General features: G+C 42.5%; 1 protein-coding gene and 1 long non-coding RNA gene across 2 annotated transcripts; both read right to left on the bottom strand.

The window, feature by feature from the left end:
• Positions 1-28,129: 28,129 nt before the first annotated feature.
• On the bottom strand, positions 28,130-45,618 carry LOC122463804. Its single transcript, XR_006287416.1, has 2 exons — positions 45,434-45,618; positions 28,130-32,061 (listed from the first exon to the last, which is right to left on the bottom strand). It is a non-coding gene; the product is annotated as an uncharacterized LOC122463804 (long non-coding RNA).
• Positions 45,619-49,366: 3,748 nt separating this feature from the next.
• Positions 49,367-52,123, bottom strand: SOX1 (SRY-box transcription factor 1). Its single transcript, XM_037897023.2, has one exon. It carries the CDS (start codon positions 51,433-51,435, stop codon positions 50,338-50,340), a length of 1,098 nt encoding a protein of 365 aa, XP_037752951.1. The 5' UTR covers positions 51,436-52,123; the 3' UTR covers positions 49,367-50,337.
• Positions 52,124-72,089: the final 19,966 nt, after the last annotated feature.

The following is a 72,089-nucleotide window of genomic DNA, read 5'->3' as shown; positions in this document are numbered from 1 at the left end:
GGATTAGGGACACCACAATTTTTAGGACCATCCAAGTAAAGGCCCTTTACCTCTGTGCTGGCTCTGGGGGCTTTTGGCTCCCTCTCCAGCTTCCTGATCACACAATTCCATTGGAGCAGCATTGCCTGGGCTTCTTCATTAGTTGCCTGCTCTGAGAACCCCCTTAAAGGAAGTTTCCCCAGCGTGGAGGGGACTGCACACGTAAGTCAACACAGTCTGAACTGGACTCATGTGGGATGGGAATGATGCCTCTGCTAGGCCCGAACTCACTGCTGACATTCCTACCTTAGGTCTGCCACGTCCCCCTGCACAGATCCTGGACCCAGAAGATTGCCTTTTGGGTGTCCCCAGAGAGGTTGGAAGGTGCAGCAGAAGTGGCTGACCTTGCTCTTGAGCAGAACAGAGGAGGTGCAGGCACGGGGAGAATCTCCACTTGTGAGTCTAGGGGCTATGACTGAGGCCAGTGTAAATGACTTCCCATGCCGTGTGCTTTTCATGCACAGGGAGGCTGCAAGCCTTTTAATTTTCAGAGTTGGACCTGTAAGGGTTGTGTCTTAAATCTGAACATAATACAGAATCAGCTGCTGTGTAGGTGAGTCGCATTTCTAATAGATGTGTTTTTCCATAAAGTGATATTAATCATTTATTCAGCCTTTGTGAAATGTACATGTATTGTCTTTAGATCAGACTATAAAATACTCACAACTCTTCCTGTGGCTTGGTTTTACAAATGCTTAATGTAAGCAAAAACCAGAAGAAGATTTTCTTAAGTTTAAAAATTATTTTGTTTGCTTGTTACACAAGGGCAAAATAAGTATTACAGAGGGACACTGAAGGAGCAGACACAAGCAAAGCTTGCTAGCTAACTCTTTCTCCTTTGCATAGTTAACAATGATTGAAAAGTAAATTGCTTTTGAATAAGTTTTGTATTCTCCAGGGGTATGGTTAAAGGGTTAATTTAACGCTTGACCCATTAAAACCGTTGAGTGCAGTGAGAACCTTGTAAGGCTGATCAGATGATTATTTCTAGAAGATAAGTGGTTGAAAACCGAGCTTCACTAGTTCAGGTAATCAAGGGAAATCGGCATAAAAGAGAAGATGCGGCTGAGTAAAGACAGAACGACTACCTGAGATTCTATTACTTGTCGTCTTTCAAGCATAATAATGAGATTATAGTAACCCTAAACTGCCTGAAAACAGAAATCTGGCTGTCTGTCAAGTTCATTGTGTTGAGTTTTACAACATTTCAGATCTGGTTCCTCTGAACCTGCAATAATTATACTAGGAAGACAGACTCAAAGAAACCCTTTTCTACCTTGGAGCTTCGTCAGGTTTTGGCTTATGACCAGTGCACTATTGTTTGTGGCACGGAAAAACTATTTATTTTAACATGTAATTTTTAAATATATATGTGTGTGTGTGTGTGTTTGTGTGTGTGTATTGCCACAAGTGTTTCCTTGCTACAGCTGTCACACTTTTATTGTAATTTCTTGAATGAGCTTGCTATTGATCCATGAACTCCTTGGTTTCCTTGTGGTTGTTTTAATCAGAGCCTTTGTTTCAAATCATTTTCTCACACCCTTCATTGAAACACTCAATCATATCACAGACATTAAAGGGCCAGGGGAACGCTCATACTTTTCAGAAATAAAAAAATGACACAATAGAAAGGCAAAAACGGGGAGTCATCATCATGTTCTCAAAGGCCCAAACATTTCCAATATCATTTACCCTTGAATTAGCACTGTTTGGATAATTTCCCTAGAAAGCTGTTTAAGACAGAAAGGTACTATGTGTAATGCCAGTTTTAAGGCCCCAGTCCAGCAAAATACTTATGCAAATGCTAAAGTCCAATTAACTTGAACCTCACTCCCATTGTCCAATGGGAAGCTCCGATTGTCCTTCCTTCTTACGTGGCTTACACGTCTGTAAGTGTTTTTCTGAGTGAGGACAGATATAGGCACATGTGTAAACTTAAGCATGTGATTAGATTCTGTGTTGGACTAGGATCAAAAGCCTGTGATAACAGACATATTTCCAAATGCAAAAGATCTTTGTCGTTTGAGACACACATGAATTAGGTTCTAAGGACAGTTTTCTAAATGAAGTGTTCTCAAACTTCGTCATAGCAGGGACCACCTTCCCTTTTATTTGCAGTTGCCTCAGATCCCTGGGGACTGTTCCCATAGAAAAGCAATATTAGGAAAGAATTTATTTTTAGCTTCTTTTAATGTATTACAAGCAAATTCTTTGTGGAACGCAAAAGATCGGAGAACGACTATTGAAATGTCATGTTACTATTTGCAGAAGAGCTATAATAACTCTAGTAGGATCCAAAGTCCATAGGCACCTAAATGAAGCGGTCAATTTTCAAAAATTCTGAGCATCCAGCTTCTGCCACGGATCTCAATAGGAGCGGCTGGCAGCTCAGTATTTTTGAAAATCAGGCCACTTATTTAGGGGCTTCAATATGGATTTAAGAGCCTAACTTTAGGCTCTTATGTTTGAAAGCCTTGGTCATAGGTTTCATACATAGATTTAAATCTCATAACTGCTTTTGGGGACTAAGGGGCCAAATCCTACAAGCCCCAACTCATGTGAGCTGTCCCACTGACTTCACTGGGATTTCAGGATAAGGCTTTACATGTGTCATGTTTTCTATGTTACTCATATATTGATAAGGTATCTAGTGAGGAATATTTATTGCATACATATTTTTACACTTTTCATAAAACCCGTTTTTGTTCCTCATAGCTAATAAACAAGGTGCATAAAACCACCAAGTATATGTCAAAATAGTACAAAAGTATTAAGGGGGAAAATGCAATTTTAAGAAGAGGCTGGTTTTTATGAGTCAAAAGCATATTCAATAATTCCTTTGCAATTCGTAAATCATAGAAGGTGAGGAATGGAAATCCACAATAGAGAGTGATTTTGTGAATCACATGGGCCCTTTCAGTGCCAGCTTCTGAGAACTGCAGTTCTTTAACTGTGATCTCTGGACCTCTTGGGGGAGAGTCTGTGCTGTCCCTGTAAGAGGCTCAGCACAGAACTCTTCTGATGATGACACAAAAATTGGGTGAGTGGTAAGTAGTGAAGAGAACAGGTCACTGATTCACAGTGATCTGGATCGCTTGGTAAACTGGTCGCAAGCAAACAATATGCATTTTAATATGGCTAAATGTATACATCTGGGAACAAAAGCCATATTTACAGATTCTGTCCTGGAAAGCTATGACTGAAAAAGATTTAGAAGTTGTGGTGGATAATCAGCTGAACATGAGCTCCCAGAGTGATGCTGTGGCCAAAAGAGCTGATGCAATCCTGAGATGCACAAACAGGAGAATCCTGAGTAGGAGTTAGGGAAGTTATTTTACTTCTCTTTTTAGGCACCGGTGCAATTGCTGCTGGAATACGGTGTCATGTTCTGGAAACCACAATTCAAGAAAGATGTCGATAAATTGGAGAGGTTTCGGAGAAGAGCTACGAGAGTGATTAAAGGATTAGAAAACATGCCTTATAATGACAGATTCAAAGAGCTCAGTCTATTTAACTTAACAAAGAGAAGGTTAAGGAGTGGCTTGATTACAGTCCATAGGTATCTACATAGGGAACAAATATTTAAAAATGGGCTATTCAGGGCAGCAGAGAAAAGTATAACATGATCCAATGGCTGGAAGTTGAAGCTAAAGAAATTCAGACTGGAAATAGGGTGTCATGTTTTCATACTGAGGGTAATTAACCATTTGGACAATTTACCAAAGGTTGTGGTGGATTCTCCATCACTGACAATTTTTAAATCAAGATTGGATGTTTTTCTAAAAGATCTGCTCTAGGAATTATTTTGGGGAAGCTCTATGGCCTTCTAGTGTCATTCAGGAGGTCAGACTAAATGATCACAGGTTCCGTCTGACCTTGGAATCTGTGAATCTATGAACTCACAGCCTAGGGCTCAGGCCTGCTAAATAGAGCTGGTAGGAATTTTTCAATAAAGGTTTTTTTCCTCTGAAAATGCCAATTCATCTAAATCAAATTTTTCACAGAAATGAATCAGTTTCAACAAAACTTTCACTAGGAAAGTTTCCCAGGGCCAGGATAGAATTTCTGGTCAACGAGAGAGAGAGAGAGAGAGAGAGAGAAGTTCCACTAGCCCGATGGTTAGGGTGCTCACCTGGGATGTGAGAAACCCAGATCCAAGTCCCTACAGATGAGTGCCCTGAAAACTATTGGCTATTCTGGGTGGCAGTCTCTCTCTCTCTCTCTTGCTCTCTCTCTGGCTTTTCATCAAAAAATTCAGAAAGTCTTGGCTTTGTCGCAATGCAGAGCAGGGAAAAAAATTTAAATTTCCAAACTGTTCACAGCATGGGGAAACCATTTCCTGCCCATCGCTAGTGCTAATGCGGATGCCAAAGCAGCCCACAGCCAAATTTAGATAGCTCTGGAGGGAAGCAGCTAAGTTAGGATGACCTCTCAGTGCTGCCCAGCATCTCCACAGAGCTAAGTGCTACAGTGCTGCCGGCTCCCTTCTCCTCAGCCACATCTCCAGCACAACCCATGCAAGGGCTCATGAGGAAGTCCTCAGAGGATATTGTGTGGTTGTCATGATCATTTCCTCTGCTAGGGGAATTCTCCTATGGTCGGGTCCAGGGACTTTAGAATCTCTTTACACCACTCTGAGCCCATGACCGGGCATAAAGGGGATGGAGTGTTACTGAGAATCTCACCTTTAGTTGTCTGTGGTGCAATTGCTGGTGATCCATACAGCATTGCTGAGTATTTAGCACTTTTGAAAACAGACCACTTATTTCAAAGCCTGAATATGGATTTAGAATCCTCTCTTTAAGCACCTATTTTTAAAAATCTTGGCCTATGTGAATAACAAATCATACACATGTACATTTAAAAAGGAACTTCAAACCTACTGAATTTACATTAATCTAACACGAAAACAGAAGTCAAATATGCCATCATTAAATTGGCGTGCCATTAGCTACTTAGAAATATTTGTAATACTGGAAAGAATAGTTAAGTCTTCAAAAGTGTTTTTCAGGTTAGCTTTAATTTTAAAATGATCCTTTAGAGCAGGGATTCCCAAACTGTGGTGAGGTACGCAAGACATCTCTGGGGGGATACACGGAATAAATTGTGTAAAAGTGGCTTTTATTTATTTAACGCGTTTTCATAACAGGCTGCTCATAAAGCTTTGAAACTCTGTGGGAATTTGTCATATAAAATACCATAGTTAATTTACATCAAGATGTACCCTTGAGATCATAGTTACACAGGGATGCTGATGTACAGAGCCCTCAACTCCAATCACCGTACAGTGCAGGTTCAGTTGCCCAGCAACTGTCCAGTCTAACTGAGCTCAGGAATTCAGGGTGGTTCTTTTCAGTTGTATACGTCACACTGTAACTATATCTGTACGTAACAGTAAAATATGAACAGATGGCTAAAGACAGGTAGTGTTAAGAAGAACTCTCAAAGTATCAGTGATGAGAAGGGTTGGGGTACCCCTGCAGGGTTGGGGTAGATCTGGGAGGGGGTACACAATAAGAAAAGATTGGGAACCTCTGCCTTAGAGTAACGTTAGTGCTCAGTGTTATGCTAAGAGTTATAAGGCAATTGCAGAGTTAATAAAATTGAATTGAAGTTAGAATTGCTTTTTTTAAGTAACTTATTCTGAAGTTGGAAAATGAAAGAACTTTTATTCTTGTTGAACTGCTGGCTCCCTCCACCCAAAACATATTTATATACATATTTAACTGATTTCACTAGTGAACAAGCTAATGTATTCTGAAGCCATTTGTTTTAAAATGTGAACTGTAAAATTATGCTACAAAGTTTATTAAACTTTCAGGTGTTACATTTTGACATACTCAGATCTTTCCTTTAACAATGACAGAATGCTACACAAAAATACTGCGTTTCATCTGGGGTAGGTCTTTATCTTATCTTGACAGATTATTGCTGGTTAAATTGTAGAGCTGACTTAAAGGCAGGACTCTTCAAGGGAGTCAGAAATTAAGGCTTCACCAAATGGTAATAAAGCTATTAAAAATGCAAACAGCAAACAGCTACACTGTACAGGTTAGACAGCTAATCCAAACTAGCAGTTTAAAAAAGCAGAGCAATTACACTTTTATTTAAATGCAAGGAATATGAGCAAGAATAGAATGAGGAGCCTTGTTTAAATGCATTCTTTTGAATATTTATTAGAAATAATACATGTAGTTAAGCCACTTATCTGATTTCAGTGAATAAGTAAAATGCAAAAGATCAATTTTCATAATTATACCAAAGAAGTCTGTCTTTCATAAAAATCTCATTAATAACACCATTATTACTGAAAAAATATCTCAGTATTATTATTGTTATTCTAATTATCAGCAAAATGCTACTGATAATGTTGTCATAAAATTCCTTTTTAGTGTCCTATTAGGGAAGATAGACTAAGTAGTGGTTTAAGTTAAATCTAGATTCTAAGTGGCATTATAAAAAATCTTCTTTGTGTATTTGGTTAAAATACATTATGTGTATAATTACATAAATTACTTCAGGTTTGGCAAACAGGGGATAGAAACATATATATGCACGCATACACACAGGCATATATAAAGAGAGTATAGGATATGTATGTGTATATATGTGTGTATGTATATATATGTGTGTGTGTATATATGTGTGTGTGTGTGTATATATATATATATATATAAAGAGAGCATGAGAGTAGGTTTTAAAGCTCTATATAAATAAAACTTACTCTCACTCTCTCTTTATACATGCATACACACACACCACAGAGAGCAAGGGAGTGGGTTATATATTAAATAACACATAGGCATACACACGTAGTAGTAAAATATTGCTCAAGGGTAAAAGTTGCTGAGATTTTGGTCACACTGCTGTAAGCTAACGTATGAGGACAGTTTGCCCAATTCAAGGAAAATGTTAAATGAGGGCAATTTTATTATTATGTTTTATTGGTATTGTCCCTGGAAACAGTCACTAATTGTTTTATTATCTATTTGCATTTTATTAAAATGTTAAAGACCTTACGGGCATAGGGAGTTTAGTGACTCAAGGGCTCAGTTTTGGAAGGTGCTCAATGCCTCACAAATCAATGGGATTTGAAGGTGTTCATGTCAGGTGCTCAGTATTTCTCAGAACTGGGCCTACGTTGGCTTTGGAGTGGAAAAGGAGGTGTTAGGGGAATTGGCTAGCTATTTCTTGTGTTGAGAGAGGCTGAGGGAAGCTGATGGTTCCTCATCCTTGGGACATCCTTGCTCCCAGCCAGCCAGCTCCACTCCCAGGTGGCAGATGGAGGGAGAGAGTTTGATCTTTCTTTCTTTCTTTCTTTCTTTCTTTCTTTCTTTCTTTCTTTCTTCCCCATAGTGTCTAGAAGCCTCAGTCATGGGCCAGGACCCCATTGTGCTAGACACTGTACAGACACAGAACAAAATGGTACTCCCTGCCCCAAAGAACTTATGATCTAAGTAATAATGGTAGTAATCATTAACATCAATAGGATTTCTTACCACTTACTTCGACAGGAGCAGCACTACACCCACAGTTATCTCCTTTTCCAGAGTGAGAGACTCTTGGAGGAGCTGCACAACTTTTCATGAAGAATATTTGGGGGACAGGCTGTCATTTTGACTGCCCTGCTTGAGTGCCCCTATCATACATTGGTAATTACATCAGGAATAATGTTACCAGTTTTTGAGCAACCTGATTGGTTGATTAAAGGAATCTAAATGGTTCCAGGCAATTTCTGACCCTGCCTCCACAACCACAGTGACTTAACCGATAGTAGACCTAGTCTGATTGGGCTGTGCAAGGAGAGGCAGAGTTCTGGGAGGCGGTGCAGGCATCCTGGTCTGATGTGGAGTGAGGCTAAAAAATCTTCTGCTAAAGATATGAGCGCGCACACACACACACACACACACACAGAGTTATTATGGCCCTGATTCAGCAAAGAACTTAGGCACACTAAGGAAGCAAGCTGGCATTTAAGCAAGTGTCTATGTGCTTTGTTGAAGAGCGGTGGACTTAAGCAAGTGCTTAAGTGCTTTGTTGCATCAAGACCTATATCTGTAGCAGGTGTCTTTCTGTTAACATGTTTTTATTTGTTATCAATTTGTAACATGTTTTGAAGTTGCATGGAAGTAGAGTCTATTTATGTCTATATCTGCATTATCTGTATCTAGTCTGCTTTCACAGAACTTAAAAACCTAGAGTAAATGGATTTAGCCAAGCAGACGGAGTCATATAACTTTCAGAAATAAGTATAACTTTCAGTATATATATTCTTTCAATGCAACAAAAAAAGTTATACTTATCCTCAATATTTCACAGGTGGCATTCACCGCTATGTATGAATGTTAAAGCAAACAGAAACAGCTTTTATCACAGCAGATGTCATGATCTGCACTTAGGGTTCAATCTTGCCATCCGCTACGTGGGTATGAATTGACGTGCATCAGAGAACATGACTGACCTAGCCACTTATTTTAGAAAGTGTTCTAAAAATACATCCAATATGAGGGGTTGTAAAAATTCCTTTTTTACTTGCTAGGGAGAACTATGCATAAATGCTGGCTTTACATTGCTCTGCTACTTGTGAATTATGGGACCCATGCTAATAGCTGAAAATAACTTGTGCTATGTGGGGTGTCTGTGTGTGTCTATACAGTGATTGATCCATCTCTCTCTTTCTCACACGCACGCACACACAAAGAAACTTGCAGTAGGCAATCCCCAATTTAAAGAACCCCTGAGGTTTCCAGTGCTGTTTTCTTCAATCTTTATTTAAGATCAACTATCTCTGCAAGGGAATTGATTTTTGTTGATCTCTTGGATGTTCACTTGAGAGATTTGAATTTGTCTATCTTTGTTTCTGTCTTGCTATCTAAATCTACTCCAGATATTTTATAAATGGTGACTCATTTTGAGAAGAAAACAGACAAAAATTAGTTTGTAAACTCTGTGAGGCAGGGACTGCCTTTTTTTGTCTAAACCAACTGGTTACTGTAACAGAATTATTCAGAATAATTAACACCAGGACACACAGGTTACTCACATTTGGGCCAGATCCCACAGTCCTTCTGCCAAAACGTTCCCATTGATATCCTTTGGGATTTATTTGCAGATTAATTGAATAATAATCCAATTGTAACAGCAGGGCAAATCTTCTGTCCTGTACAAGCCCAAAACCATGAGTTCAATGGGATTGCTAAGGACTGAAAAACTGAGTTCTGAATGCACAGCCACAACACTGTCCCCTGACTTGCTTATATTTTAATAGTCTTTAATTACATGATCACTAGAGCTAGGTGAAATTTTTTGGCCAAAATTTTTTTCATCAAAAAGCACAGATGCAGTGACACTAAAATGTTTCACACACATGTTTTGGTTTCAACAAATAATTTTGGCAAAAGAAAAAATTATGAACAAGTCCAAATGTTTTGTTTTGACATTTTTGAAACACAAAGTTTCAATTGTTCAGGACTTTTCATTTTAAAATGTCCTTGAATTTAATTTTTTTTAAATGCAAAAATATAAAAAAGCTTGAAATCAAAGCAAAGCATTTTGTTTCAGGTCAAAATGAATTTTTTTGTTTGACCTGGAACAATTTTTTTTCAACTTTTCAATTCATGAAAAATTCCAAAAAATTTTAGTCTTGGGTTGACCTGAATGATTTTTTTGTTCACTGATCAAAACTGCCAGCCAACAAAATAGCAGTTATTCGCACAGCTCTAATGATCCCATCCAGTTTCTCAAATAGCACAATATCATACAGTTGTTTCTACAACCTTAGCTCCACATTACAGCATCTTGTAACATTCTTTTCAATCTAGTACAACTGCCCTAACTTCATTATCATCATCTTTATTGACGTAGTTGTTGCTATGAGAAAAGCTCTACTCTCTAAGATACGTATTTTCATAAATTTCTCTGCATAGCAATACTAGACACTTATGTAACAGGACGGGTTCTTTTTGAGAATGTAATTTATTACCATAGTACCTCTGAAGCAGTTTCTAAAGCAAAATACACATACACAGTTTAATATGTTTTTATGACTATGTCTCTTTTATGTACACATGTATGTCATTTGTATTTTTCATGTGACCTGTCCTCACACTGTCTTAATATTAATCTCATTAGTCTGATATTTATGTCTCTCTATATATTGGATGTGTTTTCTTTAAAACATTCTTAAGCTTTTTCTTTTATCTGATGTAAGAATTTGTACCGAGAATGAATGCTTGTTTGCTACTGATTGGAAAGTTAGCAATATATTTCTAACTCATACCTACAAATATATTGGAAAATTATTTTTCTCATAAACAGCTATCAAGTGTATGCATTTTCAAATGCTAAATGTGTAACCGTATTATACAATAATAGTGTATTTATACGATGATGTACTTATGAAGCATCACCAGTAGTGGCATGGCACAGTTATTAGTTGTTTGTAGTGTTGTAGCCATCTTAGTCCCAGGATATTAGAGAAACAAGGTGGGGGAGGTAATATCTTTCATTGGGCCAACTTCTGTTGGTGAATGGTACAAGCTTTCATAGAATCATAGAATATCAGGGTTGGAAGGGACCTCAGGAGGTCATCTAGTCCAACCCCCTGCTCAAAGCAGGACCAATCCCCAATTTTTGCCCTGGAGAAGAGCTCTGTGTAGCTCAAAAGCTTGTACCATCCCCAACCCAAGTTGGTCCAATAAAAGATATTACCTCACCCACCTTGTCTCTCACAGTTATTAGTGAAAGAGTTCCTGTTGTCATTTTATAATGAACTTATATGTGGGCACTTTGCACTATGACTCTGGGTGATTGTATTTTGGGCCAGATCCTGGCTACCACTTTGCTAGTGCAAAGGAGACAGAGAGATGGCTTAAATAGTCACCTGGGGACTTACCTTTGATAGAAGAATCCCTAGGTGCTATACAACTAGAGTAGCTGATTCTATGCCACTGGCTACTGTCCCCTCACTCCAGCATATGGGGTGTCCTAGGGTGGGATGGGATCACTGGACAGCAAAGTAGCCCCAAGAGAGCAGTTCCTGCCACCCTGAGACTGCTCTAACTTGCACCAGGAGCCAGACTAGCCCCCTGCTCACCCCAAGATGGAGTGGCAGGAAGTTGGTGGAAAGCACAGCTCACAGTGACACCTGAGTATTTGTCCCTGATTATAATATGTTGAGTAAGTTTGTTTTACTGTTTCCATTCCATAAAGCTGACTTTCATGGACTCTGCTTGGCAAATATAAAGCAGCAAACAGTACTACAATAGTTGTAGGGGGAAAGGTAAGATATTTGAGAAATAGTAGGTGATTATGGAATTCAAAATGGAATGGGATGAGTGCATGGACAATAGCTTCTGCACTTCAGCATTTGTTTTGTATCTTCAGAATGGCCAGTAAATGTGTTTAAGTTCTGTTGTGTCCTGCCCATCCTGATCCTTTCCTCTGCCAAACCTGGTCACTTGTTCTGTAACACGGAACCTAGTAGTCACATTGGCTTCAATGCAGCATGTGGAATTGTCAGGGCTCTGTTGGATAGCATGCTTTGTGCAGCCCACTCATTTCTTCACAGGATGACCTGCTGGGTCATGGAAAGTGCTGCGCAAATCGTGTGCTGCCAGGGACATGCAAGAAGTAGCCCCGCATTTCCCAAGGCTGGATTGTTCCATAATGAGAAACTGAATAGTACACCTTAGACAGATTTAAAAGAAGCTCCCTCTTCAAGAATATTGCTGGTAATGTTTTACTAATTGTCTGTTGAAAGTAAAGGGGAAACAATTTTAGCCAATAATGTCAAAGAATTACTTGCACGCACATGTAACCCTTCCTACTTATGTATCATGAACTAGTCATTGTTTTCATTTGAGTTTTAAATGTCACTTACTTCTTTAACGTCCAGTCCCTTATTTTCTAAGTTATATGCTGCAAGTTCTCTACACCATACTCCTGCAATAGCAACACCTCTCCATATGTAACTTCTGTTGACTAAAAGCTGCTGTTAACAGAACATTACTCTCCAAAGAATCTACCACCGTTTCCATCCCATTCCCTTTCCAGATATTAAAAGTGCATCATTTTTAGTTGTAGATAGTATTTTAGGGGAAAGGTATGTTTATTATTTTAACAATGTGTTTTCTTATGCTTAAAATACATTTTCTATCTGGAAGTAAGAAGGAAAATAACCATTAGCAGTCAACATTTATTGAACTGCCAGCTAAAGCCACTTTAAAGTACAGCTATCTGCCTAGAATCTTTTTTTCTTCTAGAAGATTTTTTTTTTACCTTTAAGAAAAATATAATCGGGAAGGGATAGATAGGTGGGATGATTCATAGGAAGAATCATTGCTCCTGTGGAGCTATTCTCTGTTTCACTACACAATCCATTCTGTAATCCTGTCTGTTTAAAAACCAGATTTAAAAAAATCAGTTCTTTCACTCCTGAGTTATATGGTAACACCGTGTTGTGATTCTGAACTTTGGGAGGCAGCAAATAGTGAACTTCATGCACCTAATTAGTACCACCTCTCTATGGAAAATTACATTATTGTAAACACAAACTGAGCACAATTAATTGGACTCAAGGACACTATTTATTAACATTTATTGTGATGAATGTTGAGACCACTTGACTGTGAACATATGTCTACATTGCAGCTGGGGGCGAGCCTCCCGGTCTGGGTAGAAAGCCTCACATTAGCTGTACTTGAGCTAGTGAGCTAAAAATAGCAGTGCACTATGCATCCTGGGTGTGGCTTGGGTTAGCCACTTGAGTTGGATCCAGGGGATCAGGCGGGCTTGGGCTTACATGGCTCTCCTGAGCTGCCACCCAGGGCACAATGTCGACACGGCTGTTTTTAGTGTGCTAGCTTGAATGGAGCTAGTGCCAGTCTGTCTACATGGCTGGGAGGCACACACTCAGCTGCAGTGTTGGACACACCCTGCAGTGCTGATTAAGCCTTGGTCTCATTTATGCTTCATTGTAAATCCAGGGTCAGACTCTGGTTTGAGTCCAACCCCCGGCTACCATCCACACACAACTCTGTCAGATTCAGTTCAGCAAGCACTCAGGACCCCACCCGGGGCGGGGAGGGTGAGTCTGAGCCAAAGTCCTACGGAAACTCAAGTCCAAGCCCTGTCACTTTGCAGTGTGGACACAACTCAAGTTGCAGACCTAAGTCAGAAGGTCGGTGTAGTGCACTGTGGATGTATTAGCATGGTTGTGAGACCCAGGTCCAGTGACTATAAACCCAATGCAACATGGACGCTCAAGCACGGGGTTCAAAACACCGAGTCCACAAGCCCAGATTCCACAGACCCAGCTTTATACACTGTAGACATACCCTATGGGCACTGGGCTCTAACTCAGGTCCCAGCCCCTAAGAGTATCTCTTCACTGCAGAGTTAGCCCAGGTGATTGGCACCAAGTTCTGAGCACCCAGGTTAGCCTGGGCTGGGTGTGAGTGTTCCTACAGCAAAGCTCTACCCAAGTTACTGTGTCCTCACTGGTGCTGCAATCCCCCGTCTGTGTCACTAGACTTCTGGGGGCATATCCCATGGTTTTCCATGCTGTTCTATGACTTTATTTTTTTTTTTTTGTGAATTGTAGAGAACTTGTCTGTCTTTCAGGGCACACGGGGGTATTCTGGGAAGGCATTGGAGGACTTTCAGCACTGGAATGATTCAGCCTCTATACTCACTGCAAAATGGTTGGGTTATCAGCCTGAGTGAAAACAGCATCTGGACTCTAATCCAGACCCCTAGCCGGGCCATCTAGCCCAGGACAAAAGCACCACCAGGTGAGAGGTTTTTGAGTGTGGATGTAGGATGGCTGGGGGCAACACTTGGGTAAAAGCCTGTGCTCACTCTGCAGTGAAGGTGCACGCTGATTTTATCTGCTCTAGTCGAATCTGCATATTGTTTTCTGCTGGAAAATAAATTCAGGCATTGACAAAAATGTGGAATTGAAAAAGAGAAATCATGCAGCCTTGCACTACAACATAAGAGGGCATGAAACGGGAAATCTCTTTGGAAAGGCAAGACAACTTATTTATCAGACTAAAATATTTTCCTGATATGTCCCAAAATTGTAGTTTATAAAGATTTCATATCATGAAGCTACTCAGCCAGAAGTTAACTCTCCTACATTCTATACTTCATATACCGTAACTGTAAATATCAGGTAAATATGTTGTGTCACAAAGCACTTCTGTAGTTTTTTCTTTTAAATTAGACTGTGATATATATATATATAGTGATAATCATTAGAATGACTTGGTAACTTCAAAAGCTTCATCAAGTACAGTGTTTGAACTTGGTAACTGTTCTGTATTTATATGGGATTTCTAATATTCATAGAATCCTAGCACTGGAAGGGCCCTCGAGAGGTCATCTAGTCCAGTCCCCTGTACTCATGGCAGGACTAAGTATTATCTAGACCATTCCTGACAGGTGTTTGTCCAACCTGCTCTTAAAAATCTCCAGTGATGGAGATTCCACAACCTCCCTAGGCAATTTATTCCAGTGCTTAACTACCCTGACAGTTAGGAAGCTTTTCCTAATGTCCAATCTAAATCTCCCTTGCTGCAATTTAAGGCCATTGCTTCTTGTCCTAACCTCAGAAGTTAAGAAAAAAAAAATTTCTCCCTCCTTCTTGTAAAAATCTTTTACATACTTGAAAACTGTTATCATGAATATCACCTCTCAGTCTTCTCTTTTCCAAACTAAACAAACCCATGTTTTTCAGTCTTCCCTCATAGCACATATTTTCTAGACCTTTAATTATTTTTGTTGTTCTTCTCTGGACTCGCTCCTCTTTGTCCACATCCTTCTTGAAATGTGGTGCCCAGAACTGAACACAATACTCCACTTGAGGCGTAATCAGTGTGGAGTAGAGCGGAAGAATTACTTCTTGTGTCTTGCTTACAACACTCCTGCTAATACATCCCAGAATGATGTTCACTTTTTTTGCAACAGCGTTACACTGTTGACTCATTTTTAGGTTGTGTCCACTATGACCCCCAGATCCCTTTCCACAGTACTCCTTCGTAAGCCATCATTGCCCATTTTGTATGTGTGCATCTGATTGTTCCTTCCTAAATGGAGTACTTTGAATTTGTCCTTATTAAATTTCATCCTATTTACTTCAGACCATTTCTCTAGTTTGTCCAGATCATTTTGAATTTTAATCCTATCCTCCAAAGCACTTGCCACCCCTCCCAGCTTGATATCATACACAAACTCTGTAAATGTACTGTCTATGCCATTATCTAAATCATTAATGAAGATATTGAACAGAATGGGACACAGAACTGATCCCTGCAGGACCCCACTCATTATGTCCTTCCAGCATGATTGTGAACCACTGATAACTACTCTCTGAGAACAGTTTTCCAACCAGTTTTGCACCCACCTTATAGTAGCTCCATCTAAGTTGCATTTCCCTGGTTTGATTATGAGAAGGACACGGCAGACAGTATCAAAAGCTTTACTAAAGTCAAGATATATTGACAACATTACTGCAGAATAGTTACCACTGCAAAGTACGCTCTGAAATTACAGTGTCAATAGACCTTAGATGCATAAAGACAACACCTACAGTATCACTTGCCTCCAAATGAAATTACAACTGTATATCTCAGGGTGATGATATTACAATCTGGTGTCAAGGTGTTTTTTTTTCAAATTGTGTTAACTGATTATATTTAACACAATTTTTGTAATTGAAATAATCTCAAGTGGAATCCTGTGACACAGTTCAAGTTAGTGTTATACTGAATATACTGACAGGTTTCAGAGTAACAGCCGTGTTAGTCTGTATTCGCAAAAAGCAAAGGAGTACTTGTGGCACCTTAGAGACTAACCAATTTATTTGAGCATAAGCTTTCGTGAGCTACAGCTCACTTCATCGGATGCATACTGTGGAAACTGCAGAAGACATTACTTTGGATAAGCTATTACCAGCAGGAGAGTGAGTTTGTGTGTGTGGTTTTTTGAAAAAAAAGGGAGGGGGTTAGAAAACCTGGATTTGTGCTGGAAATGGCCCAACTTGATTATCATACACATTGTAAAGAGAGTGGTCACTTTGGATGGGCTATTACCAGCAGGAGAGTGAGTTGGTGTGGGGGGGGGCGGAGGGTGAGAAAACCTGGATTTGTGCTGGAAATGGCCCAACTTGATTATCATACACATTGTAAGGAGAGTGGTCATTTTAGATAAGCTATTACCAGCAGGAGAGTGGGGTGGGAGGAGGTATTGTTTCATGGTCTCTGTGTATATAATGTCTTCTGCAGTTTCCACAGTATGCATCCGATGAAGTGAGCTGTAGCTCACGAAAGCTTATGCTCAAATAAATTGGTTAGTCTCTAAGGTGCCACAAGTACTCCTTTTCTTTTTACTGAATATACTGTATGCTTTCCTAGTTTCAATGCTGTAAAAAGACAGTGGCTGCAGTTGACAGGTTGAGAAGAGTGGCTTTGCAGCCCTTATTTCAGATTGTTCTGTTCCAGATAAGGCGTTGACAAGTTTATATAAATACAGAAGGAAAGATTAATGTGCTCTGTAGCAAGGTCAAAGTAAATGGCTTCATCATTTCAAATGTGTTGACAATTCCTAAGACATTTTGCAATGGTTCCAGGAAGTTTTCCTAAACATGTAGCTCCTATTGCTCTGGTGTAATGAGACTCTCAGATGCAACAGTGCTAAGGACCGAATAAGAACCAAGAATGAATGCAAATCTTTCTTATATCTTATGGAATTGTGAGTCAAACTCTGCACTCACACTCCTTGTAAGTCAGTGGGGATCATCAGCTGTAATGCAGCACAGAATTAGGCCCAATCACATTTATAACAAGGTATCATGTCAAAGAAGATATTGAAGATTACAAACATGAGCCGCATGGTTCATGCATATCCCTGAAGCATTAGTGTCACTAGCATACAGCTCTAAAAACTAAACTGTTGAGTAGAGCTGGGAAAATAGTGGGCAAATTTAGCGATAAACACTTGGAAATTAAGTTTTGAATCTCAGAGTTCACACCCCTCTAGTATTGACTTTCCATGAACATTTAGACAAGCAAAATGCTATTTGTATGGAATTAATTTCAAACTTGTAACCAAAATTATTTTTGCGATGAAATGAAAGTAATTTCAGATGGAATTGGAAGGCCCATGAATTAAACGCTAGACCTATGTGACTCCAGGAGCAGAAGCAGTGTCATCCTACGTATTACATGGAGAGAAATATCAGTGTCCCTTGGTTTCTCATTAGTATTTGCCCCAGCGAGGCCTGGCCTGTTGGGATAGATAAGTATGCTGCACTTTTGCAAAGCACGGCATTCAAGGAAATAACGCACAGTGATTTCCCATGTCAAATCATATGTTCCTCAAAATACAGTAAAATTTTTAAATTAAATTAAATCAAAATAAACAAATTCTAAAATGGGGCTTCCCACCCACCTGTTAGCAGATGTTAAATGCATACAGAGACATAGATGAATATAACTGTTGTGCAATCAAATGCAACAAAAAATCATTTGAGAGAGACAGTCCTGACACGTTGACTGGCAGAGTTGGGTTGTCTTATGTGCTGCCTGTCTGCTGAGTGCCAGCTACCTAATACTGAGTCTGGTATTTTCACTCTCGCTCATGATCTCTCTGTCTGGAGCTCCCCTCCCAACACTTATCTGACTAACTGAAGCTGAATTGTCTCCATTAAAAAATATCATGTTCATTCTTTTCAAGGACGGCAGTTGGTTTGCATGTTTTCTATATGGAGCATGTTATGGAGAATATATCATTATTAGTGCTCCAAGACCTCCTCCATATTGTCTTCCTTTTCCAAGTCCTGGTCTTAAGCACTGTGACCCCATTCTCTCCCTATTCCTTGTCCGCAGAAGGCATGGACATTATTCCTTTATTATCACCTTCCTCTCTCTTTTAGGGGGAAAATACATTACATATGTTATTCATGGCTAATCACTCCTCTCCAGATACGTGGAATTCATTTGCATCCCTCAAAATTGTATCTTCCAACTTCATTTGTGGTCATCCTTGTGCTCTATTTCTTTCAGCCTGAACTCTATAAACTCTTTTACTGCACGCTGAAAATGAACCTATCTTTGCAGTTGTCTTGTTCTCAACTGGCACAAGACTGCAACTTGCCAGGAGCATCTAAGTATCAATTTGTTTGTGACAAAATCAAACCAGTGGGTATTAATAATACACCATAATTTTGACATGGAAAACTGTTAAGGTTCCTCTCCTCTTCTGTTTTTAATGGCAGTGTTTCTGCTCCATATAACAGAAGCAGAACACCACTGCTTTGCAGACTCAGAGCCTAGCTGTCACAACAAAAATCCCACTGCCCAAACAGAGGCCATTGAAGATACTGAGTTGACAGTTAGGCAAGAGGGATCCAATATGTGACTTCGGTTATAGAACCTCCTGCTGTCAACGAGCTACCCAGATAGATAAAACTATCCACCCATTCAATGTCACTGCCATCTACATGCAGCATTGGCAGGTCATTTGTTTCTTTTATAGGCGCTTTGGTTTTACCCCCATTGATCTTAGGTGCATAGATTGTACAGTTTTTCACAGCTCTTCTGGCGTTAGCTGTAATTGGTCACTCGTCTTTCCAAGTAAGGCACTATCATCCACATTCTCAACAGTCTCTAAAGATGGACCTTTAAATTCTACACCTTCTACTTTGGCCTCAGTCAGTTTTGTCATAGTAATGGAGGTGATACAATGATCTGAGTAGAACAGAAAGGTGGATGGCTCAAAGGGACAAGGTTAGTGTCTAAAAGACCCAAGGGAAAGATTGCAGTAGCCAGTGATGATTTGGGTGTGGACAGGGGCGTGCACAAAGGGGGGCAAGTAGGGTCATGGCCCACCCCCAAAATCTCCATACATTGCCTCTGCCTCCACCCCCTGGCTTACCTCAGCAGGCAGCCTGTAAAGCAGGTAGCAATGGCGGGACTCCAGCAACAGGGAAGGAGAAGCAGCAGCTGTCAGGGTGAGGGGAGAAGGAGCTCAGCTGGAGACCAGCCGCCTTTCTGCTTCCTCCGTTCCCGGGCTGCGGGGACACAGAGAATGCCACTGCCAGGGAGGGCTGCTGCCCTCCTCGCTACTGAGCATCCCCACCAGAGGGGTCCTGAGAAATCTGGGCAGGAGGGGGTCATGTTAAACTTTCATTTGTGTGTGTTTAAGGTGCCCCCCCCCCAAAAAAGCAGTCAAATGTAAATTCCTGTGCATGCCCCTGCGTGTGGACAAGCAATTCGACTAGAAACAAAATTGAATGGAGAGATTTCTGAAATGTTAGGATGGGGAAAATGATCATCATTTGGCCATGGCCCGTATGTGAGTGGAATCTAAGTTGGTTCCCAGGTTATAAGTATATTATTAGGTATATCAAAAAATGGAGGTAGAGGAGAGTTTTGCGGAAGAAAGAGTATGAACTGTGTTTTGGCCATGTTGAATTTGAGATAACAGCAATGAGATATCTGAGAGAGAGTGAATCTCTTTGGGACTCTGACAAATGAAAATTAATATTAAAGCTGTCCCCAAACTGTGATACACTTGGCAGATTTTTTCTATCAGTAGGGTGTGAGGCATGGACTGACCAAAGCTGCCCAGAAGAAAAACGCTAACACTGTCTGAAATAGTCCCTAAATCTGCTGGCCTCCATAAAGCAGACCTGCTCTCTTCCTGAGGGAATCAGAAGCCCAAGGAGTTGATCACTCCCTCCACTTGATCTTCTTACTCTGTGTAAAAGCTTTGGTTGGGTAAGCAATTATACAATCAACCCAAAGAACAGGGGATCTAACTCCCCAGAAAGAAGGAAACTATCAATTCATAAAGCCTCCTCCTTCTTTGTTAGCTACTTTCATCCAATGACAGACAAGAAACAATACCATGTGACTAAGGTCACTGATCACACAGTGGAAATGACAGATAATGAACAACAAATACATACAGCCAACAGTTTACAAGCAACCTATTGGCTGAACTATACTCACGGTGTGTGTTCCTCAAACGGTGGTGAAAAATGAACACATTTGTAAAATCTAAACTGTTCTGATCAATTTGCCAAAAGAGAAATGGCCAACATTCAGCAAATGCATTGTTGGCCATGATTAATTCAGCCATCTCTACTCCTGCGGTGGCTCTGGATGTGGAGGCAACAGGGAACCTAGCTGAATGGACAGATGTTTCTTTTTGCCATCTTTGACAACAGGCAGCATGATAATACAACAACTAATAATTAATAAATGATATAATATAGATTCAGAGAGACTCTGTCCATAGGAACTAATGAAGGAATAAAACCAGATCATCCTCGGAAGAGGAGAAAGAAGAGGGGAGGCTGTGGAAGGACATGAGTCACTGATTGCTCCAAAAGTGTTTTCAGTGTGATGCGAATCCTTAGTGTGCTCCCAAAAGAAATAAACAGCATTTGAGCTATAATATCAATATCCTGCATTTTTAAATGTCATCTGCATCTTTCTAATATGTTTCTTGCTTACTGAAACATTTGATCTGTGGGCAGAATGGATTTAATTTTTAATTGACAAGGCTTCATGTTTTGATTGTACGTATTGTGTTTGAATTGGATTGAAAAGTTCTTCGTAGGACTGTGAGTGATGTAATAAAATTAAGAAAACATCTTTCATCAGGCATTGGAGTCTTATTAAACTTAAATGTGAAACACTGGCCAGAATCCATACAAATATGAATACCAACACATCCAAACACATTGTATGACTCAGCTGTTCACTTGGCAGTAAACGTGTGCATCTTTATTCTGCATGTTAAACAGCTAATCAATAGCACGTTCAGGAATCAAAGGGCTGGTGTTTCAGACAAGAATTCACTTCACTTCTGCAGTTTACTGTGAAAGCCCCTAGCTGCTGAGCTCATTAAAGTTCCCTTGGCTGATCTGGCTTTATAGGCAATTTTGTGAAGGGGCAGCATCAGAGCTAGCCCACTGATTGGGACTCCATTGGCTCAGCAGGGATCCAGGAATTCAGGGGAGAGAGCACAGCATTCAGCTAAAAATATGTCTTGGCCTCTGCAATGCCAGGAAGATTGCACGGCTGAGCTAATTGGCAGGGGAGTAGAGAACTGGGTGGGAGCCAGAGCTTTCTTAGTTTAGGATAATTCCAAGGTGGGACCTCTGCAACATGTATGCAGCTCTGAATTGAATCTCCTTCGGGATTGTCATTTATACTATAGCAGGCATTTACAATCAGGTCTGAATTTGTTTTGCCACTGTCTGTTGCTGGACCCAAGGCATATCTTAGATGAAATACAGGGGTGACTTTGCAATAAATTACTTACAAAACTGTGTAGAAATTTGAGCAGAATATTGAATCTACAAGACATGAGGATCAAACACCAGAAGATGCATGAATATTCACCCTCATTCAGTGGATTTAAAGTAGTAAAACTAAAAGGATTTCACTTAAAACCCCCTCTTGTTAGGGTTGATTATCCAGTTCTGTGTTCTTTCTCCTTTGAGTCTCATTTCTAATACTGTAAACAGAGTACTCAGGGCTCTGGAGTATGCCTCAGCCCAGCTCCCTTTCATGCAGAGGGTAGCACTCAGACGTTTCTCATCACCTGCATCTGGAAAGTGAGGAGGATCTAGTCTACAGCCCCCACCCCAAGAAGAGTCTGTAAGGGAGAGAGAAGTGGGGGAGGGAGAATAGTTGGGAGAATCTGAGGGAGAAAGGAGGAGAGAGGGAAAACATTGAATAAAAAATGATTAAGGGAGAAGGCTAACTAGAAGGAAATTACCAGAAGGAAAAACTGAAAATGGGAAAGACATTTAAGAAACTGTTTGCTTCACCTGACCTGTTGAATTTAGAGTTTAATTTTGTTATTCAGAGGTTGGTTGGTTGGTTGTTTTTTCCAGTGTCTTTGGAAAAACACTCACCCACCCAAACGTACTTTGGATTCTGTAATCCGGCCATAGGTGTGGAAGCTGGTTCTTTTCTTTTCCCTACCTTCCTTCAGAACTCCAAGTCCTGGTTTCATCTCTCTGCCACGCATAGAAGCAGAAGGGGTGTTTGGGCCTCAGTTTGAAGACTTGATGAGGACATTATTTTTCTTTTCTCATAAAAACCGACAGAAGAGGGAAACTTAGTTTTGTAAATCTCTGGCTTTTTAACCCTTCAGATCCACCCTGAACTCCTCCAAACTCAGATGAGTAGTCTTTTTTTGACTTCATTGGAACTAATTGTATGAGTAAAGGAAGCAAGACTTAGCACACAGTTAGCATTTAACCTAAACTCATTATCCGTTATGGATCTGTAATTATTTGCTTTTGTGTTTATCATCTCTTGTTTTCTGTGACTGGCATGATGAGAAGAATAAAACCATATGTTTTATGAGAACAAACTATAGATAGATAGTTTATTCTTCTCATAAAACATATTGTTAAAAACATAACTATATGCTTTGAATAATATGCACTTCATGGACATGGAGAATGAGTCTATCAGGCAACTGATATTTATGTTACTGTCTGAAGTCTTGGTTGTAGTATTTATTAGTATAATGAGGCAGTATTTCCTCCAGCACATTGACATGTATTAAAGAAATGTGGAAACATCTATGAAGAATATTTCGCTCCTCTAGCGTACACTGAGTTCCTATGTTTCTCAGGGCAGCTCCACAAAATAAGGGTGTAGCTAAGCCAAAAATGCCAAATGCATACATTTTTTTTAATGCTGCTGTATGAAAAAGCTGTATCTCAAGCCAATGTAGTGAGCTTCACTGGAATAATTTACATGAGCCTCCTCAGATAGGAGACAAATATGGAACTCCAGCAATGTGAGTTTTATTCACCTTTCAGTTAAATCACAGATAGTATAGAAAAGATGAATAATATAAATAAATATTTTATATTATTCTCATGATGATAGCAAATAGTGTCTTTTACCTAGAGAACTTGAAAGTGCTTTTACAAATTTACATATACAGAAAGTTGCTTGATACAGCACTAGACATAGTCATCTCCGTGGTGAAAGCCAGTGACTATTTAACAACGCATACAAACAATGCACACACGGCAACATTCCAAGACAGAAAACAAAGAATACTCGCCTCAGCTGATGCTACAGGGAATATTTGAGGTTGCTAGACTATAATTACTAATAAATAAAATTAGGTGTTTGCAATTCCATAGTGCCTTTCATAAAAGACTCTCAAAGAACTTTGTAAACATTAAGCCTCCCAACAGGCTTATGAGATAGCTATATAGGACGTACAGCTATTATTACACCCACTACTGAAATGCAGCTACTTCCGGGGTTGAACATAATGGACTTGATTCTGCCTTTTTTCCTTTAATATAGGACATATAGGACATAACAGCAATTGGACTCTATATAGTAGTCAAGGCAAAAAATGAAGAACTTCATATCTTATTGAATCAGAATGGGAATTTAGGTGGACAGATATACCCAGAGCCTCAAAGGTATTTTAGATTCTAACTCCCAGAGATTTCAGTGGGAATTAGGTGCCTAAATACCTTTGAGGATCTGTGCCATAGTGATTGATTGAGCTGGAATTTGTCCAGAACACCTAGGCCAGCACTTCTATGATTATGCAATGTTATGGGATTTTTCATGACCACACATGATCAAGCCTGGATGGTCACAGTGGTCCCTTCTGGCCATAGAATCTATGGCTCTAGGAATTTAGGTTTTATATTTCATCCAACACAGACACAATAAGCTTTTCCAAAATATGGGTCTCTAAAGTTAGTGCCTAAGTCTGTATTTAGACCCCACAAAGAAATGGACTGATTTTCAACAATGCTGACAACACAACAGCTCCCGTTCATCCTCTCCTCCCATCCTTCTATCTACCAAAGATAGATCCATAAATTCCAAGGTCAGAAGGAAGCACTGTGATCATCCAGCCTAACCTCCTGTACAACCCAGTCAGCAGAGTTTCCCTAAAATAATTCCTAGAGCAGATCTTTTAGAAAAACATTCACACACGGGGTATGAATCTGAGGATACCAGCTGGCTCATTTATTTATGCATTTATTTCTCCAGTAATTTCAGGATTAAAATAGTCTTAATTTTGCTTAACTGTTTCAGAATAATTAACTTAAGTGAACACAATGGAATAACCCAAGATGTTGTTGATAAATTGAAGAGGGTTCAGAGAAGAGTCCTTAGAATGATTAAAGAGTTAGAAAACATGTCTTTTAGGGATAGACTCAAGGGCCTCAATCTTTTTCGTTTATCAAAGAGAAGGTTAAAGGGTGATTTGCTCACAGTCTGTAGGTATCTATCTGGGGCAGAGATATTCGATAATAGAGAGCTCTTCAATTCAGCAACAAAAGTATAACAAGATCCAATGGCTGGAAGTTGAAGCTAGACAAAATCAGACTAGAAATAAGGAACAAATTTTTAACAGGGAGGATAGTTAACCATTGGAACAACTTATCAAGGATTGTGGTGGATTCTCAATCACTGGAAATTTTAAAAATCAAGAGTGGGATGCTATTCTAAATGATAAGCTCTAGTTCAACTACAGCTTTTGGCCTTGAAGCAGAAATTAATTCAAGGAAATCCTATGGATTACGAAGGAGATCAAATTTAGAGTTGTGTGAACAGTTCAATGATCAAACTGAAAAAAAATCTATTTGGGTTGACCCAAAATGAAATTTGTATAACAAATTTCAGTGAAACGTTTCTCTCATCCCAAAATGAAATGTTTCATTTAGTTTTTGAGGCTTTTTTTTAAATAAAAAAAAAGGAAATAAAATTCAAAATGGCAAGTTGTTTGGAAATGAAAAGCCATTTTGAATTTTAAAAGTTTAAAGTATTTCATTTTGAAAATGTTAGAATGAAATGTTTTGATGTTTAAAAAAAAATTCAGCCAAAACAATTCACCAATTTGACATGAATTCACAAAGTGTTTTGGTCAACCCAAATATAATATTTGCATAATATTATAATAATATTTCATCCAATTTTTTTTCTCTCATCTCTAGTCAAACTAGATGATCATAATGGTCTCTTCTGGCCTTAAAAAAATCCATAACAATTACTTATCCAATAAAATATTACTACATAATGCAGTGGCCAGATATATAATTCTGTATGGTACTGCTGAGCTAAATTGATTTATTTTGTGACTCTAACACTCATAGGGCCATAGTTTAACCTGGCTTTTGGCACAGAACAATCGATGTAGAATAAGGGTAGAATATTATGCATAGGCCTGATATAAAGCTCACTGAAGTCAAAAATTGGAATCTTTATGCTGACTTTGAGGGGCTTTGGGTCAGGTCCTTATTTAGGATCTGAGAACAGTTCTACTGCCTGATCCTGTGTACAGATGGGCAAAATGTAGGGATTCTGTTGATTCAGACTCAGACTGTGATTATCAAATTATGATGATCTGTTTTATGTCTGGTAAATGTTCTGTGATTTGGGAATAAATTCAACCCTGGCGTAAGCAAGGCAACTCCACCGAAGCCAATAGAGCGGTGCCAGTTTAGGGCAGGGCTGAATTTACCTCTGGCAGACTAATCCTGGATTGGGCAGGCAAAACAAGATGCCTAATTGATACATAAATGCAAAAATAGAGGCCTATATCTTTTCTTGACCAAAGTCCAGACATGGAAATTGTTGCCTACCCAAAGATCTGTATTCATGAACAGTAAAGTGCAGAATATGGTAACATTTCCTTTTTGCCAGTCACAGAGAGAGAGCTCCCAAAGTTAATCATTTATATGTGAGGATTGAATTTGGTTCTGAACTTCATTTATTTCAATCAATAATTAAAGGATCAGGTCTCAGGGATGGGTTTGATAAATATATATAATAGCTGTCAGAGACGACATAGTTAAGTGGCAACAGCTAGAGTCTTGGACTCTTGGATCCCATTCTGTAGCTCCTAGAGTCACTGTAATATTCTTACAAGCTCTCCTTTTCCTTATTAAAACTATCAGGAATTTTCAGATTTTCATGCTGTCAGTTTCGCTTAGTACTGAGAGGGAATCTGATTCTGTGACTGGAAACCTTGCTAACATGAGCACTGGAGACAGACTCCAGGGATGTCTAGAAAGGAGAAAAAGCATTCTGGAATGCATTAGCCTGTGTGCTGACAGAAAACCATTTCAGTGTACCTCTGGCCTCCTAACTTTGACCACCTGGCTATGTCAGGGTCTTTATTCATATCCATTGTAATAATTTAGAAATAATACCAAGCAAGTATATGACTCCCTGGATTGATGCCTTCTCCTGAATTCCTTACACACTCCAAACTCCTAGTGAGTACTGAATGTGCAAGAAATACAGGATGGTGCCATAAACACAAAGAGCTTATATAATGGTGAGTGCACTGGCAGTTCATTTACACTGGCGACGAAAGGACCTAAACAACTGAGTACCCACTCACGTGAGTTATGTGTCATCTGCTCATGTGTCATCTGCTCACTAAACCAGTAGTGAAGAGGTGTCTAGTGAAAATAAATTGTATTGTCCTACTGACTGCTGTGATGGATTCTTTATATGTTCTTTCTGTTATCATTCAGTTTACCCTTTTTAACCAACCCGTGGCCTGTCAGCCATGTTATATGGAATTTTATCACAGCTAACAGGACTCTTGACAAAGAAAGAAACAATAGGACAAGCAGGAAATAAATAATAAATAGATAACCAGGAAACAGCACTAACACAATGGATGCTCAGTCATTAGTTTAAGCCATCACATTTGTCCTGGGTTGATCCGAACAATCACAGCAAAACAGTAACAAAGTTTGCAATAAATCCAGGCTTACCTATTCCTCGGGCCATGTGAGGGACAGGACAAGAGAAATAAATAGGAAAAATTGGGTCCTAAGCATTTGTTATGAAATAACATCTCCAGCCATTTGAAATATTGAAAACTTTCCCAGGACTTAGGGTTTATAATAAGAGTTGTTTCACTTGCCAGCCATTTATAATTTACTTACCACCATATTAAAATCTAGATAAGGTCACTCATTTACGATAGGGGATCTTTCCACTCTTATCTACTTTTGAAACATCTTGTAATAAGGCCATTTTTGTCCGTAGTGCTTTTTCAATCAATGTAGCTGGCACAAGATAATTTCAACATGTGGAACTATCACTCTGATCATTGACCGACATCTTGGATTATTTATCCAGAGTACCTCTACTCTGAATATTTGAAAATGTAGAACCTTTGTTTTCTTTGTACACCAGGACCCTTTTCTACAGGACTTGGTTGTAATTGAACCTGTGCCCTACAATATGAAATAAACAGAGGTGGAGACTGTCAGCTTTGTTACCGGTCAACACTTACAGCAAATAAGGGTTTTATTTTACCACTGCAGTATCATGCTTGTACCTTCCATTTTTTATTTCTCTTTTAGATCTCTTTTGCCGGTGGTGTTTGAAGCAGTTCTCTTGGTTCCAAAGTAGAACAGCAACATCTGACAGTAAACAGCTTACGTTTCTTTTGCTTTTCAGTTTAGCCTCCACATTTAAAGTAAAGTTTAATTAGAGCTAATGAGTCATCACACAAAAAAAATAAACATATTTTTCTATACACGTCACCGTACAAAGACGAGAGAGATCTGAGTTTTTAATTGCGGTTGTTTATGATCCCCTTTGGTAAGACTTGCTGAATTTCTAATGAAGTGCTTAACAACTGTAACAGGCACCATAGATTACTGCATAAAAAGTCTCCCTCGATCGTTTTCTTACCAGTTACGTAGCAGCCTCGTTCAAGGGAGGTGTGGGATTGAGCTCTTGGCATTTATTGAAAGACCATTATTTAAATTATTTGACTTGTTGCAATGAATTTGTCATACATTGTATTTTACAATAGATTCTTCTTTCTCTCGTTAGTTACATAGAACCCGCAATGTAGCCAAAAAATGTAGCCAAAAAATAAAGCAACGAGCATACAAATAAAACCCACTGCACCCTAAAAGAACCGGAGGTAATCAGAAACATATAGCAAATTACAGTTTTTATTGTTGCAATCAGCCCCTGATTATATTAAACATTTCCAGCGTTATTTGCTATAAATAAATTAAACTCGACCTTTTTTCCCCCCTAATTGAGCATTTCTAATTTGTTCCATAACTAATCAGAGTTCATGGAAGAATAAATATAGAGAGAAGAAGAGATGGGATTCTGATCTAAATGACACTGGAGTAAAGACCTGATCCAAAGCCCATGGAAGTAATATTTCTATTGACTTCAATGGGCATTGGATTAGGTCCTAAACCAGGAGTATCCTGAAGTTAAAATGTCTGAGATCAGACCCAAGTCCAGGTGCAGAGATGTTATGAGTTGTCCTGAAATCCACTAGTCTGTTTCAACAGGATAAGAAGAGAGCGTTATCACAGTATATGTGTGCATGCACATGGGTATGTATGTATCATTCAGCTGCCCATCTGAAGAAGTCTGCCTAGTTCAGAATCCTGGCTGGGATGCGAGATATTTTCATTCTCCTTTTGGCACCGTCTTCCTCCAATGCGGAAAACAAAATGCCCCCAGATGTTTTCTCTATTTGTAATATCGTCGAAAAGGCAGAGAATTGTCTGCTGAAAAATGAAGCAAGAAAAACCTAATGAGACGTGAGGGAGTGAAATGAAAATATCAGGTTCGCTTTTCCACTGTGTAGACATTACACAATAACTTGTAGTAATTTAAATTTCATCATTATCTAGCACTTGTAGGGGTTCTTCAAAAGTTTCGTTGATAGTTAATTTAAGATTGCTGACTTAGATCACAATACAGTAATTAGGCAGAATTAAAGTAAAAATTGAAAGAAAATGAATCAAGTAATACAATACATTGTGTGGTTTTCTCCACAAGGCATCTCCGATAATGTTACACTATTTGCATTCTCATGAAAGAAAGACGCTTTGATTATATATCTCTCTGTTATAAAACTAGCTTTGAAATAAGGCGGCTATGCTTTGGCTTCTAGCTTGCACTGAGCCTAGTAGAAACATTTGTATTGCGCTCACTGTACCATAGCAGTAAGACTGAGAAAGGTCTCAAGGACTGCAACCTGATCCATAATGTGACGAACTGGTGTCTATGAGGAGTGATGTTTCATATGTACCACTTACGTCAGATATATGCCTCATAATTAAATAGGCTAGTTGAAAGATCAATAAAGATCCGGAGGGAACAGAGCTGGCATAGCATCTTGAAGGAATTTTGTTCCTTATGAGGACATAAGGTGAAAGGAGACATTCAAGGAAGAAAATACAAGGCAATATTTAGAGGAAAGCACTTTCTTGTCCATTCTTGGCTGACAGTGATTTTTAATGTCATGATTGGTGTTTCTGATCGTTTGTCACGAGGGTGAATTGTTCATTTATCTCCTCTGCATAATTTTGAACAGACACCGCTCCATAGGAAGGAAGAAAAAGCATACCCCTGTATGCTCCATTCATTGACTATATGATTTTCGTCCCCCACCTGCGCGTGTGCCAGATGGCACTACACAGCCTCGGATGATAATAACCATGAAAAATACAGTCAGTGCAGGAGCAGAGATAACCGTGGCTGAATGTACCAGGGGTGCTGCGGCTGGGGAGAAGGGGCGGAAGTGGAAAGTTGGGAGCGCAGACGAAGTTGCGTTCTGCAAGAGTCCAGCGGGTGTGTTTTAAATATTGGCTTGGGAGCAGATGCAGAGCAAACAGCCGAAGAAGACTCTCTGGGTGATGATGGTCGCCGGGGGGTGGGGGTGGGGGGAGAAAGGATACCGGTTTCGCTAAAGTTTGTTTGGGACGTCCTATCAATGTGACCACCACCCTGCTGGTGTACGGGATGAGCTCTGCGAAACTCAGAAGCCACCCGTGCCAAAGTCACATCATGGAGTGGTGACCGGATCGCAAGGGTGAAAAATCGGGACAGGGGGTAGGGGGTAATAGGCACCTATATAAGACAACGCCCCAAATATCGGGACTGTCCCTATAAAATCGTTGCATCTGGTCACACTGAGTGGTATGATAGGCGGGAGGCAAAGGCAGCATGCTCCAGATTGCACAAGCATTCAAAGAGGGCACAAGCCAATGTGGACCCGATCAAACCAGTTCAGCGCGCTGCACCTGGCGCCGGGGCAGGCGGGAGGTGGCTCAGGGATGTGACAAACAACGCTCCTTTCCGAAAGGCTTTAGGCTTGGGGAGAAAGTGTGCTTTGGGGAGGGAGTTGATGGGGAAGATTGGTGCATGAGACAAGGGAGACTGTTACCCAGCTCCGCAGCTGTCAACCTCCCGGTTCGACTAAGTTCGCTCCCGACCCAGCATCGCTCCTTCTCCATCCCCCTCCCCGCAGCCCCGGGAAGACACAGATCCAGGCTCGCCATGGCCACGCCTCGGGGCTCGCTCCCAGGGAGCGCACGGCTGCTCTCTGGAAGGGGAACCCGCTCAGCAGCGGGAGGCGGAAGTTTTGGGCACCTTTATGCTTCCTCCTGGCGCTGGGGCTCCCGATCTGCTTCGGGGTTCCGGTGTAAACAGAAAGGAGCACATGACCAAAGGTGGCCGGCCGAGGCCCAGTTTTAAAAAAAGGATACTAAAGACTATATTGGCTGGCCAGGTTCCTGGGCAGGGCCTTTCAGTGGAGTTTCCTTCCTGGGGAAGGGTCTTGACCAGCAAGATAAGAGATAACATGTGAGTGGAGGGACAACTGGGCCTCTTTACTAGCTGCAACCTAATTACCCTCTGCCCAACGTACTTGTTAGCTAGGAGGCCAAATTCCCTGCTAGGGCCAAATAGCAGAGCTCCAGTTAGAGATGCGCTGGTTTATGCCAGCAGAGTATTTGGCCCATGCACCTGTGATGGTCCCATGCAAACATTGCTTTATCTGTTGGCTAATGAGTATGTCTACACCGCAAAACAAACCCTGCGGCTGGACTTTCTACACAGCAATTAGACACCCCAGGCAGCTGAAGATATCCCTGCTGGCGCTGGAACCCAGACTCTGACCTCCCCGGTGAACAGCATTGGCGCTCTGTGGCTGTCTGCATTTCGGGTTAGCTAAGGCCAGCAGGAGCTGAGGTATACCCAGGGCATCCTCAGGAAGTAAACTGGATGCGGAGATTGCACATCTTATATTTTCAGTGGTCAGCTTTACTGTGGAGAAAAGGGGCTGGGGAGATGTTCGCCCGGGAATCTGTTTGAGAGAAACGGTGCAGAATTTCCAACATACACAATTTCCATTTAAACATGACCAGTGACATGGGCATGGGCTGGAGGAGTGGAGGGCTGTGTGCTCCCTTTCCGCATTTGGTTATTTGCATGAAACGGGGCTTTTATGTTGACTTTTTCTCTGGTTGCCTTTTAAACCATAATTTGTATTTTGTGTACTAAGGATTGGAAACGGGTTTCTCTTCGCCTAAGTGAAAAAAAGCTTGCAGCCAGAAGATCAAATGTCACAACTGTTATAATATAATGATCTCATTTGCTTTTGGTTTTTTTTCTCTCGTTTCTTTACGGTAATCCCATCCATTTTTTCTTAGATCCTCAGTCACTTTATTCTGAAAATGACGAAATGACTTTTAATAGGAATTCCTTAATCCTAGATAACTTCAGTATTAAGACCTGTCTGAACCCTTTCCTTGAACTCGTATTGTTCATGAAAAGATCACATCCTTTACAGTAAAAGAGTTAACGTATAGAACAGAAAAGGTCAGTTGAAATGTGTATGCTACTGCAAAAAATACGATTAGATTTCACTGAAGAGTAGTTGTTTTATCAAGATGACACTTTTTCCCTGTTCGCACGTGAATACTAAACATGCTCTGTTCTAAATTAAAGTCTGGATTAAAATGTGTGAACATTCCACCATTTAATAATGTAATATAATCAATCTATATGTGCATTAGTTCCTGAAAGATAACTGAGAAAGCGGGGGGAGGGGAAACATTGGCTACATAGACGTATGCTCCTAGGTGCAGTCTCCTGACATGAAGGCGTTTGAGAGAGGCGTTTCCTCAGCTAACCACATGGTGATCACAAAAGTCATCTAAAGGCAAAAGAAAAGGAAAAGAAATTGTAAGTGAAACATGTTCAGAGATCTCGTCCTTGAAAAAATACACAGTAACATTTCAACAGCGTTAAATTCTACTAAGATGAAGTTTTATTTTTATGTAGCATCTAAGGAATTTAACTGTGGTCCTCACACTGGAAACTGAAGATCTTAAGCAGGGCTTTAATGTATATTTAATAGGGACAGCTATTTAAGATCATTAAAAACTGGTTGCTCAAAAATGTCAGAGCCTTCATTAAAACATAACTACGTTTCTGTATTAATTCCTTGCAGAGACATAGTCTGACTATTTTACCCTGCAACGCTCTATATATTTTAAGAACTGCAAACAAAGATTTAAGAAATGTTTCACTGGCAGTTTACAAGACTGGAGCAAGCTAGTTAGGTCGCCTCAAAAACTGCTAAAACACAATATAAACTAAGTTGAAGATAACCGACAAACTGATTTGACTCTAGAGGCAACAGGAAATTGAGGCACGTTGCAAGAAAACTAAGGGGGAGGACATTTAGCATCAGATCCACAACAGTTATCTAATAGTATATGATTGAATAATAAGAGGAAACTATAAATCTAATCAAATAATGGTGCTCGAATCTCCTCCCCCTGCCTCTTCCCTAGGCAACCTTAGGTTTTTGTGCCTGACAAACGTGTTATGGAAAAGCGAAATCTCTGCAGAGGGCTGCTCGTGCATTCAGAGTGTATAGTTTTCAAAATCTGATGTTTTGCAATGATGACATTAGAGTAGCAACCAAGGTCCGAGACAGCAACGCTGCTGCAGCTGGGCTTCGCTTTGAAATTCTCAAGACAATGGGAGCCAGTGTTCTCCATCGCTTCGCCTTTCCATTCCATTTGCATAGTCTGTTCTGCCTGATTGACCAGCTTGGGCTGTCCAAGGGACCTGCATTGTTCACAGATCACTTCAAGATGGCAGAGATGACAAGATTCAGGTGAGAGATGAAGTGGGATGACTCTCAAATGCCATAAGAAAAAGCTACCCTGGGAACCTGCAGCTCAAGAGGAACAAACAACCGCAGAGTTCAAGCAGTTTTAGTATTTAGAAAGACCTAATCAGTTGTTTAATGGAACCATTATGCCTTTACATATAAAAATATCACAGAAGTATCTATTCCCCCTCCATCCCCCTCCCACCCCGCCCCCGCGGCCAAAAAGAGAGCTGCTTAATTAAAGGCTTTTATATGTAAAAGTTTATTTTTTAAAAATTAACCACAGGACAAAGTCATGCTTTACAGTTCTTTGTTGCCTGCTCTATAACTAAACGGCAAGATTAATTAATTAGTGTTTTTAAAGCGCTATGAACATGCAAAGCCCCTGTATAGATACTAAGTGTGATGGTGATTATTAATAAGCAGCGCACAGCTTCACTCTGAAACCCGCTATTTCCCAGGAAAAGGAAGGGGCTGTGTTCTGAGTTGGCAGACAGAAAGCGGTTATCTGCGAGGGTCATGAGTGAGGAGAGGATGGATTAAACCGCATTCCCCTCCCCACGAGTTGAAAACTCTGTACTGTCCCAGGCTTCCGAATGAAATGTCAGGGGCTGGCTTTTTGTTGCAGCACGCCAACACACACCCTCCACCCCAACCCACCCCCACACTCTCCCTCCCCTACCCCTAAAATAAATTTCATTCGACACTGCTGTTTTGACTTCATCTCAAAAAGACAAAATCTTTGCCATACGAGTATGTTTTCCCTTGAGGGGTTTCCAGAACAATTTGCTATAATTTCTTTACACCTAACAGAACTGATGGGATCTAAGCAGTAAAACATATTCCCACCGAAGTTTCACTCTCTCGCTCTTTTTCTCCTGAGGTTTAAATAAATCTCTAGTATAAATATTGCCAAAAATTTGCTACTATGGAGATTTTCAGAAGGAGGAACTCCTTTCTCCCTGGTATAACCCAACTAAAGCCATACAACTTTTCTTAATCTCTCAGTGCATTATCTCCTGGCTTCTTTTTTCCCCTGAAGCTTCTAATACACTTAATTACCTGATTTACAAGAATTGCCTGTAAAGTCCCACATGCTACAAAAGGCAGAGCCCCAGACACCGAACAGAGGTTGCTGCTGTATTTCTCAAACACAAAAGTCACATAAAACAAACAAACAAAATCAGGCCCATCTCCCCTGTACCCCCCTCCCTACCTCTCACGTACTGCGACCTAGCTCTGTATTTAGGTCCCAGATTTTCTGTCCTCCCTTTCCCCCCCGCCCCCAATGGATGGGGTTAAAGCTGCACAGGAAACTTAAGTGGCTCTGGAGTTTGTTTAATTTCCCTCTAGTGTTTACTGATAATTCGAGAGACGCTTATCTCGGGGAATATAGCGATTAATACAACCGCAGGTTTCCAGATAAGTGATTGTGATGGAGATTGTTGGCGAGAAAATAGACAATTATCCGCTGTTAGCTTTACATAAAGATCGCATTAACTTGAATTAGTTATCAGACAAAAGAACATCAGAAAGCTGCACCTTTCTGCCAAGGCAACCGCTTGCAGGCGGTGCGCTCCACACAAGCAAATGCACCGCTGCCTGCCTCCTCGACATTCTGCAAACCGGAAAGACAACGAGAACTTGGGGGTTTCAGCGGGAGGGCGGGGGCATGGGCTGGTGCTGGGGGGGGGGGGGGTTCATGCCTCTGCCATGCCAGCCGCACATCACGATCGTGCAGGGGCATGGCCACGGCAAGGGCGAGAGCGGGAGCGCCCAGGGACTGGGAGATCGCTTTATATTAGCTACCAGCCAGTCTGCCTTCATTTCTCTGGGGCGAAATTAACATGGAGGTGGGACAGCAGTTAAACCAGGAGGAAATGCGCCCCAAGGAAGAGGTAGCAGCAAGGATCCCCTCGCTGTAAGAAAAGGGGGGGGGGGCTTGTTAAAAATCAACGCAATAATACAGTCCTTAAAAAAAATAAAGTCATCCTAGTAACGTGGAGGCTGGTCCTATTTGCATGTGAAACTAGTGACCAGCAGTCCTGCAATTCCCTTGCTGCATTGTGCACGCTCAAGTCCGAGGCTCCCCAGACTGAAAGCCCCTTGATTATTCCTCCTCTCTGCAGGAAAGGCTGATTTCTCAGTAATTGATAGCGGGGAAGGGCCGTAATTAATTTCACCGCAAAGTAAACTGCGGCTTCTTCGCCTGGCTGAGGGAAAAGCAAGGGGAGTCAGAAACGGGGGAGAGGGAGAGTCGCCCAGTAACCCCAAATAAAATCCAACAACGCCCATTTCAGCCAAGAAAGAGACCCCTCCTCGACTCCTTCCCACCCCCGCACTCGTTCGGGAAGGAGGCAGGACAGGGACTGGGGGCTGCTTTCATTGTGTAGGAAAACAATGACTAGATATTGACAGTTGCAGTAAGGTTATATGGGAATTGGATTTACCTAGAGACCGAGGCAGGATCTGCTTATTTCTCCCTGAAATGCCCCATTAAAAGATACACTTTAAAATGTGGTGTTCAGGAACTTCAATCAAGAGGCTGGCATTTGGGATCCGCTCATTTTCCATGCTGGATTTCAAGTTAGATCCTAGAGCAATATTTTATATCAGGAAGGAGGGGGAGGAGGATTTCATGTGTGTGGGGTTAAAGACAAACAAAGCATAGGTATTTCGTACTGTGGGGCTAAAAGCTATTGTACGTTGAGTTACAATTGGGAGACGGAAGGAGGCTGGTGAATAGACCCAAGGTAGCAGCTATGCGCTAGTTTAAAGGGAGGGCGGCTGACATAAACTGGGAGGAGGTGTCCGGTGAAGAGCCGCTGCTGTCTCCTGGGACACAGGGGCCGGGGAGCTGTCCCCAGTGCTGGTACGTGCGGCTGCCTCTGGGTCCCCGCTGAATGGAGCGGATAATGACCCCCGGTTCCCAAGGCAGGCTTGCTGCTGCCTGGTGAGCCTTGGATTTGTGTGGTCCAAGCCTTTCCCAGCTTGTCCCATTCTGTCACCGGGATAAGGGGCTCCCTCGGCTCGTTTGCACCTGCGTCGCTTTTGGCTCCTTCAGGAATGCGCTGAAGCTTGTAATCAGCTTTGTGAAGCCATTGAGTGCACGGCTGAGTGAAACTTCCAAAGCTCGCGGAAAACTGGCCCGCTGAATAGGAGTCAGCATGGGGCTGCTCTCCAAGCCTTTGGGCTGCCAAATTCCAGCGGAGCCCCTCACAATCAGTCCACACAAGCTTTACTGCTTTCCCCACACTAAGAAAAGTGAGAAAAGAAAAGCTAAAATACCAGTCACCGAGGTTAGCAGTTTGTTCCCAGATTAATGGCAAACGCCTCTCCCTGATGTAACTAACCAATTCAGGGGATATACAAAAAAAAAAAAAAAAGAAAAAGAAAAAGTTTGTGTGTGTGTGTGTGAGGGGGGGAGGGAGTGTGTGTTAATATCACTTCATGTGACTGCAGAGTGCAAAGACTGCTGTTGTAACACACAGGTATCGCGGCTTCCTCACTGAGTATCACCCCAGGTCAGGCTTATCGTCTCAATATTTTCAGCATCGTTATGGTTTTAAGGCTATGGAGGAAGGTGACTCTCAGCTATGGACAATTATGCACGTGGACATGCTGCAATGTGGGAAAGGAAGCATGGGCAAGGATCAGTGGGAAAGGCAGAGAAAGGTGAATTACAAACAAACCACTAAAAAGCTATAAAATGTGTAAGACTCATCCAAAAAATAACCCCTCTTTGATTCCACGTGTTAGGGGCCCAGGGACGTTGCGAGTGGAGTTTCTATACATGCCCATTGTCCTGGTTCTAGATGTATATTTGCAGGATAGCTTTTTAAATGATTCAATGTATTGTCTCCTTATAAAAAAGTATCTACAGATAGTATCCCCGAGGGTAAGATGGTACCTCCCTTCAGCCCCCCACTGATGTAAGGGGCCTGACCAACAGGTATGTACGCTCTGTTTTGCAGTTCAGGATGCCATGTTACCCAAAATGCCAAAGGTGGCATCTTTCATTCCAGTATCATTTATTTTCAGTAGAGTTTTATGATACAATATATTGTATAGAGTATTTTATTCTTTTTCACTGGGATTAGATGTTTTAAGAAAAGTTCCCAGTCAGCCGTATTTTCTTTTCTTCATTATTAATTGAATCCACTCTACACTTGTAATTAAAATATAACTTCTTGCTGCATTAAACGTATTCAGCATCTCCTGACATAGGGATAGCGTGCAGCAAAAATGGTGCCAGTCAACTTGAAAGCAGTTGGCACTACTTTTTCGTTGTTTAACTCATGCTTTTTAAGGCAGCTATCGGCTCACTTTTATTTTAAAAAAACAACTCCATTCATACAGATAAGGTCTCCTTCAAGCAGTCATTTTACAATAACAGAAAGTTGGCAAAATCTTAAATCTGCTAAAACAGTTAAACAACTTGTAGGGCACAATCTAATAGTATTTAGTTTAGTTCCATTGAGTTGGGGGCTTCTCTGTGGGACTTCTGTGGGGGTTTTTTGTTCTCTCCCTCCGTTTATCCAAAATAACTAAAACAACAGTACCACAAACCGTAGCATCACTATGCAAGACGTAGACATGTTCTAGGCTGGAGTGAGTAATATTTCTTTAGTCTCTTAAAAAATTGAGATTTTTTTCACTGTCCCTACCTACATAGGTAGGTTGATTTGATTTTTAATATTAAATAATATAAGTCATGGTTTCTAATATCCACACTGAAAATATCTCATCCATTTCATTGGTTGTAATTATTCCCAAAGATCTGAATGGACACCTACTTCTTGTAACTGCACAGGCGTATTGTCCCAACAGTGTTACCAGACCCTTAACCTATTCCTAATTGACTACATTAATTTCAGGGACGTTCAAGAAACTAGTAAGAGAAGTAAATAGTTTTGCAATAGCTGTCTGGCACGTCTGTACGGTGTTTAGCAGTAATATTTCAGTGCAGCAAACGTGAACTTAAAACAATTTAGCAGCATCAATTCGGTGTCTTTTTTAAAACAAAAGTTTGGAGGTAAAAGCAAACGCGCCAGTGTTTCGTGGTGAAGTCTTGCCACGTGAAACGGTGGAGGCTCCAACACTTCTAAACATGCTCATAAATGGTTTAAACCTCCAGCCATTTCTGCCTTGAACGTTTCTTTTCCTTTTGGAAGTTTGATGTGCTATTTTCGACCGTGTTGCTTCTTCCAGCCATTCTCGGTGACAAGTCATGAGGCTATGAAGTAATTCAGAAATTAGTGAAATTTTATTCTTGGTGGGGGCGTTGGATTAAGAGGCTGGGAGAGTGTGAAACAAGTCAACGTGTAATTGTATGATAAGGCTCTCACGAGGAATTTATTGGCCAAGTTGCTATTTCTATTCCTTCCTAATCTCGTTTAGCACATTCATTCTCTGCAATCTGTCTCCATAATCTTCTGTGACAGAATGGCAGCCAATAGAAGCATGCATGTTTGGAGAGAAGAGAAAATATGCAGAGGCGTGATAAACTGATGCTAATTATCCATATTTAGGACACCGAGTGCAGAAGATCAAGGTTTACAAATAACAAACCAGAGCCAATGATGATGGCTTCCTAGTGTGGAATATATTGGAGGGGACAAGATAAGGGTTTCACATGCAGAAGAGATTTATTGGTCAAAGGGTTCACCTTCCACTTTTCCACTTTTATATAGCAGTAAATTATTTAGTCTAAATTCACCAGAACATTACTCTTTTATTTGGCAATGTGCCATGACTTGCTCCTTCTTTGTGTCCTTTCAATGCAAATCCTTGTAGTGTAACATCAGTTGATAAGAAACAAATAATTGAAGTAATAGGTAATTCCCTTTAAATTGTGCATATAGGATAGTCAGGTAATCATCTAGTGTAGAATGAGACCGGAGTATAGAGCAGATAGCTGAAAGTGAAACAATATCAACCTCAGCTATTAAATTACATTTGTACTAGAGAAAAAATAACCTGCAGGAGACATGTAGGTTGAACAAGAGACAATACTAATCTATCTAGCTTCAGACCGTTTTCCTACAGACTTCTGAAATTTCTTTCACTTTAAAAAAGAGCTCTTCTTCCCGTCCCCCTGCCCGCCCCCGCAGTCTGCTGGCTCCGAGAAATAATAGGGGAATTCAATTTGGCAATATTTGTGCAGTATGGTTGAAGGGTCAGTGGTAGTGATCTTAGTACTTTGCAATAATTGTATTGTAAAGTTTCCAGAATCCTTGAACGATTTGAGAATAGTATTTATGGGACTGTGTTTATTTTGAAGTTTAAAAGATTATGCTAGACAGACACTAAACTCTGATTTTGTGTCTCCTTAGGCACTATTTGGAAAGAAATTGTCCTTGAAGAAATTACCCAAGTAGCAAATCTTGCATCAGCATTCCTGCCTGCACCTCCTGTGTTACTGTTCTTGTGTTGATAAAGCAGCAATATTCTGTAAAACGCATACGAAATGTATATATTTAAGATGTAACATTAGGGAGAACGCTGTTATAATCTGAAGTATCTTTGATTCGATACAAGGAAAGGTATTGACCTAATGCAGCTATTCATTTAACAGGAGAGTTTTCCCTTGGCCTTTTATTGTACTGCAAGATTACCCTGTGAATATGTTTGTTTCTTTTTCAAGGGTCCATTTAAATTAACGTTTCTATTTTGTGTTCTGTGCACAGGAAAAATATATCCTAGCCACAAGTCTCACATATTAGCAGGTTTTCTTTAAAAGGAGAACTCCAGTGCTCTGTCCAAATTCCAGCATTCATTGACTTTACTTAAAAACAGCAGGAAATATTGTTGTCGTTATTTTAGAAAGACAGGTAAAAACTTAGTTCCTGGGAGTTGCCATTTTGTTGCCAGTCAATAGGAAATCAGGGGAGGAAGAAACTCATTCTATATAGAAGACAACAGGAAAAGCACTGAATTTAGAATGCGGATTTGAGCTAAATTACAGCCAGGGCCAGGAATTTCAGACGAAGTCAGATAAACTGTGCCTCTCCCTGAAAGAAAGCGGGCTTTCAAGCTGGGCACTCCCACTTCCTTTCTCCAGTGTGGTACTGTTGGACCAGGCTGGACCACTGGCCCACATCATCCTTCCTCTCACTTTGGAGTGCACCCTCGACACTAAACCTCACTTACCCTCAACTCAGAATTCTACCCCCTGCAGCCCGACCTCTGTTCCAGATATCACCTGTCAAGAGCACTACGATTCCACCTGGTCTCTGAGGAGAGGTGGAGTCTGACATGCTGAGCTGAAGGAGGGTGATGGGACAGAGGTCTTTCGCAGGAATGGGAGGCGCCCTGCAGAGATGGATGGGGCCAGTTCATGCGTTCATGTGAAATTCCTCGACATCCCCAAAGACACAAATGTAAGCTAAGTTAAAACAAAGCTAAACTTACCTCTCTCTCTTTCATTCTCAACTCTATATTAATGTAACTGGAGACATTAAATAGCTTTTGACAACCAAGGTTTGGCTAATGAACCTCATTTTCAATGTAAATAATCGACACTAGGGACATGACCCGATTTTAAACAACAGGGAGTTTCAGATAACAGGTACAGCTAGGGGAGGTTACACTGCACTGGAATTTATCTAAACGTGGTAATCAAAAGCCAAAGTTGTACCCAATTATCTCAGTGCAGAACAAGTCTTTTTCCCCATCTTCTTTTATTTCGTGTCTGTTAGCAGGAAAATGGCAGCTTCCATTCAGAGGTACAATAGAAAAGTTGAAGAGATTTCTTAAATAACATTTGCTACTTTCAGTTATAAACACACAGAGATATACAGAACAAGAACATGCTACAGCACATTAGTAATTAAAGAAGTAACGATCTGGTGAATTTACACTAAAGTTTTCCTTTAAATAAGTACCAATCCAGATGTTGCCCAATAATTTTGCCAAATAGCAAGAGACCTTTTTAATGGGTGTTTCCTGCATCTTCTTAAAATGTTTGTAATGTCTCTTTTACAACAAAAGTATAAATCCAAAGTCAGCAAATTTGTCTATGAATGTATCCCTCTTTCTTGGTCAAGAAACACATGGTGTTCATATCTTAAGTATTTGGAACTTTTGGCATGTTTATCATCTTGAGATTGGACCACTTATCTAGCTAGGCTCACTTCACAGCTCCTAGAATGTTGTTATATTCGCGAAAACCATGTGTGGCTTACTCCTGCAGCTGCGGATTGAAAGGAAAACAAATAAAGAGGCTTTATTTAGATTATGACCTGTGAGTTGCTGTATTAAAAGGAGCATTTAGTTGACACGTTAATGACATCTTTCTTAGCCATGGTTTCCAGCTACCCAAAGTTAGCACATTAACTGGAAGCTCAGCACAAGAATGTTTCGAAAAATGTAATTTGCGTGCTTATTTTTCTTCGCTTTTCCCATTCTTATTTTGTTAGATGCTAAACTAGTTATTTGATGCCAGATTGTGGATTACCAAATACCCAGTCTGAGAATGCATTGCATGTTTATAATCCTTCCTCTTCATCTCATGATATTTTGTGACACACTATTGTTTTTTGTTTGTTTGTACTTTTTTCTGTGCATGATTTTTGGCTGTTTACCTATCTTTAGCTAAACACCCTCACTACGTCTGGGATCTGCATCTCTCTGGGGAGTGGTAGCCTAGATATTATACACCCTCAACCCCTTTCCCGGTATAGCTTTCCTAGCTGGAAAACTTTTCGTTCTCTAAGGATGCTTCTTGTCCTAGTGTTCGTCCTCTCTCTCTCTCTCTCTCTCTCTCTCTCTCTCCCTTTTAAAGGGCAAAGTAAATTCGTTGCATGGGAGTTTTATTTTTCCTGTTCATTTTCTAAATTCCAATTCTAATATCTGGAAAGAATTCCAACTACCCTGCACTACGTACCGTTTGACTGAGAGCCATGAAGTGACTCAATGGTAGACTCTCCATACATATATTACAAACAAACCTCTCTGTCTGCTCTTAGGTATAGGTAAAGTTAGGAAGCACTTCAGTATGTTTCGCCAACCAGATCATTGATAATTAATTACTCAATTTTTTTTCAAGAGGGGAGAAATCCTCTCTCTCTCTCTCTCTGTGAGAGAGAGAATGTACACCTCATGTCATTTGAAGTGTCCCAGAGCCTGGCCTTTTTCCAATTAGAGCGGTATATATTTTTTATTTTGATCGAGATTGAAAAATTAAGCCTTTCTTCCCAGGACTCATTGTCTCTTTTACGATAAGACAGCTTGCAAACTTTCAGCTTGAAGAGTCTCCCATTAAATTTTGCAACCCTGACTAGGATCGAACCAATGAAAAAACGTTCTTGCAAAACAGTTTTTCTATGTCATTCCTCTGCGTTCGTTCCGCCTTCAAGAAGAGCTGAATATTTGTGAAATGTGTACGTGCAATATAATGTGGCCCAGAAAACAAAGGTTTCCATATTTCCCCCCACCCTTTCGTAAACTATCCCGCCCAGAACCTAGGGTGTCGCTGTTCGGCGCGCGTTTCCAGTCGTTATGGAGAGTTCTATCCCTTGCTAAACTTTCTATCCCTCCTTCTGGTGACAGCGCCTCCATTTTTAAATGCTCTATTTCCAGTCTACGTTTCCTGGTGATGGTGTCTGCTCTATTTCTTCAGCCCTCGCACAGCCTGTTCTTCCAGTGGGAGGCACACTCCCCTGCATGCTGCAGGACCCCTCCTGTCTGGTCGAAGTTGCACTTCTTCACGTTCTCCAGAGTTATGTTCTCCCTCTATCGATTGTACATCTTGGACTAGCTAAGATATTTCCCCCTTTCTCTGCATTTTCAGTGAGTCTCTTTTCCAGGTCGCTAAAGGAGCCTTCCTTCGGTGGGAACCCTTTATCCCTTCTTCTCCAAATGAATGGGAGATACCCATACTGAAAGCTGGAACAGTAGGACCTGGAGGTGTTAACTAGAATGAATCATATTAATCAACCAACATAATTACATGCTTCGTCAGGAGAGTTCAACGACTTCGGTGCAGGAAAATGCCTTAAGAACATACGGTGCAGAAAAATACTCACATGGCATCCCAAACTGGCTCAGACTTGAAGCATAGACGCCACCAGTTCCCACGGTTTTGATTTTCTAGCCAGTGTCTAAGGCATTTAGTTTCAACGTCCCCCTCTTCTTGCTGCTCACAAATTCCGGGAATTGTTACATCAGCGATCAGACTTTGTTTCCCGCTCTTCCTTCCATGCGTGTGTTGAAGGCAATCTGAGTCCAAGTCTTGCATTAGGCCTCAGGCCGATTTGCCCAATGATCCCCACTATACAGACCCATCATCCTTAGTCCACCAGCGTTTTCCTGATCCAACCGCAAAGCTGAAAAATAGTTTCCAATTCCTACAAAACCAGCAACATTTTTTGTCATGACGAAAGCCTCAGAACTCCTGTGTGATAGCTTCTGTTGCATATTTTCCCCCGATAGACAAATATTTCATTATATTCTTCGGAGCGGTCAGTTTCCGTTACCAAGTCTGAAGTTTGAAGTCTTCTGCTATAAAACAATTACCACTGCAGGTCTTGCCTTGCTGGGCAATAAAAATTATTTCCACGCTAAAAAACCTTCTCCTCTTTAATGTTTTGGGGAATAAAATAACTTCAGCTCCGTATTTCAGGCTCCCTTCTTTTGTTGTTTTAACTCAGGAATTGTCCTGGAGGTGATGACGTAAGCTAGGATCAAACCCCGTCTGCTTGGAGGTGGTTAAATATTTACCTCTCTGCAGAGCTCCTTTCTCTTGTCCTCCTGGAGCTACTTTCCTTTAATCTGCGCGGGATCCCTGAGACAGATCCTCAGCTGGTGTAAACTGTAATAATTCTATTGACTTCAATGGAGCTCTGCCAACGCAAACAAGTAAAGGATCTAGCCCCCTATCTCTATTATGTCTCAATTTCCACCGGGTGAGCGCTCCCTCTCCATGTCACCGTAAATTTCCTTTGGCCCTTTGGAGACCCCTTTCTCCCCACACCACAGGAACTGCAAGAAATCGAGTTGTTCAGGTTCCGTTTTCTTGTCAGGCCCTGCAAGGGCTGCATTTCCCTGGACTCTGGGTCTCCCTTACTCTCCCTCATCTCGCCCTCCCGACAAGCTGTGTGAGACCGCTTACTCCTATTCCTCCTGTGACATTCGGTTTTCCTTTGTTCAGAGCCCGTTTCATTCTCGTTCTCTGGGTTATGCGGGGCTCCCTTGATATGGGACGTGCATTCTTCTGGTCCCCGCGGGGCGCAGTCCAACCACTGACACCCATATACCCCTGTGACCACCAGCCTTCCTTCTTCCCCACTGGAGCTACACTTCTCCAGGGCTGAGCTGGGGCTGTCCTTCCTATGAAGCCCAGGAGGTGGTAAAGAACGTAAATCAGAATGAGTGGGCACCACTTCTGCCTGATTAAAGGGCCATGCCAGGGGATCTCCTCTCAATACATGGTGCCAACCCTTAAAATAAGTGTGGTTTCACTAGAAGTGGAACGGGGCCATTCTCAAGAGACTCTTTCCAAGGATGGTTGGGTTCATCGGCGTTAGTTCCTGTTTTGCCCAGGCTGTGCTTGCTCCTCGGGGTTGTCTCCTGCTCATTGTGCGTCCTTGTATGGCACCGCGCTGAGCAGCGCCGTGTCTCTTGGGGCTATCTCACTTCTGGAAGCTGAGTGAGAAGTCCCTGAGAAATACTGCGGCGGGCACAGGAGAGGTCTCGGAAAGCTCAGCGGCAGCACTGCACGTGCCAGCCGGGCGGTGGCGGTGGGGCGCGCGGGCGTTTCGCGGGCGCGCGCCGCCCGATTCAGCGCACGGGAAGGCAAGTTGCAGGCGCACTCACGCGAGTGCCCGGGCAGTTGTGTACGTGCACCTTGGCACTTCTTCAACCCCCCTCCAGGAGCAGGGGCGGCTCTGGACCGGGGAGGAGTCCCGGTGGGCGGCCACTGAGCGGACGGAGCGAGTTTTGGTCTCCTTCGGAGCCCTTTTGCCCGACCTAGCTGCTGCGTCCCACGCGAAACACAGACTGGCCCTGTCTGGCCACGGGAGCTGCGCCCTGCCCATCCCGGCCCTGGCCTTTCCCGGGCTGAGCCGCACGCCGGAGGCTGCGCTGGGTGGGGACATCGATTCCTTTCCATCTGCTGCCCTGCGGGGGAAAGGGGAGGAAAAGCTGGGGCCAAATGCGACATCATGGGAAGAGGCAGCGCATGGCTTGCTCCCGGAGTGCCTCTGCCCGCCGGCTTCGGCCTGTGCCCCTCCCCACACCGGGCCAGCCTCCTCCCTCCTGCGGTCGGCAGCGGCCCACCCTCCCCGAGCCCAGCGGCCTCCTGTCCCCTCCCTCCGCGGCGATGGCGCGTCCCACCCTCCCGCTCCCCTCTGGCCCGATCCCCCGCCCCCACGCCGGCGCAGCGGGGGGACGCTGGTTTCACCTGTTGCCCGGCCGGCCGCTTGCTGCAGCGGGAGCCGTCAGTGTTCCGCTGGGTGAGTGTAAATGGGTTTGACTGGCCGCTGATCCCGAGGTCAGGCCTCGCTCCTGCTCGCTAATCCCGCGCTCTCCAAACAGCCCCCCCTCCCCCTCCCGCCCCTTGCGTCATTCAGCCGCAGCAGCCCGGCTGCTGCCACCCGGCTGGAGCCCCGGCGCCGCCGCAGCGCGGAGCCGCAGCCACTTGTGGCGCCTTGGTTTGCTGCGCGGCAGGCCGAGGCGATCCCCCCTCCCCACCCCCTGGGGCCTCGCCTGGCGGGGGCTCCGTGCCCACGAACACCTGCCCCCAACGCACACACGCACAACCAGAGGGCATTGCCAGAGCCGCCCCCCGCCCGCCAGGCTGCCATGTGGGGCTGGGGTGGGGGGCAGGGGGAGGGGAAGGAGAGGGAAAGCAAAGGCGGGGGATGAGAGAAGAAAGGAAGGGGGCAGCGCTAAAGGGCTGGGGGAGATGAGCGGGGGCTGGGGGGGGGGGGAGGAGGAGGAAGGGAAGGAGAAGCCTGGGGGCAGAGGGAGTGGAAGGGAGGAAGGGAACAGAACAGGGGGAGCAGAGGGTAGGGGAGTGGGCGGGGGTCGGCAGAGGGAGCGGGGCGCAGGGGAATGGGAGAGGCGAGGGGGCAGGAACACGAGCGGCCGCCTCATTTCCCCCCAGCAAATCGCGCTGCAAAGCAGGGTGAAGGGAAAGCACAGACGCAGCTGCGGGTGTGTGTGTGTGTGTGGGGCGGGGGGGGATGCAGTCCCACTTTATTGTATCCCGCCGCCCGCCCGGATTAACTGGGGGTTTCCGGGGAGGGGTCTACTTTCTGAATAAGAAGAAAACGTTACAGCCCTGCCAAGCGCTCAGTCGTGTCCCCCCCGCCACCCCCGCAGGGCTGATGTTGCCTGGAGGAGGTAGCACAGCTCGGAGGGAGGGTCCGCGCCCCACCGCCAGGCTCATCGCTCGGGCTTCCTCTCCTGGCGTGGCGATCCGGGGGGCTTTGCTCTGGGTGCCCGCAGTTTTGCGGGTAGGTTCTGGAGACCCATCCCCTTCCCAAAGAGAGTATCCGAGCGGGCCACTTCATGCAGCCTGATATCTCCCCCAGGAGCTCAGCGTATTCAGTCACCAAGGTCCCTCCCCCACTTTTACCAGCCCTCAGGCTCCTGCACAATGCCCCCCACCGCCCAGGGGGAGTGGAGTTTACGGGAAACCCTAATCCCAGAGCCCAGCACAATCCTCACCCCAGCTAGGCTGGCTACACAGCGCTACCCGCTCCCCCCCCCCCCCCCGCAACCGTTGGGAAAAGAGCTGCCAGTCAAGGCCAAGTTTGCCTTCTCGTTTGAAGTTTAGAAAGAATCGACCCCCCTTAGCAAGTTCTGTCTCCGACCCTGCCGGTCCTTCTCCCAAAAGAGATCTAGATGAGGGCCGGAGCCAGGCCAGGAGCCGAGAGGGGCAGCAGTGTCCAGGGGTGGGGGAAGAACTGTATCTCTACCCCCTGGGGGGGGGGAAGCCCTGAATCCAAAGCCCCCAAGCTTCATATAACAGAGCTCAGTACTAACGATATTCTCCCCTCCGCCCCCTCCTTTTTAGTGCCTGGAATTTCCTCCTTTACTGAAAACGAAATGCGTAGTTTTTAATTCTTCCATATAGGTGATTTTAATAGCTCTGTCAATCATGTTAGAGGATGAACATTTCATACATTTTCGATGTAAAGTACTTAATCCATAAATCGTTTAAACCTATCTTTAGTTTTGCATATTATATTATTCATTTATATATAACTTGCAAAGAAAAGAGCCCGAAGAATGAACTATTTTACCATACCTAACCCTATTTTTCCGCCTAACAATGTTGTTTTAATGTTGCTTGTAGATGCTGTCTATAGCCACACACGATTAAAAAAAAATAATAAAAAAAAATCAAAGCAACAAAACCAATAAACCATGAGCAGATAATACATTACATAATCATGTAATTCTCTCTTTGACATTCATGGAGAGGATTTTATTCCCTTGAAAGGAATGCTCAGAATATTCGAAATTTATTTAACTGTATTCGGGTTTGTTCTTTTTAATCCCGATAAATTAAAAGTGCAGATATTTCTATTATTTGTAGGGCTAATGTTAAATGGGGGAGGGGCGGAAAGAGTGAGGGGGCAAAAAAGGAAGAAAGGAAAGAAAAATCTCACCAAGAGTGGATGGAAATCGTTCTATACTTAGTTTGGTACTGTTCAAATGTTTATTTTCCCAAAAAGGATTATTACATAATTTTAGTATGTAGAACAATGCATACAACAGCATTTCCAAATTATATTTTGTTTATGCAAATTTAGTGGTTTATTCCTCCCCCCCCCCCAATAAATCTGAACTTCAGTTACTCTGTAACTCTTCGAGAAAGGGCAGGTACCAAGGGTGCACCAAACGTTTAAAATATATATACACCCCTGTATACACACACGTGTACATATACACCCATATTGCACCACGAGCCGAGAAATGTGTGTGTGTGTGTGTGGTATTAAGAAATAGTTCAACAGGTACTCAATTTATTCTGCATATTTAAAAGTACAAATGTGATTATTTTAAATTAGAAAGATAGAGGACCATGCTTGGTTAGAAGGAGCACAACTACACAGCTTTCCCATAAGGTACTGGTTTGTGTGTGCGGTATTTGTACACTGAACATTTCACAAGCCTGCTCTGCTGAATGTCTAAACCTGCACACACAACGGTTTAATAAAGGATCCAAATAGTTACAAAACGGATTTTTATTACCTTGTTAGAAATCAATAGACATCTTTCAGTAAAATTTCGCAATCACTTTAACGAATGAGTGGTTTAAACAAAATTATCAAAATGACTCCAAAGAGTTACATATGTCAGTTGTCATGTTAGCATTATAGTTAAAGTGCAATCTCTAATACGGACCGAACCCGCTCCTTATTAACCAACTAACATTGCCCCATTTTTGGATGGAAAAATTACTTATTCACCACCAATAAAAAGATGCTCTAAAGCCTGCTGTAACGATGTTTCCACTCCAGACGTTAAAATATTTCTTCTTATTTTTTGTTTAAATATGTTACGACTAATTTCAAAATTTATTTGCTACAATATGATTTTTAAATGCAATACTGAGTGTTGTCGTTACTATTAAATGAAGTTTACAGCAAACTTTTAATTCCAGAATATCGCAAGGTACCGATAAACACGTAGAAAAAAATATAATAAATTTTCAAAGCATTAAACAACATCAGGATCCTGTTAGGAACAAATACATCATTTTTGCTTGACAGCTTTTCCACACCAGTTGTAAGAACTTGCATTCCAGTTACAGAGGATGTGTGTGTGCGTGCGTGTGTGTGTGAAGTCCAGCGTTGTTTGCAGCCCCCGGGGGGGGGGGGGGGGGAGTTGGGAGGGCCAGGGCTTCTTAAATATTTTTGGTACAGAGATTGTTTTTCATTACACTCAAACCCAATCAGTTTCTCTTGCAATTGTTGTGGTGATTAGAGAGGAACTTGTGCATACGCTGGAGTCTTTGCATCCCTCCGGGACACGGTTTCCCCATCTCTGCTGGGATCCCCTGTCTGAAATCTGAGGGAAAGGGAAGGCAGATCGTCCAGACCTGATAAGAGCCCCTAACCTAGTTCAAGGTGGAAAAGTTTGCTAGCCATGAAGTTACTCCAGGTTTGGACAGTCAGTTCCACAAATAAAATAAACAAAATGAACCATGAGTACTATGGAAAGTATTTTAATAGGTCGCCTTCTTAACAATACTTAACAGATATTAAAATAATCTTTTAAAAAAAAGCTACACCACTTTAGTTACTTTCATCCCTTCAGTTTTATATAGATTGTGAGAAATCTAAACACAATATGGGATTTGTTTTCGGTTATTTTCTGATCATATTTTTAAAATTCCTTTCCAATTTCTAGGTTTACCGGTTATATTTTAAGGCATACCATGCGTATAAAATTACTACCTTTCGGGTTTATTGAAAAAAAAAAAACAGGTGACTTTTTCCACTTTGAAATTTATTTAACTCAGTATTCAACGAACGCATCCTTAGGATTTTTCTTTAGCAGAAAGGCTTTTTAGTAAACTATATACACAATTCCCTCGTAACGCCTAAAATAAAAATTAATTCACAATGCATTTACAAGAAATCATACAAAACCAAACCAAACAAAAAATAAAAATAAAGGTACAATAAAGTTTTACAAAACCAAGAATAATGTTGCAGTCGGGAAAAAAAGTTTTATAAATAAACAAACAAATAACCCCCCCTCCCCCGCAATAACATCTACAAAAACTTTTACGTGTGGTTTTGGATTTGTCTTAGTACGTGTAATAAATGAGAACTGCTTCCCCATCAACTTTGTCTTAATTAGGCACTAAAAAGCCTGCACAAGAAGCGATCCAAGGAAGAAGCGGGTAACGCTTCTGCGGTATAAAAGTTGGCATCGCCTAGATCTTTGTGTGATTATTCTTATTTTTTTTTGTCCTTTTGTGATTTTTTTTCTCTTTAGCAAATAAAACGCTCTATGCCTCGTGGGTGAATGATAAATACTGTACAAAAAGTCTCAATAAAACACAGAAGTTCAGTCTAAAACGCAAAAACTAGTTTTAGAAACTAGTCCTAAAAAAAAAAAAAAAGGTAATGAGAGCAATCGTTACCTTTTTTCCTCATTATTAATTATTAATTATTATTATTTATTATTATTATTACAAGAACATCCAAACATTTTCTGTACAAAAAGGGAGCCGGCGGGGTGTGTGCGCTGGGAAGGGGAGAGGTGGCGGCGGCCAGGCAGACAGAGGTACCGTTCAGCCGGGTTCAATGCAAGTTTCTGTCCCTCTCCTTCCCGCCCGGCTCAGATATGTGTCAAGGGGACCGTGCCATTGACCCCCGTGCTGGCGCTCTGGTAATGCTGGGGCAGGGAGTGCAGCCGGCTCTGCGCCGCGGCCGGGTCCCCTCCTTCTCCGGCCGGTAAGTACATACTGATCATCTCCCGCAGGTCCCCGGGGCACGGGGCCCGTGAGTGCGCGGTGACGGGCGGGCTCACGCTGGGCTCCGACTTGACCAGCGAGCCCAAGGCGCCCAGAGCTCCGGAGGAAGCCGCCGCCGCGGCCGCGGCCGCCGCGGCCGCCGCGGCCGAGTTCTGGTGGGGCTGGGCGCCGTAGGAGATGGCCCCGTAGCCCGAGGGCGAGGCGCTCATGTAGCCCTGCGAGTTGGAGATGGGGCTGTACTGCAGCGCGCTCATGTCGTAGCGGTGCATGGGCTGCGGGTTGTGCGGGTGCGGGTGGTGCGGGTGCGGGTGGTGCGGGTGCCCGCCGCTGCCCGGGTGCTGCCCGTAGGCGAGCTGCGCCTCCTGCATCATCGCGGCCGCCGCCGCCGCCGCCGCCACCGAGCCCGGGTAGGCGCCGTTGGCCCAGCCGTTCATGTGCGCGTACCCTCCGCTGGCCGTGCCGCCGGGGCTCTCCAGCCGCTGGCCGACCCCGGCGGGGCTCACCCCGACCCCCATGCCCACCCCGACCCCGGCGGGGCCTCCCCCTGCCGAGCCGGCGCTGAGCAGCCCCCCGGCCAGCGAGTACTTGTCCTTCTTGAGCAGGGTCTTGGTCTTCCTGCGGGGCCGGTATTTATAATCCGGATGCTCCTTCATGTGCAGCGCCCGAAGCCGCTTCGCTTCGTCGATGAAGGGTCTTTTCTCGGCCTCGGACATGACTTTCCACTCGGCCCCCAGGCGTTTGCTGATCTCCGAGTTGTGCATTTTGGGGTTCTCCTGGGCCATCTTCCGGCGCTGGCCCCGGGACCACACCATGAAGGCGTTCATGGGTCTCTTGACCCGGTCTTGGTTCGCTTTGTTCCCACCGCCGCCGCCGCCTCCGGCTCCGGTCTGGCCCGTTAGGTTAGTGGGGCCCTGGGCTCCACCGGGGGAGTGCAAGTCCGTTTCCATCATCATGCTGTACATTCAAGTAGCTTTTTATTTTCCACCGGCACCAAGCATAAAAATATCAAACATAGAGAGCCAAGAAGGAAGGGACGAGAAAAGACAAAAAAAAAAAAAAAAAAAGAAAAGAAAAAAAAGAGCACAACCGGCAACACCTTAGGCAAAAAAACTTTCTCCTTTGAAAACCACTTTCAGGGCTTGCTGGCGATCTGGATTCAAGCTGCTCAAACAGGTGCAAGGCAAACTTGCTGCTTCACTTTGCAAGGAGGAGGAGTGTGCAGAGCACTCAGAAATGTCCTTCTTTCTCTCCGGCACACACGCACACCCCTCCTCTCTCTCCCTCTCTCCCCCTTATTCTTAACAGAGCTATTTTGTTGTTGTTGTTCTTTGCTAACTTCTAGAGAGCTTGTGTGTGATTTGCGTCCGCTGCTCCCAGGTGAACAGAGGAGAAGAGAGAGGAAAAGCCACCGAAAAAAGTAATTAAACGATAAGTAAAAAAGAGGGAGAGGGAGCGAGGAGAAGAAAATAGAGAGGAGGGGGAGAAAAAAAAGCCCCCAGAGCCAGAGAGAAGTTGCACAGTAATTTGTTCTCTGTGGTTTCCCTCCTCTTGCCCTGGAGGAATCAGGAGAGGAGGAGCTGGCGAGAGACACACAGAGAGAGGAGTCCAGCAGCCATACACCGCGCACCGAACTGGGATTAAATGAGTTTGCCGTGGCCAATCGGAACGCGGCGGCGGGGGATTATTTGCATGGCGCGCTGAGGAGTGACGTCCGGAGGTGAGAAGTATAAACTATTCTAGGGGTGGAGGGGAGGCTGGGAGGGGCCAAAGAAGGGGTCACGGCTACCGGGCTTTGCCCTGCTAGGTAAAGAGGAGTTAATAGCAATTAAATACCATTAGAATCCTGCAACAATAAGAACCCCTCACTCGAAACACGTAGAGTGCTAGCTACATAGCCTACAAAAGCCAGGAAATTACAAAGTTATGGATGACATTCTTGCCATAACTCTGGCAGGTGTGTGTGTGCCTGCTTCAGGACTACACGATGGTGCGTGGTGGGAGACATGAAATGTTTTGTTGGCATGGTTTTGCGTGCCTTGTGTGTTCGCTGGAGGACCACAGGGACACACCATCTGCATTCCTGAGCGCTAGCCTTACATTTGAATCTTCTGCCTGCGTGTCCTTAGAGACCACACGCTTTCTTCAGTTCTCACTGAACTTTCTCTCACTCCTTTTAAAAGATGGGAGTGGTGAAATGCTTGGGGGAGCCTATATTATTCTCATATATTTACTCAATAGACCTTTTAATCAATCCAGTACATCCATATGAACGCACTGGTTTAAAACCTACGCTATTGACTTCCAGAGCAACAGCTTCGCAGCTGTTACAGTGGTTTGGATATAGTAGCACACTTCGGTAGATTAATAAATAATATCAACATGCCAGTCCATATCTCGATGTTTACTATGTTAAATGTGGAGTTGAAAAGACAGTGGCCCGATCCCGCACCCCTTACTCAGAGAAATCTCGCTCGGCTATATCAGCGCCGGTCTCCGAATTGTGTGGTAGAGATCTATCCATTCTTCCTAAGGAGTTATATCTGCTGGAGCATTGCCTGGATGATGACTGTAGACTCGGACCATAAATGTTTCTACACAAGTTAATGACATGGCTGTTCCAAGTATTGAAAATACACAAAGGCCTAGTCCATAATATAGGCTAATCACCTAAATTGCCATTGTTATATGTTTAGATCTAGGGGTGTTAAAGTACCAGAGACTCCTAAATGTATATATAAACATCTTGTATTTCTATAAAGTAAACATAGACAAGTTAATTCTTTGTGAAAAAGTTAAAGGGAACATTTTTGTTCCCTTGCTGACCAGTGAGACAGACCAGTGAGACAGATTTTGTATTGCGTTGCAAATAAGGGTGTATAACGAAAGTGACGATATACCCTTAATATCGTCCTGTAAATGCCCATTCTATAGTACAAATACACATATATGTATTAGGATCATAATAATATTTCATCGTGTGGGGGGAAATGGACACCCGATATCCCCTCTTTTTCTCCCACTTTATGTGAGTGTTAATTTTCGTGACCCTAATGGCTGTCCAAAGTATAGAAATAATACCAGTCACCGCCATTACTGTAGAACTTTTATACAGTAGGGTTGTTATAATATACAAGGCAGCAGCACGATGCTCTGTGTCCAGATTAAACAATTTTCGTTTTAGATTACTGGACATTAAGTAGTAATCTCCTCACCTTCATTTTGATGAATTTAGAAGAATAATATTACTTGAAATTTTTGATTGAATGTATGAGGCCTGCTCCTGCTCCCACTATATTCGATGAGAGTTTTGCCATTGACTTCAATGGGAGCAGGATCCAGGCGCTATTTTGCAATCTGCTGTTTGTTTGTTTTTTGAGACAAAACTTCCCTTGAAGTCATTAGTGAAATCAATGGGAGATTTACTTAACTAAGGATTATAGGATCGGGCCCCTCAGTGTTTTAGTAGCCCGTTTATTTTAGCTAATGATAATGAGTTTGTTTCATCTGTAGAGGAAAAAAAAGCCGAACATTTTAGTTGTTTAATAATGTATTTTAAAAGTTACCAATTAATAAGTGTGTGTGTGTGGGGGGGGGGGGGGGATTGTATAGGAAATAAATACGTTTCCCCTTTGACAGCTGATAAAGAAAGGAGAGTTGAATATTGTAATAAACCAACAGATAAAGGTAATGATTTATAAGAAGTTTTAACTGTTTTTTTCACTTAACGACCGAGTGATATTTTATTTTTGAAATTAGATTTTAAAATAGCCAAAGACCTGAACATAAGTTGCATGAAACAGTTTTGGTGACATCTTTTCCATAGGAATTCGGCAGTTCGTTTAACACCTACCCCGAGATCTAACGTTCATCACAGGAAGAAGTTATAATCCTTGGAATTTGGATAACTGACTTTGACTCAGTATAGACTTTTTTTCTCTATCAATCATATTCCCGCAAATTGTTTCCAAATATGACATTGCCCTTTGTTTCCCCGGGCATTTAAACTGACGGTAGATGTTTAGCCTTGAATTATACTGCGCTATTGCAAGTGTTCAAAGCTTCCGCAATAAACCTTTTATGGATTATGTTACGATGGCCCAGTTGCAGGCATTCTGGGTGCCTGCATTTATGAGCTTTAGACTCAAACTGCAGGTGTAACTTGTTGCCAAGTGACAGTTGATTGACAGCTGCTGCGTATGCCAATCAGGCAGCAACAGGGCATCCAGCGCCAAGACTCCAGGTCTGGCAAGGGGAGAAGAAAAGCCGTACACTAGCTCATCCACAATCTTTCTACTTTCTCTGGAAGCAATGCCACCCCCTCTTTCAGTAAACAAACACCCCCCCCCCCCAAACAATAAAACCCATCGACTCCCCTCCTTCCACAACAACAAAACTGCCGCAAAGAAAATACCCACCAACAAACCAAACGCAGACAGGCAAGGGCGAGGAGCTCTGCCTAGCAATGATGCTGTTTGGATGAGGCCGTGTCACATTGGGCCACCCCTTTGAGGATCTCCAGGGGAATAGCGCACCCCCATGTCCCCCTCGGGACAGACAGAACAGCTAGCTGTGAATGCGAATCTTTGCCCTCACCCTCAGAGCTTCTTCACTGGGGGTTTCACTTAGTGTGTGTGTGTGTGTGATAGTTATGTCCTTGTCTACATTTGCACTTCGTTCTTGTGTATCCTGACAGGAGATTGTGACGCCCTTGTACAACACCGACTTGGGATAAGGAGCCGCCCAGGCTAGTGAGCAGCATCTAAGTTCCAGGGCTTTCCTTTGGCCCTACTTCCCCGTGTGTTGTGGGCTGCAGAGCGCAGAGCAGATCCAGGCTCGAGCCTCGAGCAATGAGGCCTCCAGGCCTCTGAGAACTTTGCAGAAGTGAAGCTAAAAGCGAGTGGACTCAGCGACGCTGTGCGATAGCGGGACAGACACTGTCTTGCCGGCATCGCCCCGCCGGGGGCGGAGGCTGGGGGCCGCTACACGGACTGGCTGCGGGGAAGAGATTCCCCCAAACTCGCTCTGTGCAGCGAGAAGTGCAGTTCAAAGCAGCCCGAAGTCCGGCGGGGGCTGGAGAGGAGAGCGGGGGCTGGGGACAGCCTGGGTGGGGGCGGGGGACGGTATTTGTAGGAAATAAATGCAGGGCTGATGCCTCCGCTCCTCCGGGGCCAGGATCCTACGAGAAAACCTAAATGTCGGGGAAAGCCGGGCCAGCGGAGGCGTCCGCCCCCCCCCCCCACGCCGGCAGCGGGGTAGAAAGGGTTAAAGGTCCCGCATCCGGCGCTAGCGCAGCCCGGGGGTGGAGGAAGCGCAGGCTTGGCCCGCTTGCGCTGCGTCGGGAGCCACAAGTGATTCCCTCCCCCCCGCCCCGGCTCCGCTTGGCTGCGAGCCGCACCTCCCCGGGGGGCGTCTCCCCCCTGCGTGAGCGCGCCTGTGGCGGGAAGGGAGCCCAGCTGGGGGATCCCGCCTTGCCTGCTCTGCAGCCCGCCTGCGCCTCCCCCAGCGGGCCAGAAGCCGGCGCTGTGGCTGCTGCCAGAGGTCGTGAGCGGCTGGGCCCCTGGGAGGAGGAGGAGAAAGCAACGCCTGCGGCAGAGGACCCAGCTCCGGGCTGCGGCGAGCCAGCGCTGGGCTCCGGAGGAGATCCCCTGCGCAGGCTGCGATCGCCGTCTGCTGGCTGCAGAGTAACTCGGAAACACCGCCTCGCTGCCTGGCTCAGCTTCCCTGCCCAGAGCAGTGCCCGGAGCTGGCTGCATCAGCCCCCTCCAGCTCACCTCTAGCCCTGCTCTCCCCACACCCCAGGGTTCAGCCTCTTCCCCGTCTGATTGCAGTCCCGTGACAATCCCCGTGCCGATGTCCCCCCACAGCCTTGGCTTTAAGCAGCATCCCTTCCCGGTCGCCCATGCCCATATTGAACAGGCTCCCGGCCAATGCAGAATCAAAACCGACTCTGCTTGTGAAATCCAGCGCGGAGCATCATCTGGACCAGAGACAAGCAACCGGAGCAAAAGAACAAGTCTCGAGTGGCTCGGTAACTTTGCAAAAACGTGATCATGCTTTGGACTCAAAGTAATAGCAAGTTGGGTTGGATAGCGACTGAGACAAGGGTAAATAAATAAAGTCCTTTCCCTTTCCAATACTAACAGTTAATCTGGAGATCGTAACTCCACAATCCTAAAGCAAATATATCATCTCTCTGTGTGTTTTCTGTTGTCGCTTCCTTGCTCGCCGGGTGAAAGCGTTTGGAGAATCTCTGGAGCTTTCGAGTAGGGGCTCACCCTGTGAACAGTACTCGCACATATAATTCAAATTTCACAGCTGACCTGCTCTGAAAACCTCAATCAGCTTCTAATTGAAGGGAAAACAAAATATTGCTTCCCTACAGCAGAGCTAACGATTTAATCATTATATCAGACATTATAGCTTTTAATTAGGCTAATGCTGATACTGTATGGAAAGAGATAATTCAACACAGTTCTTGATGAATTCTGTAATTGGGTTAACGGAGGAGCAGTTGGGGGAAGAGACGTCAATATTCAAGCTGTGTCTACAGCCACTAGGTTTATGAATGAAAGAAAAGGGAAAAGGCTAAACCCCCGACAAGAAATGTCTTTCCCCTTTCCCAAGGAGAGCTGTGCCATCAAGGGAAAGCTCCAAAAGGCAAAGGTTACTCTAACCACGCACCATGTACCCACCAAAATAAGCAGTCATGATCCTTCTCCAAATCCTTTAGTTGCCGTTTTAATTCTTTCTTGTCTATATTAGGGATGAAATAAAACCCCAATGAGACCCGAACGGCAGCTTCTTCTCAGATCTTTAGGTGTTTTATTGTTAGTCATACAAACTATTACTAGGAAACGGGAATGATTTGTCCTGTCTCTAAAGTTGGGTTCGATGTGTTTCCCCTCAAAATCAACGAAAACAGAGCTTCTTAAACATGGACCACTGTCCTTTTTTCAATGTCAGCGCACTGATGAGCCAAAGTCACCAAAACTTAATGACAACACACAGGAATCTGTAAGGGACAAAAGAATGGGACATACACATAGAAAGGAAAAAGAGAGGGATATTAACGTGTGACGATTAACGTAAACGTTGATGAAATATTATTAAAACCAAGCAGATTCCCTTAGTATAAGCAACAACCCCAACTGCTTGGGAAATAAATGGAGCTCTGAAGCTACCTAAATGGAACGGATTGCACTACTGGGACGTTTATAACAGTTGTCTAGGTAGGGATACTAAACTAAATATAAAAGTGCATTCAATACATTAGTCTGATGTCTTAAAAAAAGAATAAATGGTTGTTAATAAACAATTCGATCACTTCCTAAATACATCGGTAATTATGGTTTTGTAAACCATAATTATCGCGGAAACCAGATGTTTAAATGAGGTCCGGAAGAGCCATTTTCAAAGGGAATTTTGCTGAACTTTTTTCCAGATCAAGCCAGTATTGATAAATTACTCTTCCGTGCGACAGGAAGAGTTTGGAAATCCCTAGCTTTTGTTGTCACTCCTTCATTTCTATCTGATACTGACTTTCAGTAAGTGCTTTATATTTTGGTTGCGCCTCAATGAAATAGTATCGATCTTCTGTATGTTTGATCTACACTGCAGTCTACAGTCACACTGAAGTTTCATCGGAGCCCTGTCTTGTGGATGAACTGGCAGATTCAAGAGCTAACAATCAGGGAGAAACTGCAAGACACACTTAAATGAAGCTGGGATTGTTAGCCTGAGACTAATGGGAGATTTCTCTGCCCCCCTTTTTTTTCATTACAGGATATATCGATATTAGTACCTATTTGAACAGGGCCTGATCCTTAGTCCAACAGGAGTTTGGGGTTCGCAAAAAAGGCAGGACCAGTCCTTTCACCACGTTTTGTCAGCAGGAGTCTTTTATAAAATGCTTGTTTATATTATGTATTAACCAGACTTCCAGCACAACATTGTTTTGATAGAGAAATATGCTGTATTGTGATCCACCCTTGTCTTATTTTGTCAGTAATTACACTAATATTAAACGGGTCATTGATAAGATTCCAGTGACACAACCCCCTGTAATTAACAGCCTGAATACACCTTTTTTGCCCTACATAAAAGTTGTAATTTTCAAGTCTGTTCTGTTTTTTTTTTTTTTTTTTTTTACTGTTAAAGTACACACGTGTAATATGTGCTAATCAGGATGCAAAATACCAAATGTGTTATGAAATGTGAGGTTTATGTTGTCTTATTTGGTCAGTTTTAAGGGATACTAGACCATTGCTTTTCACAAGACACGTTAATCAAAAGATACTTTAGACAAAAAATGTGCCGAATAATTAACCTCCTAGTATATGGAAAATATTTTGGGGCTGATGTTTTTGTGAAGTTTAACTTTTAAATCGAGACAAAGAAGAACAGGTAAAGTGGGCAAGAAACGGGCATTCTGAGAAAATTTGGCTTTAAAATTGGGCTTTTGTTCTATGGAGCATTAAGATACGGAGAAGCGCTACAAGCTACAGTAGAGTATTACTTGTAAACAACAGTAAGACAATATCTCACGAATTCATGGCGCGTCGCCTAGAAAAACTGGAACGATAGCATTGTAACTAAAATATTTCTATTTGACAGCCTCACTCGTTAGCCAAAAATAGAAAAGGCCTCACTCAGTCAAAGAGGTAGACAAGTCAGAACGAATTTATATGAAATAAGTAAATAAAGAAAGAAAGAAGAGAAATCACAGAAGCTTTTTCTGGCGGACCATCCCAGTTATTGCAAATTAGATTAGCTACACAAGCTTCAATATAAACATGACATGAGGTTCACAGGAGAGTGAAAGGATCATCCACTCCAATCTCTCTTTTCATCGAAGCATCTCACATAAATTACATCTTGTCCTTTAATACACTTTTCAATGAGATTAAAACATCACTTTGACACAATTTCAAGCCTTTTCAGTCGCATCCAGTGCTTACTTCGGAAAACAGCAAACAAGGGGAAAAGTAGAAACATCTAAATAATCTCAAAATGCTATTCTGGAAGTTAAAAACACCCAGAGGAAATAAATGATCCTTTTGCTCCATCTAAAGCCATTAGCGTAGTCATCTAAAGGCATCAAACTCCACCAAGCAAAGAGAATAACCCTATTTCCTTTGCAGCAAGCGGAGATATTATGACTACTTGGCTGCAGCTAGGAGACCCTCTCGCCGTATTTATTTGCCTTTTTGGGTACGAGTGATTTGAAAAAAAATCCTCATTTTACAAGATCATTTACCTGATACTTCACATTACACCTGCACATTGTTAATAAGGTGTACCTTATGCACACTGTAATGCTGGATAGCTACACGCCTATACAAATAAATATTTTATAACATGATCATTGGAACATACACACGCCTATACAAATAAATATTTCATAACATGATCATTGGAAAGGTTGGAAAAAGAGTGGTGGGGGACTGCTCTATTAACAAACAGTCCAGGGTAGAAAATGAAAGCGCTTGCAACTTTCTACATTTGTTCTTTAACTGAAACCAACAAAGTTGATGCAAAAGGCGAGATGTATACAACACCATGCTGATTCCTCTAATTTAGAACACTCTCAGTTCTATGAACCTGTGCAGGTAAAAGACAGGTGTATTCGCTTCAAAATATAATACTAGCTCTTCTCTTTTTCCTCGGTGCCATGTAGACGTAACTATCGTCCAATCAGCTCTGGGTTCCTAAACCTATTTGTAAAGGAACGTCAGATGAAAAGGGTTATTTATATTTAAATTGATTATCTGGATGTATTAATCTAGCTACTAATCCTTTTTGATGGACAATACTCTGCATGTATCGCTAAGCTGAGGAATTGAACGCGGAAACCTTCCCTTCCTTTTGATTCCTATCGTTTAAAGTTTGTTTGGTCCGGATCGTATTTCACGAAACCAAATCCCGCTGTTCTGGTTTACAGGAGGGTATTTTCACAACGTAGTTGTATGCAGGGTCGTGTGTATCCTTCGCTTTGGATACAGCCGCCCAATATCTGTCACTCTTCGTCTGCCCTACTCCCCCCAACACTTGGGCAGGATAGTCCTGGGGCCGGGGATGTATTCCTTCCCCTCTCCCCCTCTTCCAGGCACATGTGGAGCCAACTCCAAGACTTTCAGAGATTGCAGGCTCATGGTTAACCCTTCGCTCTGATGGGGCTGTCTCCCCCCGCCCCTGAAGGGTCCTTCTCCCAAGAGGGATTTGTGCAGTTATTTTGAACTCTTGTCCCAGGGTTTCATTTCATACCATCTGCATGTGCTGTAAGTGTCATCACACGTCAGGGGCTCACGGCTACCAAGGCACCATTGACCTTATACAGAAGACAAGCCCCTCAATTTGGCTCCCAACTGCACCTCACTGTCACGCCCAAGTCAATATATACGCGCTCAGGTCAAGGTGGATGCTCCAACATTTACAACGCAGAGCAACTAAACTACCCGCAGACCGCTGGGTTGTCTCGCCCTTTCCTGGATATCCTCTTAGTCCCAAGCGTGCACTAGCTGGGAGAGCACCTTCACACTTTTAAAGTTTCGGGCCAACTTTTTAAGCACGCTGTGGTACAGGCTCAGCGTTTTCCTTTGACAGCCAGCCTGACCCATGAAGTTTATCTCGAACCGAATGTTGCAGGTAAAATAGCTACTCTCGCCTAAGCTAACTAACTAGCTACTAGCTATATTTGGTGGTCAGCAAGGAGCGACTATTTAGCAGGTTTGGCGTGGGTCGCGGTTCACTTTACAACAACTTTGTTTAATGACAAGAAGGTTTTTCCACGTCCCTTTTCTCGTGGATACTGTAAATACCCAGATGCTTCCCACCTTCCCCCAATCTCTCTCACACACACTGACACACACACCTTAACAAAGGCTTTCAAACCGAAACCCGCTGCAGCAGCCTGCGGGAATCAATGCGATAAAACGGGTTTTTAATGGGTTAATTGACTGGAGTTGCTATCATGTTTAAACACCTGTTTCTGAAAGGAGATTCAGCCAAACCCTGTCCCCTCCCCAATCGATAGCTGCTCCATTGCCTGTTGATCGACCAAAACAAAACAAAAAATCCATTTCACCTTTTAAAGTTCGTGACAGTTTATGGCAACCATACGGGGAGGCCTCACATAATACCTACAACCGCTCAGAGCCAGAGGCTACCCTCTGCTCTCAAGGCCATGAAAGATGACCCCCAATAATTAAGAGTTTCTTTAGCGGTACTTATTTATTGATTGAAGGCTCTCGTCCTTTTACATAATGAAACTTAAGGAGAATGCGATCTCGCACGCAGGAAGTAATAGATTTCCGTGTCACCTTTACACAAGGCTCCGACCCAAATGTGGTTAGATCAGCTCAAAGTATTAGCTGCCCGAAGTTGGCGGGGCGGCTAGAGAGCAGGTGCTGCTCATCCAGGCTGCCCGAGAGACTCTCGCAGGCCGTCTGAACGCGCCTTGCCAGGGCAGGGCGGCACTCCTGATCGCGGAGGGCTGCCTTTCCTATTGATCTTTTTGTTGGCAGGATGCGTACGGTCAGGACCGCCGGTCAGTCAGCGTTCAATTGATTCTTTGCCCCCAGACACCTCTCACTCAATGGCACCCGCGCGGAGACACGGTCATTTTTTTTTTTTTTTTAAATCTAGTTGCAAAACCGCCGCATTAGCTCCTTCCCCAGGGCGCAGGCCAGGGGAGCCCGCAGCCGCCGCCTCCTCCGCTGAGCCAGGAGAGCAGCAGCAGCTGCCCCCCGCCGCCAGAGACCTGCCCACCCTCCGCTCCCTTCTGGGGAACTGGGCGGGGGGGGGGGGGCGGCAGCCCCAAAAAAACCACTGCAAAAAGCCCGCTCAGTGTCACAGCCGAGAAACCAGCGAGGGCAACGTCCCTTCCCCCTGCTCTAAGTGCCAAAAGCAAGCTGGGAGCCGCCCTCCCCTCCGGAAACTCAGCGCTGAATCCTCCCCTCCGCCCGCCCCACCGGCGCCCGCCCGGGTGCAGACCCCCCTCCAAAGTTCCAGGCACACTTACAGTTCCTCTGCCAGCTCCAGCCTCCTCCCAACAGCGGCTCAGGGCCAGGCTTTCCCCCTGGGCAATCTGACCTTGACACCTTCCTCAAGCCTCGCTGTCCAGACACACCCCTCTGGAGAGCTCGCTACAGCGCTGGCTAGTGACACCTCCCGAGAGCTAGGGAAATGCCTACCCTCCTCGCCCCTAGCCCAGCCTAAGCCGGAGAGAGGTGTCTCTGTGTCTCAGCCAGCAGTGCCCGGCTACACCGGCACGCTCCGCACTCGCACCCAGCCACACACTGCACGGGGGAGAGAGAGAGGGAGAGAGAAGGAAATGAAATTTATTATTGATAGAAAAGACTTTAAAGACAATTTCAAGTTATTGTTTCCCTCTGGAAAAAGAGGGGCTTGTCTCTCCCCGCTCCCTCCCCCCCCCCACATAATGAAACGCCTTTTGTGTGGCCCTGAACAATACCAAACAAGTACTCTAATAAATAGCCACTTTTTTGTTCCGTCTCGACAGTGAATAGAATTGAGCAGTTGGTTTGAGAGCAGCTGGGACGCTGCTTGGAACAGGGAGGTGGAGCCGAGCCCTTCCTTTCCTTTCCTTTCCCTTCCCTTCCCTTCCCTTTTCTCTCTCTGGCTCAGATGCACTTTCCGCTCTAACCTTGTCTTTCTCCCTCCCTCGCGTGCTGGCCCACTTTCCCTTATCTCTCCCTCAGCCTTCCCCTTTCCCTGGGAATATTTCGTGTATGCAAAGAGCATCCTTTCGGTAACCTCAGCTGCTCCAGGCACCTGTGCTGCACAGTTACCTCTATTTGGATCCTTCACCCCCCACTCCCTCGATTATTCCAGTCTTTGATCACTTCTTAGATTTCCCTCTTTTCTTCCCGGGAGTCTTTAAATAGCCCCACAGCTCCGAATTAACACTTCGTACACTGCCAGACCCTCCTTTCCACTCCTTTGTTGCCAATAAACTTGGATTTCTCACTGAGCCTTCCATGGCTTCCTTGGGGTTATATAATCGGGAGGATGAGCTGCTTATTCCTCGCTTTTTCCCTCCCTTTAGTTTCTTGAGGATAAAGATTTTTGCTCCTTGTCAGTTTCCCCTTCTCTTCCCGAGGGATTTTACTGAAGGTTTGCACCTTTTGCAATCTGTGATACTCATGTTAATCTCTTCTGTTTTCTATATAGAGCTGCTAATTTTCTTTCTGTACTTTTTGTAATACTCCTCTCCAGTCCCTTTCCTATCAACATGACAACTGCTCTAGGAAAGACAGTCGATAGAGGTTATTAAAATGGACACAAAGCAGCTAAAGATTTTCAGGTAAAGCGAAGAGCAATCCGTTTCTTTTCTGCTCTAGGTGGCTGGGTGGGCGAGGGTGTATATGTGTGTTGTAGGGATGCGGGTGGGGGGGCAATGGGGACTTTTGGCCAGCACCTGAGCCTATGAAGGAGGCTGTGGCTTCTCCTACTCTGCAGGGGGATCAGAGAGGCCAGGGCAGCCTGCATGGGCACTGGAGGCAGCTGGTCGCTAGCATTATTATATATGGATGCTTTCCATTTGCGTCCATACGTTCTGGAATGGATGTAGTCCTCATAACAAAGAGGAGCCTAACTTTAAGCGGCTACTTGCTTTACAGTGAGATCAGAGCATTACCTGTTTGTCTTGTAAAGATTACAGAAAGCATCTGAGGTTAACCTATTCTGCAGCGCGTCATACCCAGAGACTCTAAGATTATCTATAGCTAATATGCCTTTTAGTCCCCTGCATTCATCAGAGATCTTTTAACAAGAGTCGCTTTCTATTTTAAATAGCGAATACTTTTTATTTGTTGTGTCTGTTTTGGAAATGGAAAGGCAAATATGATTTCCCTAGAAATCAGTGCTCTATATGTATCATTGGGCATGTCTCTGAGAGCCAAGACACAGAACACTAAACTGCTCTTTATTCAGTCGGTATCAATCCATAGACAAACGCTGCCATTTGTAAATTATTTGTTAGCTGCGCTTGAATTAGCCAAGGCAAATCATCCCAGGACCCCCCCCCCCCGCCCTTTTAATTCTGAATGGTAGAAAAGCAATGGTATACCGTGCACGTTTTCTGAAGGGGCCGTGTGTTTCTCCACAGAGAAATGGATCTTTAAAAACCCCGCGCCCACACGTATATGTATAAATAATCCCCGCTGCAATAAAACAGAACCTGGGGTGTGTGTGTGTGTGTGGGGGTCTATTTTCTGAAATTCTATTTATTTTAACCCCTTTCCCCTGTTGCTTTTAAGTGGACCTTTGCTCTCACTTCCCTAACACACCGACTCTAACTACGTGCAGTATTAAGAAACGCTGATAAATGACAGTTTTATCGGTCTGGTGCAGACACGAGAAACTCGGGGACACAACAAAATGCACATGCACGACGTTTGGGACTGGATCTTTTCCAGCAGCGGACGCGTTTCCTTTTTATATGGAAAATGGAAACATTTTGGAAGGCAGAGTTAAAACTTTGACTTATCTTTTTACACGTTAAATAACCGAAAGAATGGGTAGGACATTACGGAAAGCTTCAAACCCTGCAAATATTTGAATGGTTTTTGTAAAGTAGAGCAGCTGTCAGTCAGCTGGCTTTGACAGCCTGCCACAATTTTGTCACTTAATAGTGGGTGTTAGGCTAAGTGCAAAACACTCTGGCAAACAGATGTCAAACCTACATCTCATATAAATGTGGGTTGTGAAATTGAGTTTTAACCCACATATCGGTTTTTAAAAAGCGATGCCAGTGTGTAAACTCTATACAGCATGGAGGCACTGACAACCTCCCGTGTATGCTTTTTATTTAAACGAGAAATCTGACCGCCAAATTATAGCTACATCTCTCTAACAGCGGACTATGAGAACGCTACTTGGCAAAGTATAAATTAAAGAGAGATATGATGGCGCTTTTCAAGGGGCTGAGTGCCGTATATATTGAAAAACAGAAAGCTTCATTTCTTCAGTACGGTTTCACTGTTCAACTGTAAAGTATTAGGAAGGAGAGAGAAAGGTATTTATAAAGCTGAAGTTTTGGGGGGCCTGTTAAGTTCCTCTGGGCAGAACTCGAGTTATGGGTGAGGGGCGGGGAAGGGAACATAAAACAGACACAATAATGGGCGAGGCTGAGCCATGCAGAGTGCATAGGTCACCAGGAGTGTTTAAGGGATCTGTGCCATAGCATCAAGAAATCATCGGGATAATTCTTGGCCACTATATTAAAGGACACACTGGCATTTGATGAGGCAAATAATGTTTACAGTTATTTTAACTGCAGCTAATATTCAAATGACGAGCTGTTTTTTTTTAACAAACATTTCATTTCAAGGTCTGTCTCTTTCCCAATATGTGCTTTTTTTTTTTTTGCTTTAGACACCCCCTGACAAATTTCCTTTGAACGTTAAAAAAGGTCATAAATATTTATGTTCATTGCATGAGGTGGTCAGAATGCAGCAAGGGGGAAAATGATCATTCATCCTACAAAGCATGTTGTGTTGCTAATATCACTTTCTTTGTGCCCACTTTATCATTTCCGAGTTCCTGAACAAAGCAACATAATGAGTGGACTAAATGAAACAGGTATATTTAGGATTATTCATGTTAATCATTAACCCATAAATTAAACACACACTCCGATCATTTTATACATAGCCTTGTGCACTTAATTGGCACATTTACATGATCATATTTTACACTGACTTCACAGAGTAGTTTATATTATTATTGATACTATATAGTTACTGTTAACTTTATGCCATATTTGGCTTTGCTCATTCATAAAAAATGTGTTTTGAGTACAATGCTTTCCTCCTGGTATAACCTATCAATTCTTCATTTTTAGAAGTGTAATTTGTACCAGGAACATTAGATTATAAGATTTAGACTACTCACAAAACTTGGTGAAGGGAAAATACTTTATCCTTCAGACTTTTTTAAAGCTCAGGGGAAAGGAAAATCTTTCCCTCCTTAAGTATATTACATTTAGGACATTATTTTAAAATTCTGACTTTGCACTGCAAATATGGACTCACAGCTCTTTCAGAACAATTGTTTGTAATCAGAGTATGGACTCCTCTGTCAATGAATCAGACCCAATTCAATTGAGATTCACCTGAAAGTTGCCCTGCAATTCATTTCCATTTCTGATCATAAAATGTAGACTTTGGAAAATGTGTAAGAGCTAATGAACATCTATGAGTCTATAATATTAATATACGAGGCTACTCAAAGCCCTCTTGGGGCTGATCCTGAGCCACTGGAGTCAATAGCAGAACTCCCAATGACTTCTGGCGTGCAGAATTATTACTTCCATTCCATTATAAATAAAAATAAAAACCTTGTATTTGGCAAAATATTAAGTGAATACATTTGCTTTATTTTTGCATGTTTACATTAAAGTTCATACACATGAGAAACCAACTTTAAAAGTCAGTTATAGCTACAGCTTGTTCAGCCACTTGTTAAAATACACAGATTGGACCTGAAGTTATTCCATGGAACTAGAATGTGTGCCCTGAAATTCTCTATTTAGTTCTCTTATGCAGAAAAATAATATACGCCTAATATCCAATGAAGGTATACAAAATGCAGTGCCACTATAAAAATATACCTCTGTGATCATTATTTTCAGGCAAGGAAGTGATCAGCTCTTCTGGGAAAATATTCATATTTAATACAAATAGTCTTTGATAGATAGCGACTGCTATTGTCATCCCAAAAGAAATAATGTTATCCTTTAACTATTATGGCTATTGATACTATTTTCTTGCTATTCAGAAGTAAGTATATTATCACATTTCCATATAAGCATGATCCTATGTCTTCCAGTACACTGCCATGAAGTAGTTCTAATCCCCAGATTTCCAAGTGGAATTGACCCTAGTTATGTAGTTTTTAATAAACTGTTGCAGTTTTATGAAGTCTAGAAATGAAACCCAGTGACTGTCTGAGTATCCTAAAAATTGCTTGAAAATATACATCTGCACCCTCTGTAACTGCAATGTCACCAGAAAAACAGAGCACTCAATTTATATTTATTCCTGTAGTTCAAGCATTAATATTTGCATGTTTTTCAGCTGGAAGTATTATGGCACTTTTACAAATAATAGATGTAGTGAATGACTGTACAATAACATTGGGAATTGAAATAAAGGAGACTGGGTTTTTACAATTTAGGGGAGGAAGCCTGTGTCAGTCTGTAGGAAGGAAATAGAAATATAGAGTCTGACTCTGGTGTATCAGCTTAATTCCACTGACTTCAAATGAATTATTCCTGATTTACACCAGTGTAAGAGAGATCAGAATGAGGCTATAACATGTCATTGAAAAGAGAAATGAGGAGAAAACCTGATTGTTCTAAAATCAAGAGGGTCAGTAAAAAGTGACGACCATCACATTTAATTTAATAGCAGCGGATATGCTATACCATACATTAATTATTTTATCATATTATTTGTATTAGGTATAATTAGACATTTTCTTGAATAAGGCCTGCAGGATTGGGTACTATCACTTTACAATTGTATAGACATATAATTGTAAAATTATATTCCAGTCTTATATTGGTGTAAGTCCATAGTTTAAAATGGTTTGACACTTGTGCAGGACTGAAGAAACACAGCAGTGAATCAGGGCCTCATGGCTGAACCTGGTTCATTTGTCTGAAGAATTCACTAAAGGTTCAGCATTTGTGAACAGAACATTTTGAATGGTTTAGATCAGGCCCTGTGATTACCATTCAAAGAGATGGAGGAGGAGTATATAATGTATAGACTCTTCATCATCATAGTCTTACATCACTTAGTTTGAATAAACTATAGCTTTACAATTATCAATTTATTTCAAAGTTTAAAAAAAGAACTTTGAAAGGTCTAATTTTGACTATTAAATACAAGAAACAAAAATGTAAAATGGTTTATATATTTATCAAAGTATGTTTAATTTATTTATATTCCTTAGTGGTGTGATGACACTGTCCCCACTAAGTGTTCTTGAGGCCTATTTATATCTAAATTGAGTGTTTATATTTTATCCTGTTACACTCACAGTGATGGGTGTTTTAGTACTAGAGAAGCAACCTACACGTAATCACACTAAGACTCTGGGATTGTGTAGCATGGTGATGCAGTTGCTACAAGACTCTTACTATCCTGTTGCTGCTCTTCCAAAAAGGATTAATAATTTTATAGGACTCCTGTGTTCTGCTCTCAGTTCAGCTACCTATTCTGCCAGTAGGCTAAATATTATTCACATCACACAAACAGTCACTGAAGTCAGTGGAATTACTTGAATGAGTAAAGAGATCAGGAAATGTCCTGGTGCCCTTGGGCAAGTCACTTATGCTGAGATTTTCAAATCTGCTTAAGGGATTTAGACACAAAATTCCCATTGAAATTAACAGAAGTTGTACATCTAAATCCCTATAGATGGCTTTGAAAAATCTCAGCCTTAATCTCTCTGAGCCTTAGTTGAACCACCTGTAAAGTGGGTGTGATACCACTTAGGGGTGTACAAGAATTAGCTAATTAATGGGTCTAAACTGCACCGAGAGCAACAAGATTATATGCATGCTAAATATTATTATCATTACTAGGACTAATACTAATCTTTGACTGGGAAGGTGAGGAAGAAGGGACAGAATACCTCTTGCATTTAAGGAAAGTTCCTCGGTTATTTGTGTTGTGCCTGTCTAGTTGAGCACTGGGTGCTGGAAATTCCCACACTGATTTTATGAAGAGATAAAAGAGTGTAGTTTATACAAAAATGGAATAAAGCCCTTTTGAGTAAAACAATCTGCATAAATGCTTTAAGAAAGCCTATAATTATGATAAAAATGTTGCTCAAAGTTAAAATTATGAAGCAATCAAAATTTATAAACAGTCTCTCATCGACTTTTAATCATACTTTCTTTTTCATATACAAACTGTACAAAACATATAGTAGCAACATATAACAATATATATTTTATTTTCAGTAATTTAGGGCCTTGACCTATATAGTCTTTACTCAGACAAAACTCTTAGACAATCCAATGGGAGTTCTGCCTGGGAAAGGACTGCAGGACTACACCCTAAGTGTGTTCAGATAGCGCCCAATCCTGCAAGTGGCTGAATGCTACCTGAGAAGCGCTGGGTACTCTCCAGGCTGGATCCATAGCCTTTTGCAGTCAGCATTAAAGCTTTCATGTTGACTTCAATGGGCTTTGGATCATGGATCAGGCCTTTGACTCTCCCTGACTTCTGTGGAGGTGCTTGCTCAGCATGTCACAGGATAAAGCCCATACTTTACTTGAAATTTCCTTGTAAACATTGCTCTTCATTTGAAATTCATTAATAAGAATGCTTAAATTATATGCATCATGTAGGGCTTGGATGGCAAGAGATATTCAAAGGAGGGAATATCTGTAGTGGGAAGCTTGCCAATTAGAATGGTAGCCTACCATGTCTACAGGCTCCATTGTTTCCTTTGAGCGGAACTAGCTGAACATTCCCAGGCTGTATTCTGATATGAATGTCCCTCTGAGTAGTACAATTCACCAGCATAATTGCGTCCTGAAAAATGTGATCACTGACAGCTCCCAATTAATGTAATATTTGCTTCAAAAATGTTTTTATACATAATATTACTAGATTTCTTCCTAACCAAGACAGCATGCAAAAACCAAATCTCTGTAAACAGTTAGATCTCCCAATCGATCAAAACGCTGCTCCGATTTTATGTGAATTGAATCGGGTAAAGCATTTCCTGTTGAAATGATAGCAGTGCAACAATTTTAAATGATCAGAACACCACTGATCATAGAACTGATCATAGAAGGTTAGGATTGGAAGGGACCTCAGGAGGTCATCTAGTCCAACCCCCTGCTTGAAGCAGGACCAATCCCCAATTTTTACCTCAGATCCCTAAATGGCCCCCTCAAGGATCAAACTCACTCTCTCCCCTCCCCCAAATAATATGATTCAAATTCTGTTTTCAGTCTTAGCAATGTTAATCTGGAGTAACTCCATTGAAGTTTGTGGGATTACTTGAGATTTGAACCAGTGTAATGAAAAGCCAGATCGTGCCCCTTACTCCCTTCCGCACAAGAGCTGGGGACCTCTATATTCGTACTCTGTGAATTTCCCTGGAATTCTTCCATTGACTCGCTAGCCCTGTCATGCCCTGAGCCCACACTTGTTGTCACTTACACATTCCAACACAAAGAACCGCTGTGGAACTCTGTGACATGCTGGGGAGAGGGGAAAAAGTGATTAAGTTTCTCATAACAACTGTGCAGTTAAATTTGTTTGTCAGAAAAACAGACAAACCTAAAGTGTGAAACCAAATATTCAGTATGCTTCAATTATATTGAAATTTGGAGTGCATGAACTGTATTACCAAATTAAGAGCCTTTAGGTTTTTGAAAACTGCAATGTTACATTTTTTTTCAAAGCATAATTACAAATTCAAATATCCTCCTCGTTCTTACAAAGAAATCTGCATTTTCCTCATCATATCTCCCACATGTTAATGTAGCATCTTCCTAACCCTCTTGTTTTATATTGCATTCAATGGAACAGTTTTGCAAATTCCCCAGTTGTGTTGATGTTCACTTTGCTATTCATAGAGAGCAAACTGATGTGTACTTTTAATGAGCCCATTTCGTGCCAGCATGAAAACAAGGGTTGAAGAAGCTATTAAGGCTTTTTGCTTATTGATTTTAAGGCTCGCTACTAAAAATCTAGTATGTTTTTTCAAACCTAATTTGTTGTGTTAGAACAGTATTTTTTTAAAAAAAAAACACACTTAATAAAGTTTGAAAAAAATCCTAGCTTCCTTTTACAAAGCAGCCAAAAAACAGAGCTCTATGATTCTATGTCTGCAAGATTTCCAACTGAATCTACCTCACCACAGAATTGTGTGGCAGAATCTAACATTTTATGCAACAAAGTTTTAGTCCTTATCATAGCTTAAAATAATCTTCCAAAAATGAATGGACTGTAAACCAATGCAGTGTTATCTGCAGAGCAAGAACCTGATACAACAAGCTTCAAAAGAGGTAAATTGCCTCACTCATCTCAATGAGGTGTTGACTCTAATGTCTAATAGTGACAATTTAAATGGCATTTTTCAAAACTATTTTTCTGCTGATCCTTTTAGCAGACTCACCAATTAACTATGCTTATTCACCTTGCTGAATGCTAAGATGGATATTGGAGCAGCAATGCAGTGGGGAAGATGGTGCTATCAAAGGTAGTTACATTGGGAACTGAGTGCAAATACATCCCAAAATTTCAAGTCACCTTTGACCCTGCCTATAAAAATAGACCTGCCAAGTGTCATGCATTAGGCATGCCAGTCACACATTTGCCTATCTCCTCATGTGTTCCCTCTGTTAGTTGTTTACTGCAGTTACTGTCAGTGCTGTGTGTCTGCACTAAGAACAGGGTGTCTTGCCTGTGTTTTCACTGCTCCTCCTGATGGCACCCTGGCAATATGGAACTGCCTGCTGTGGGTAGGAGGATCAGGAAAAGCCTGAATCAAACACAGAGGGAAAGGAACAGTGGCAAGGGCCAAACAGGAGCAGAGAGAAGCCAGGGAAGGCTGGAGGCAT

Source organism: Chelonia mydas, chromosome 1 (assembly GCF_015237465.2).
Source record: "Chelonia mydas isolate rCheMyd1 chromosome 1, rCheMyd1.pri.v2, whole genome shotgun sequence".
Classification (NCBI taxonomy): Eukaryota; Metazoa; Chordata; order Testudines; family Cheloniidae; genus Chelonia; species Chelonia mydas.
Note: the sequence above shows the minus strand (reverse complement) of the source record. Positions and strands in the feature narration are given on the sequence as shown.

Excerpts from the sequence above, each read along its gene's own strand:
- SOX1 (XM_037897023.2), bottom strand. The coding sequence starts at position 51,435 with ATGTACAGCATGATGATGGAAACGGACTTGCACTCCCCCGGTGGAGCC.